This window comes from Erythrolamprus reginae, chromosome 4, assembly GCF_031021105.1.
Source record: "Erythrolamprus reginae isolate rEryReg1 chromosome 4, rEryReg1.hap1, whole genome shotgun sequence".
In the NCBI taxonomy this organism is placed as follows: Eukaryota; Metazoa; Chordata; class Lepidosauria; order Squamata; family Dipsadidae; genus Erythrolamprus; species Erythrolamprus reginae.
Genome location: NC_091953.1, coordinates 46,901,629 through 46,973,717, shown reverse-complemented (window position 1 = coordinate 46,973,717; position 72,089 = coordinate 46,901,629). Strand labels below are relative to the sequence as shown.

The following is a 72,089-nucleotide window of genomic DNA, read 5'->3' as shown; positions in this document are numbered from 1 at the left end:
GGAGAGGGGCGGCATACAAATCTAATAAATAAATTTAAAAATGACATGAGCTTGACACCTCTGCTGTACATGAGAAATTATTCAATGGAGGCAAAAAATGGAAAGAAAAGGAGAGTAGAATGCCTCTCAAAGAAAGCTTCTCGATTCAATTGCATAACTGAAGAGATAAAACTATGAAGAAATAAAAGCAAACAACTGTTTTCAGATTCCATAAAACCTTTTACAGTAGTACCTCTACTTAAGAACTTGATTCATTCCGTAACCAGGTTCTTCAGTAGAAAAGTTTGTAAGTAGAGGCAATTTTTCCCATCGGAATCAATGTAAAAGTAAATAATATGTGCAAGACCATTAGGAAAGAAATAAAAGCTCGGAATTGGGATGGGAGGAGGAGGAGGAGGAAGAAGAGGAGGAGGACAGTTGCTGCCGAAGGAAGAAGGTGAGGTGAGGTGAATCAAAAAAGTCCAAAACTTTAAGGCAAAAAAAAGAGGGACTCTACGGCAGCGAGAAGGAGAACACACCTCCAATACACCTGGCACGAGGCTGCCTCCCATACACTGCCTCCCATACACTGGCTGCTGCTGCTGCTATCTGCTGCCTCTTCTTTCCCATGCTGAATGGCTCATCTCTCCTCTCGCTCACTCGCTTTGTAGTCGGTGCCTTTCCTTCACTGTGGTGACTCCTCGGTCGCCCAGAGCATTTCTTTTCTCTGGGCACTGGCAGAGGTTTATTCCCTGTCCAAGCACTCAGAGAAAGGAAAATGCTTTGTTCACTCTGGACTGCCAAAGCCTCCTTAAGCACCACCAAAAGCTCCTCTAGCAGCCCAAATGGCCAGGATTAAAGGGGGAATGGCAGTAAACTGGCCGGGCCTTTGTGCTGCTCTCAAATTTCCTGGGAAATTTTTCCGGGCTTGGGTTCTTAAGTAGAGGCAAAAAAACCTTGAACACCCAGTTCTTATCTAGAAAAGTTCTTAAGTAGAGGCGTTCTTAAGTAGAGGTACCACTTTATTTATTTGTTTGTTTGTTTATTTATTTGTTTGTTTGTTTGTTTGTTTGTTTTCCCATTTCACCTTGAATGAATGAATTAACTCAAGATCTAGCATAAACTTTCAAAGCACCTTTATGCCTTTGTTAATTAATATGTACAGATATTTAAGTATAATAAAAACATGGTTTCATCAAAAAGCCAAGGTTTATGAAATGTGCAATTTGTTCAACTGCCTTCCAGTTGCAAAGTGCCTCTCAAAGTGTTGACTTTAAAAAAGATGAAATTTGTATAGCTCATTCTTTCCTGAGTGCTGTGATCCAAAAGTCATTACTATCATAAATAGGTTTGTCAGCAGGATTTGAGTTTCCAAACAGCTTCTAAAGAATAGTTTGACCATAACCATCAGATCAGGATCTCAGCTGTTGCAAAAGAAAACAAGGCCTATTATACATCAAATGCAATAGGTAGTAATTCCAGAAATATTGAAAAAAAAATCCATACAATTTTAATAAGCTTCTATCTGCATCTCTGTTCATACGCTCAAAATTCTATTTTTCCAAACTTCAATTTTCTCAAACTTCAAGCCAATGACCAAGAGAAGTAAACAACTGGGACCATTTACTCATAATATTGGAAGTATATAATTATATATTTTAAAATGAACAGTAAATAGCTTTTACTGTTCTTCCTTCATCCTTCGGTGAGCAGACTGCCTCTCTCTTGAGGCAATGTAAACAAAATTACAGGTTCACAAGCATTCTGAGCTGTGGCATTCAATGTCTAGGTTACCTACATGGTATTTTCTAAACTAGATCATTACAACTTCAAATTCATGTTTCATTTCTTGCAGAGACAAATTACAGTGTTAGGTTAAGTTGTTTTTTTCTGGTTGTAAAGCTATAATAAATATATAACCTAAATATAATAAAATATAATAAAATGAATTTTATGTGAACCTACAATTTAATTTCATTTATTATAGTTTAAATAAATTTTAAATAGTGTTGATATGATTAATCCCCAAATATATGTAATTATAGTAATATTTTATATCATTAAAAATTACATCCTAGTAACTGTTGTGAATGGTCCACGCCTGGCTCAGCTGGTCAAAGATTTTGAGGATCCAGAGACGGATGAGTATTGGCACCGCAGGCCAGTGTTCTTGCCATCTGAATCTGAGAGTGAGAGTGAAGGGGAATTAGGGACTGAGGTAGCACCCCCAGTTATGGGGTTGAATGAGTCAGAGAACGATGGGGAATTTGAGGAGCAGGTCCCCCTGTTAGATGCAAGGGACTGGAGGACTAGGTCTAGACATGAATATCTGAAAAGAAGGGTGTCCTTGTGTTAATAGATCTATGGGACACTTGGCCACACCTTGCCAATATATAAGAAACAGTTTGGAGAAAAGGGGGCATGGTGAACAACATTTATCATCATGGTGGTTGGTGAATCAAAGCTGAGAGATCTTTCTGCTTTCACAGACTTCTTATTATGCCCGTTCCATGTGCTGCTGATTTTCATTGAACTGTAAGTTTGGTCAAACTGCCAGAAATCACCTCAAGGACTGAGATTAATGATTCTTGGCACGCAGCCTAGGCCTGCTTATCTCCGCTCATTAATTGGGAACCCTTTCAGCATGGAATGCTTTAAAGTAACTAGTTTCTTGCCTGAATCTGTTTTTCCAATGACACTTTTGCTGTGATCAATGTTTTAATTGTGTGTGGCCTTTATTTTTTATCGTTGACCCACCCAGACAGAACAGTAACATATTCTTAAGATTATTAGAAATCACACAAAGTGTTCAGGGTTGAATTCAATTGAAAACGTGAGCTGCAGGAATAGTTTAGCACTTTATTTTTCTCCAAGCTGTAGCAGTAGCAAAACTGCCAGCAGGTTCCAGGGAAGCTGCTTTTAAGGGTTTCCCTGAAGACTGCTGGCCACTGAAGTCGTTCATAGTTTCCACTGCATGAACAGCCAATCAGAGGCTACTATGCAAATAACTAGACATACTTACATAACAATAGCATTTTATGTGATTGCACTAAGAGCTCCCCATTTCCTAGGCTTAATATCACTTAGATGTGGGATCACTTAGATTGGGACAATATTCAGAATTATTTCCAAGGTGAAACATATGAAAGATACCACACTGAAAAAGGCTGATATACCAATACGTACTATAATATAGAAGGAGACTTTGAAATGTTTAGAATAAAAATATTAAGTAAATAAATTTGGTTTATGTACCAGCCACTTGTATTAAATTCCAAGCATCAAGAAAGTGGCTTGCTTTGCTTCCCTAACTTGAGCTTTGTATTTGCTGAGAACTTCAAAGTGTAAGTGTATGATGGGTGATGCAAAATGAGGGGAAAGGTGTGGGGCTCAATAAAATGTGCGTGCCTCCTTGAGGTATGCCTCAGGTGCACCGATCCCTATAAACTGTGTGTGTGTGCGCGTGCGCATGTGCATGCTCCAAAATACCCCCGTGCACCCTTTTCCTTGGTCTCACGCTCCCCATCCCCCTACCAGCCCACGGGGGAGCGGGTAGGCGCAGGCAGTAGAAGGGAGCCGCGGCCGCCCCTGCCTCTCCATGGTGCCTCCGGCCCCCTCGTGCTCCTGGCCTCTCGACCCTGCCCCCCCCCCACCCGATCCGCCTCTCTTTCTCCTCTGCTGCAAGAGAGGCGGGGCCGGCGTTCTCCGCAGGCTGGCGAAAGTGATTTACAATGTGGGGCGCATGGGGCGGCACGCGCTCTCCCCATCTCCCTGCCAGCCCGCCCGGAACATTCAAAATAAGAAAACCCTTCACTCTTACTTTGAATGTTCAAAGTAGATGGGAGATGGGGAGAGCGCGCACCGGCTGCCCCCCGCCCGCCCACTCCGCCTCTCTTTCTCCTCTGGAGAACGCCTACCCCGCCTCTCTTGCAGCGGAGGAGAAAGAGAGGCGGAGCAGGCGGGCAGGCAGGGGACAGCCGGCGCATGCTCTCCCCATCTCCCATCTACTTTGAACATTCAAAGTAAGAGCGAAGGGTTTTCTTATTTTGAATATTCCAGGGGGCTGGCAGGGAGATGGGGAGAGCGCACGCCGGCTGCCCCCAGCCCGCTCGCCCGCTCCGCCTCTCCTTCTCCTCCGGAGAATGCCTTCCCCGCCTCTCTTGCAGCGGAGGAGAAAGAGAGGCGGAGCAGGCGGGCGGGAGGCAGCCAGCGCACGCTCTCCCCATCTCCCATCTACTTTGAACATTCAAAGTAAGAGCGAAAGGTTTTCTTATTTTGAATGTTCCGGGGGGCTGGCAGGGAGATGGGGAGAGCGTGCGCCGGCCCGCGCACCCCACATTGTAAATCACTTTCACCAGCCTCCGGAGAACGAGAGTGAGAGCGACAGAGCAAGATAGAGAGAAAGTGAGAGAGAGAGAGAGAGAAAGAGGGGGGAGAGAAAGAGATAGCAAGCGAGAGAGAACGAGAAAGAGAAAGAGTGAGAGAAAGAAAACAAGAGAGGGAAAGTAAGAAAAAGAGAGAGAGCAAGAGGGGGAGAGATAGAGAAAGAGAGAGAAGGAAAGAAAGAAAGAGAGAGAGAGAGATGAGAGAGGAAGGAAGAGATTGAGAGAGAGGAAGAAAGCAAGATAGAGAAAGAGAGAGAAAAAGAAAGAAAGATGAGAGAGGAAGGAAGAGAGTGAGAGAGAGGAAGAAAGAGAGAGAGAGAGAGAAGAGTAGAAGGAAGAGAGAGAGAGATGAGAGAGGAAGGAAGAGATTGAGAGAGAGGAAGAAAGCAAGAGAGAGAAAGAGAGAGAGAGAAAGAAAGAAAGATGAGAGAGGAAGGAAGAGAGTGAGAGAGAGGAAGAAAGAGAGAGAGAGAGAGAGAAGAGTGGAAGGAAGAGAGAGAGAGAAATGATAAAAAAAAAGTAGAAAAAAGAGAAATGAGAAAATGATTGAGGCAGAAAATGACCGGAAAGAGAGAAACAGAGAGAGAAGTGACTCTTGATTTAAAGCATATGGTAAAAGCACTTAATAACAGAAAAAAACCTGAGTCCTCACCTGTTTTTATTAATAGTTTTGCTGGTAGTTTTACTTTTAATAGTAATGGATTTTGTTTTGTTTTTTAATTACTAGGTTCTTTTAATAAAAAAGAAGGGATTTTTTTCCTTATTTATTTATTTATACTTCTATGCCGCCCAGTCCCAAAGGGACTGTCGCTCAGACACTATACTTTTCCGCCCAAACCGAAAAAAATTTAGAGGGAACATTGCTCAGGTGTTTGGGATGCCAAATGTAGAACCTGCAGTAGGCCTCCCAGGACCTCCCTGTGGCCCCTGAGGCACTCCATTCTCTGCTTTATGACACACACATTCATTTAACAACTGCATGTGGGAAAGCAGTATGAGGTGAGGCAATCAAATGGGTACTTCATGTAATGGCGGTTATGACATCTTATCCTAATGGACGTGTTCCATTATGGTGTGGGTCAAGTGCTACCTGTGTTATAAATATAGGTTTAAATTCAAATGTGCCAGATAAATCTATCTATTCATTATTTCATAGCCTTAAGTCTTCATTCTTGTCTTTGAAAAGATCAGAGCTAACCTTTCCAACAGAGGAAGTCAACAAATAGAAATTATGCTCTAATTTTTCCTTATAAGAATGACCACCACAAGTTAAACCAATTTGCTTATTCCAAATGCAAAAAAAGAGAGAGAGTTATGTTTAAAGTGAGGTCTTAATGGTACTGTCAATAAAAGTATATGCTTGTGTAGCAAGTGTCTTAGCATGCTACTTCACTTAGATTTAACAAAGCCGCAACTCTAAGTACTTTATACTAGCACTGCCCTGCTGATTGTGAATTCTGAAAATTGCTATTCTAACACTCTTCAAAAGCACCCAGTTGAGAAAGCCTTCTGTATACAGTTCATATCTTGTATACATACATTGCAAACCTGCTATAAGACAGCAGAAGAAATTCAGTATTTATATATTCAAATACATGTATATTTCATTAAGCTAATAAAGTGCCTGATGCTATTTTGGGAAAGCCAATTTGACCTCACCTGAGGATAAAGCATATAATGCTGCTAGGTGAAAAGGGAAAGTTAATTATATAAATCCAGCTTTGTTTGTCCTGCTTAAACTACATTAAGAAGGTTAGATTAACTTTGTTTGAAACTACTGCTTTCGGTTGAAATATGCAAAATTAAAAAATAATTTTGATAAATGAATAATTTATACGGATAGATTTCCCCAGCTCCCATTGACATGACACTAAATGTTAGTGAAACACATTGATACAGATTCTGCATGCTTATTTGTGTCAAATGGTAATTACAAATTCAAGAAGTGAATCCATACAATATATATAAAAACACCAAACTGATCCATAATGTAAAACCTGGCAAAGTTATTATTTCTTACCTTGGCATAAATCATGCAGTATGTGGAAATTACTCTTTATTAATTATTTAGAATTTTGAGCCTGCAATTCTATGCACACTTTCATAGAAATAAGTCCCATTGAAATTAATAAGTTTAAATTTTTATTTGCAATATGCACTCTGAATTCCCACAATTTTCTTCCATATTCATATTCAACATGTTTATCAGAAAGGTCTTAATTTAATAATTCAGAATAAGTTGAATGTAGTGATTTCTAATGCAATGCCTATTAAGTCCACAAATTTAGTGGTTTTGTAAGAAAGCATCAAGTCATGATCCAATAGCTATTCTTGCCTTAACAATTTCTGCAGGCTGCTAACTGGAACAGAGAAGATTGAAAAATAATGGTGAAGGTTCTAGTACTATAAAGCATGTAAAGTGGAGCCAGTCTCTGGAGATCTTATGCTTTACCTTGACTTCACTTAAATCTAAGTGCTGGTCATTTTTACTTTCAACACCTGGTACAAAAATAGCTCCCCCATAAATACTTTTCTGGATGAAGAAATGGACACATTTTCCTCTTGGCTGATCAATGAACATGGTAAGCCCTACAGTTGAAGTCTCATTCATAACATTAGCTTAAAGTAAAATTAACTTAAGGCAGTCAATAAATTACAACAAACACTAGACCCTTATATTGACAACAGTATAAAATCATTTGCTACCATTTCAGTTATTTTGGGATTCATATCCACAATAAACTGGTAACATAAAATAATTTAAAAAAAATCTTCCTGAGAAAGTCAGAAGTATTGTATCTGTAATTTGCTTCCTTACTACTCAGTATAGATATAGAATACAGAAGGCCATCACAATTTCCAAGGGACCAGAGTCATGTGGTCACTAGAGCATCACCATCACAAGATATTGGACACACACACCATGCCATCCAATGTAGAGAGGATAATTCAATGGTGGGTTTGACCTTATGCATACTTTCAGTAAACACACCAATTATGTCATGCCTCATTGGAGCCCTGTTTGGAGGAGAGGGAGAAGGGGGAGGAACTGGGACCATTAAACAGGAATGGTACATATCCTTGAAATGGGAGAGGCCAGGCATTGGAGAAGGTGGTTGATCTGATAGAGAGCTGCCTACCATCATAGGCACAGGGTAGGATTGGCTGCTGAAAGGCAGTGATGCTGATAGGCAACAGATTATTATTATTATTATTATTATTATTATTATTATTATTATTATTAATTAGATTTGTATGCCACCCCTCTCCGGAGACTCGGAGCGGCTTACAACAACAAAACAATACAAATCCAATAGTTAAAAACAATTTAAAACCCTTAATATAACAAGCAATCATACATCTCATACAGACCATACATAAAGCAGAGAGGGCCCAGGGGAATCAATTTCCCCATGCCTGATGACAGAGATGGGTTTTAAGGAGTTTGCAAAAGGCAAGGAGGGTGAGGATAGTCCTAATCTCCAGGGGGAGTTGGTTCCAGAAGGTCGGGTCTGCCACAGGGAAGGCTCTTTCCCTGGATCCCACCAGACGACATTGTTTCATCGACAGGACCCGGAGAAGGCCAACTCTTTGGGACTTAACAGGTCACTGGGATTCGTGCGGCAGAAGGCGGTCTCGGAAATATTCTGGTCCAATGCCACGAAGGGCTTTGTAGGTCATAACCAACACTTTGAATCATGACCAGAAACTGATCGGCAACCAATGCAGACTGCGGAGTGTTGATGTGACATGGGCATACCTGGGAAAGCCCATAATTGCTCTTGCAGCTGCATTTTGCATGATCTGAAGTTTCCGAAAACTCTTCACAGGTAGATCTTCTTTGATGAGGAATAGCTGCCTTCCCCACTCAATCCAAGAATAGAATAGAATAGATTTCTTTATTTGGCAAGTGTGATTGGACACACAAGGATTTGTCATTGGTGCATATGCATATGCTCTCAGTAAAGTGTACTGAGTCATTTGAGAAGGGCGGCATAGAAGTCTAATTAAATAAATATAAATTAATTAATTAATTAATTAAAAGATAGATTTGTCAAGAATCATGAAGTGCAACAATTATTGTGATAGAGTGCAAATAAGCAATCAGGAAACAAGAGCATGGAGAGTGGAAATAGGCAAGCTCAGAGAAGAGCGGTGAGGCTACGTAGTAGAAGGTCACCCCACCCCTCCATAGAGGGAACACCTGGAGTGGATTGACCTAAGGAGAAGCCATAGGGAGTTAGTCTTTGCCAGGAACAATTGTTTGTTTTGGCTTATATCCCCCAACTTTGACTCCTGCCTCTTGCCTTTTGCCTTGTCTAGCTTTCAGGACTGCTTATCACCTTTTGCTTTGCTTAGTCTTGAGGCTACCTTCTGCCTTTTATCTTGTACCCTGTACTTGCCTTGAGGGCTGCTTTTTGTGCCTTGCGTTTTTCCTTTTGCCTTCAGCCTTTTTCTTTGCCCTGAGAACTGCCTTTTGTCTTGTGCCTTGGCTTTCCCTTGTGGACTATTACAGTTTGGCTCATGGACTCACTTAGCCTGGTGGACTTAGAATCCTGGACCTTGCCCTGTGAAATGTTTTCCTACTCTGTAGATTTTCTTTGGGCTGTTGTTTTGGGGTTGTTTTGGGGTCTGAGAGTGTTTGTTTGAATATTTACTTAATATTAGAGCAGGGGTGTCGAACTCATGTTATCATGTTAGCATCATGTGATGCATTGGGTCTTTTTTCCCTTTTGCTAAATTGGGTGTGGCCAGCATGTGATGCATCCAGTCCAGGAGGGTGCAAGTTTTACGCACCTGCTCTAGATGTTTGTCTTGCCTTGACCACATGAGTCATAACAAGATGGTTATTCCTTTATTTATTTTCCAAGTCTATCTTACATTAAAAAAAGAAAACAGGATATTTAAAATTAGTATAGTAATCTAAATAAAGGAAACTGAATAATAATATAAGGGATATGGCATTTGAGGCCTAGGAAGTAGCGATCTGAATAGTTTTTATTTATTTTATTTATTTATTTTATTTATTTATTGTGTCCAATACACAATGAGAGTTTTAGTGTGTGTGTGTGTGTGTGTGTGTATATATATATATATATATATATATATATATATATATATATATATATATATATATATATATATCAATTCAATTCAATTTATTGGATTTATATGCCGCCCCTCTCCGAAAACTCGGGGCGGTGAACAACAGTCATGAACAATATACATGAACAATATACAGTAAAAAATCCAATACTAAAAACTAACTTAAAACCCCTAAATGTATAAAACCAACATACGTACAAACATACCATACATACAGTTGTATCAGCCTAGGGGGGGGGAAGAAGTCTTAATTCCCCCATGCCTGGCGGCAGAGGTGGGTTTTGAGTAGCTTACGAAAGGCAAGGAGGGTAGGGGCAGTTCTAATCTCTGGGGGGAGTTGGTTCCAGAGGGCCGGGGCCGCCACAGAGAAGGCTCTTCTCCTGGGCCCCGCCAAGTGGCATTGTTTCGTTGACGGCACAATACGACATTGTTTCGTGTATATATATATATATATATATATATATATATATATATATATATATATATATACACAGTAGTACCTCTAGATACGAGCTGCTCCACATGCGAGTATTCCAAGTTACAAGCTGAGACGCGAGCAAAATTTCTCTTCGACACCCGAGCTCAAATTCGGGATACAAGCCGAGCATCCACTAGGTGGCGGAAGAGTTCCATTTTTTCCAGTTATCTCGGCGCGAAAAGCCAAATCTAAATGCATTCGTTCGAGATACGAATTGATCAACATACGAGCTCGGCTCTGGCACGAATTAAACTCGTATGTTGAGGTACCACTGTATATACATATACACACACATAGTAAAATACATGATGAAGGTTATAGAGGAGATATTCATAGTAAAATATATCTATGAAAGAATAGAAAAGAAAGTATAGTAATAGAACATATCAATGAAAGAAGAAGAGATATAGGAATAGAAGAAAGGAATAGGAGATATAGGAGAGCAATAGTTTTAGCATTGTCCAGGAACAAATTGCCCATTGTTCATGATCCATCATGTTTGTGGCATATCAACAAATGTTCAGGACTCTGCACTTCCTTATATTCGAGGTTTCCATCTCCTGTAATATAGACCCCTATCTTCAAGTTCTTCTTACATCATGACACTCCTTTTCTCAATTTGTTCAAAATTTCATATAGGAAATGGTGTGGGCACACTGTGTTTCCCTGAAAATAAAACAAGGTATTATTTTCTTTTACCTTCCAAAATATGGTCTTGGCCTTATTAGTGGGGAGGGGGCTTATTATTTTGGGGATGCAGTAAGTGGTGAGCATGGAACTGGATGTCCCATCACCGCTCCCTCCCCTGCCTATTCTTGACACCGGCCGAGCAGTTGGCCCTGCCACTGCCTCATGGAGCAGGACTCTGCAAGGCTTGTTGTGCCATTGCATGCATTGCATGAATGATCTGCAGAACTGCTGCAAGCTTCATCATACTGACACAGCTGGTGCCCTGCTGCTTGCCATGATGTTTGCCCTGTTGCTATGTCGAACCTCACGGTAGTGCTGCCATTCATGCACAACAAGCCTTGAGGAGTCCTGCTCCATGAAGCAGCGGCAACGACATGCCGAGTCTCACAGAGACTCACTTCTGCCAGGTGTGACATGTTGGTCTGCAAGATGCACATTCTACTTCGGACTTTTAGCTCCATTGCATTCCTCAGCGTTGTGTCCAGAAAAGCTCATTGTAAGAGAAAACTTCTCACAAGTTTGAAAAGTTTGATTGAACTCATTAGAGGTTTTCTTTTACAATGGGCTTCCATGGACACAATGCCAAGGAATGTGATGGGGCTACAAGTGTCAGGTAGGATGCATGTTTCATGGTGGGAAGCAATTGGGGGTGGCATAGTAATGGGTTGCTGCCCCCACGGGCGGGACACAGTGGGGGTAGAAAGTTTATATGCTATTTATTGAATACTTTAGTTTTTTATTGTCCTTCCTGCTCTAGTACCTTAGTATGAATCTTAATTTAATTTTAAGGATTAAATAGTATGCAATCCATTGAAGGGATTAATGGATATCCTGGGACAGGTATATTTGCCATCATTTGAGTTAGATTTAAGTTTAGGACTCTAGAAAACTTTTCAAATCTATTGGAAACCACCATTTCTATTTGTTTGTTTAAACATTTTAGAAGTGTAACACCAAAAGTTGTTTTTCGATAAACTTCACTGATTTAAGGAGCTGAGAGGCTTTTAAATTGATTTCTGGAAAACAGAATTCCTTTAAGTTTTCCAAAGGTATTTTCGGTGAGAAACCCTAATCAGTGACTAGTTGTCTAACATATAATTTGCTCATCACCGATGACCTTCAATCATTTCCTTAGATGTCAAATTTTGAGACTTTTTATATTAGAGTACAAACATGAACATAAAAATTATGCAGGTATAAAAGTATTAACAGAATATTTAAAGAAATAAACTGAATACAGTGAATTAAATATTTTGCAAATCACTCTAATAGTTTGTAAAAACCCGAATAAAGCAAAATTCTCAGATCACACATATTTTTGTTACAACATAAATAACAGCCATTTGTTAGGGGAATTAAAAGCTCCTGCTTATATCAATAATGGCCCACCAAGTACAGTAATACCTCGTATTACCAACTTAATTACTTCCAGGACGAGGTTCGTAAGGTGAAAAGTTCGTAAGATGAAACAATGTTTCCCATAGGAATCAATGGAAAAGCAAATAATGCGTGCAAACCCAAAACTCACCCCTTTTGCCCATTACTGCTTGAAGTAGACCCAGGGGCAGGGTTCAAGCAATCGGTACTTTTATTCAGCTCAGAGAACAAGTGACAGCTCAGTAAGGCAAAGTGACAATTCAGCGAGTACCGACTGACTCTGCTTGGAGAAACCGCTCCTTTTATACATTTGCGGTTCCCGCCAAAGCTAGAGCCAGCCGCGTCTGAGCCAATCAGGAGCGACTTCCTGCTTTGGCTCAGACAGCGCTGGAAAGAGGAACAAACTATTTACAGGAAATACAAGGTAGCCATTTCAGGATACAACACCCCTCCCCTCATAGTTGGACACATCCATCACGAAAGCCATGTGACAAAGTCGTCCAATCGGTGGGGCCTCCGTGGAGCTCGCGCTGACCTGCGCAGTTCAATTTCTCCTTCGACACTGACTGTGGAGGATGGCTCGCCGCTGTTCTCCTGGCGCGGCGGACTTGGCCTGGCGGGCCCAACGAAGGCTTCGGAGGATGAGGATGGCTCGGCGTCGCTGGATGGTTCCCCCTGGCCCGATAAGTCTCTTTGCGTGTTTCTTAACTCGGGCAATGTGTTAAAGTCTGTTGAAGGGGGAGAGTCCATGTCAGCGGTTTGTGGCAATTGATTCTCTGTTCGCTTCCGAATGTGGTCTATGTGTCGTTTCCACAAACGACCATCCTCTAGTTTTACAATATAAGTCTTTGATGCATTTTGCTTAACAACAATTCCTTTCATCCAGTTTACATTTCCATCAAAACTTTTTACATATACATTTTGTCCCAAATACATCTCTCTTTCAGGTTTTACACACATTTGGTTATTATTAACACAGAACCTTGGGTTCAACCTGTCTAGTGGTGACCTCAATTTCCTTCCCATCAGTAACTCTGCAGGGCTTACATGTGTGTGCGAGTTAGGGGTAATGTGTTGGGTGAGTAAGAATTGGTCCAAGTTTTGTTGTACATCCCCAGGGCCTGACCTGCGCAATGCCTCCTTTGCCACACGAACGTAACGTTCTGCCAATCCATTAGCCCAGGGCGAATAAGGCGAGATGAGGGCATGCCTGACCCCTAGGCCATCTAGGAACAATTCAAATTGCCTGGCTGTTAGCTGTGGTCCATTGTCAGACACTAAGATATCTGGGCAACCATGGGATGCAAACAGTCTACTCAATACCTTGATGGTGGCACTTGTGGTTATGTTGTTCATTGCTATTATTTCCACCCATTTGGAGAAGGCATCAACCACTATTAAAAAATACTGGGACCCCACTGGGCCAGCAAAGTCAATGTGGATTCTTGACCAAGGACCAGCAGGCTGCTCCCACTCAGCCGGAGTTGTTTTGGGGGGACTAGGCCGTGACTCTTGGCATGGTTCACACCTTGAAACCCAACTTTCAATGTCAGCATCCAGCCCTGGCCACCATAAATGCCCCCTTGCTAGGCTCTTCATCCTGACAATCCCAGGATGACCCACATGTAACATTTTGAGTACCTTTTCCCTTAGGCTTTTGGGGATGATCACTCTATCTCCCCACAGCAGACAACCCTTTACATAAGATAACTCAAGTCTTTTGTTTTTAAAATCACACAATTCAGGTTTCACAACATCATTTTGCCATCCCTTTAGTACACAGTTCACCACTTGTTTAAGGATTTGATCTTGCTGCGTGTGTGCAGCTACCTCTTTGGCCGTGGTTAGTGGGTTATCCTCGAGTTCTATCATTAATACATCTGTGGAAGGGACAGGGTCTTCCACTAAGTCTGTTATGGGGCACCTGCTGAGGCCGTCTGCGTGATTGATTTCCTTCCCCCCCTTGTGGGTGAGCTCATACTGGTACCCTGAGAGGAAGAGAGCCCATCTGATTAGTCTTGGAGACATAAAAGGTGGAGTGGGCTTGTTGGGGGCTAGCAGACCTAGTAGAGGCTTGTGGTCAGTGACTAGTTCAAAACTTCTTCCAAAAATATAATTGTGAAACTTCTTTACCCCTGCCACTAAAGCTAGAGCCTCCTTGTCTAACTGGCTATAATTCCTCTCTGTGCTGGTCATGGTTCTTGAGAAAAATGCTATTGGGGCCTCTGTCTTATTGGGTAGAACGTGAGCTAGGACTCCTCCTATGCCGTACGGCGAAGCGTCGCACGTGAGCCTAATGGGTAGTGAAGCACTATATTGGACTACTACACTTTTAGAAGTTAATAATTGTTTTATTTGAGAAAAAGCTTCACGTTCAGTTTCCCCCCATGTCCAGCGGGCTTCCTTCTGGAGTAAACGATGGAGAGGCTCTGCTACTGTTGCCTTCTGTTTTAAAAAAACGGAATAAAAATTAAGGAGGCCTAAAAATGCCTGCAGCTCATTCTTATCTCGTGGTTCTGGGGCTTCTCGAATTGCTCTCAGCTTCTCTGTTGTGGGGTGGATACCTTCTTTGTCTATTTTATATCCTAGGAATTCTATACTGTTGGTTCCCCAGACACATTTATCAGGCTTGATTCTTAAGCCTTTGTCCTGTAACCTCTTAAGTACTTCCCTTATTCTTTTGTTTACCTGTTCCTGGTTTTCCCCTGCAATTAAGATGTCATCAAAGTATGGAATGGCCCCATTTACCCCTGACAATAGGCGTTCCATAATGCTCTGGAATATTCCTGGGGCTATGCTTACCCCAAACTGTAACCTCGTGCATTTGAACGCCCCCCTGTGCGTTACAATTGTTTGTGCGTTCGCTGTTTGTTCGTCGACCGGAAGTTGCTGGCAAGCTTGCGCCAGGTCGATCTTTGCGAACCTTTTCCCCTCCCCCAGGGAGTGTAGAAGTTGTTGTACAACCGGGATGGGGTAGGGGTGGTGTTGGAGTGCCTTGTTCAGGGTAGATTTGTAATCAGCGCAAACTCTTAAGGACCCATCTGGCTTCAGAGGTGTAACTATGGGAGTTTCCCATGGCCCCTGTTCCACAGGGACCAAAATACCTTGGCTAATGAGTTTGTCCAGCTGCATGTCTAGTTTGGGGAGAAGCGGAAGGGGGACCCTGCGAGGTTTTAGCCTGACCGGTGGGACCTTGGGGTCAATAGAGAATGATATAGGGGCCCCCCTATACAATCCTAAGGTGGGGCTGAACACTTCAGGGAACTCTTTCACAAAATTAGGCATAATATCACAGTTTACATTACACACACCCGAAATTTCGATCCCCAACGGTTCCATCCACGCTAAACCCAGAAGAGAATGCTTAGCCCCGGTTACAATAAGCATGGGAAGGGTACATTTAACATTCTTGAATGCAATAGGTACATTTGCTGTTCCCAGGACCGAGATTACCCCCCCTTGAAAGTCTCTGATCACTAAAGAGGTTTGATTTAGATCAGTTTTAGACACATTAGGCATATACAGTTTAAACTTCTCCCAAGGCATGATGGTATATCTAGAACCCGTATCCAGCTCCATTGAGCAAGGTTGGTTATTTAGTAACAGTGAGATAACAATTTTAGCCCCCTTTTTTGTTGCCGTGTTATTCACGGAAAATTGAGAGTTACCTCTATAGTAGTCGCGGTTAGCGGTTGAGTAGTTCCTTTGACCCGAGTTGCGGAACGGTCTCTTTTCTCGCGATTGGGGGGTCTGGTTTTGTGGTCGCTGGTATTGCGGTGTGGCGAAAGTCTCTTCTGGTGCCGTTGCTCTGCATGCGATGGCGATGTGGCCTCGGCGGTTGCAGCGGTGGCATGTGGCGTCTCGGAAAGGGCATCGATGGCGCTGGTGGTTTCCCCGGCAGCCCGCGCAGGGGGCTGGGTGATTAGCTCTGTGGTGTCTCGGCTGGTCTTGTACCAGGAGACAGTTGTCCCCGCTGTGAGCTGGTTGGCTGAGGTCGTCTGATTCTACGGCGCGGGGAGACGCGGCGTCAATCTTGGCAATGAGTTCTCGCCTTCCGTGCTCTTTCAATTCTCTAGCTGCTGCGTCGGCGGCTTCCGCGGTTTGCGCTAGTTTAATCACGGTTTGTAGAGTCGGCTCTTCTTCGGTGAGGAGTTTATTTCTCACTGTGGCGCTTTTCATGCCGAAAACCAGGGCGTCGGTGAGGCGAGCTTCCGGGTCTTTAAACTTGCATTGAGCAAGTACCGTTCGAAGTCGCGTTGTAAACTGGTTGATTGACTCAGTTTCCTTCTGAGCCATCATGGAAAATTGATGCCGAAAAACCATGGCTGGTTTGGTCGGTTTGAAATGGCTCGCCAGCTTTTCCTGTAGGACGTCCCAAGCTACGGTTCTTGCTTGCTGCGGTTCGGTGAGAGTCTGGGCAAGGCCACGGATTTCTGGGACGCAGTAATTAAGGAAAATAGCCCGTCTGCGATCGGCTTCGGCGTCCTGTATTCCCGCCGCCTCGAGGAAGATCTCGAAGGTGGCCATGTATTCGTCCCAGGTCGTTTTTCGGGATCGAAGAGTTCCGGAGCCTGGCCGATCTGGACTTTGTTCATGTTGCACGCGATGTTTCTTCCGTCCGTTCGTCGCCAGTGAAGTAGACCCAGGGGCAGGGTTCAAGCAATCGGTACTTTTATTCAGCTCAGAGAACAAGTGACAGCTCAGTAAGGCAAAGTGACAATTCAGCGAGTACCGACTGACTCTGCTTGGAGAAACCGCTCCTTTTATACATTTGCGGTTCCCGCCAAAGCTAGAGCCAGCCGCGTCTGAGCCAATCAGGAGCGACTTCCTGCTTCGGCTCAGACAGCGCTGGAAAGAGGAACAAACTATTTACAGGAAATACAAGGTAGCCATTTCAGGATACAACACTGCTGGCATTCAGATCCTTGTTCAGGGGTGGGTGGGGGGGGGTGGACGTGACATTCCCGGTGCTGCTGCTGCTTCTCAAAGGGAAACCGCCGCCACCACCACTATCCTCTTGTCCTAGCCAGAGGGATGGAATCTGCCAGGACATGGAAGCCCCACCCTTTGAGAGGGTGGGGCTGGAGCAGAGGGATGGCTGTGAAGGGGCTAGCTCAGTGAAAGCGCTCCCAGCGAAGGGGCTGTGAGAGAGCTTTCTCTGAGCACTTTCTCCAAGCGTGGAATCCCAGAGGGTGCTCTAATCAAATGGGAAATCCCGGTGGTGACAGTCACAAGGGAGGGAAATCCCTGCAGCAACCAGAGAGCGCATGCGCAGTAAGAGAGCACACACACAGTAAGAGAGCCCACACACCTGGGCTCGGGTTTGTAAAACAAAAATGGTTCTTAAGACAAGGCAAAGAAATCGTAAACCCTGGGTTCATATCACGAAAAGTTCTTATGAAGGGGCGTTCATAAGACAAGGTATCACTGTATATATATATTTAAATTAAAAGATAATAATGTTTAATTGGTATCTATTTGCTAGTAACCCATGAAAAATGTGTATCACCTCCAATTTGCTAGTATCCCAAAGAATGCCAAACTTATCCCTTAGTTAATTAAATGTTTGAAAGAATTATTTGAAAATGAAATGTTTGAAAACAGTTAAAACAGACAGGTGATTGAGTTCATACCAACTTGTGAGCCTGAAATTAAAAGGCACAGTATAAATCTCTTGCCATGAAAGAAAGTAGCTCCAGAAATCTAAATTCAGTAAATAGATAGCCCTTTGACAGACATGCTGTGATTTAAATATTACTATGTATATGTTGTTTAAATCGAAGGACTGAAATAGAAGTATTATAACGAACAAATGAACGTTAGGGAACATTCTTTCTGTATATAAACAAATAATTCCAAACTTCACTTGTTGCAACAAATACAAGCCTAATATATAAATTAATTGACTGAAAAACCTAGAGCTTTCTTTTCGTTTTATCTTCAGAATTACAGAATGGAATTAAGTAATTTGATAAATTCTAATGGATTGGTCCATTTCTACTGCTTAGGCTTCAGTATGAAAACTGAAATGTCTCCTGCTTATGACTTGTGGCTTCCTCTGTTGGGTTTTATTCATTGAAGAGATAATCTTGTTTTCCATTTAAACAAGTCCTTATCATAAACAGGGACAGTTTAAGGTGAGGACTAGAATGAATAGTTTTCTCTTTTCTGAAAAGTTTATTTCAGAATTCTAGGGACAAGGCATAGACATTTGGAGGAAAAAACAGAACCAACTACTTGATTAAATAAAAGTACCTTTTGTTTAAGAATAAATTTAGATTTATTTGTTTGTTTGTTTGTTTGTTTGTTTGTTTGTTTGTTTGTTTGTTTGTTTGTTTGTTTATTTATTTATTTATTTATTTATTTTTATGCCGCCCTTCTCCATAGACTCAGGGCGGCTTACAACATGTTAGAAATAGCACTTTTTAACAGAGCCAGCATATGGCCCCCACAATCTGGGGCCTCATTTTACCCACCTCGGAAGGATGGAAGGCTGAGTCAACCTTGAGCCGGTGATGAGATTTGAACCGCTGACGTACAGATCTACAGTCAGCTTCAGTTGCCTGCAGTACAGCACTCTACCTGCTGCACCACCCCGGCTCTTATAGATTTACTCTAGTCCCTATTAATATAAATAAATAAATGGAGAGTTATATGTGATTTGGGAAAACCCAAACATTGGAAATATGCTATTTCTTCTTCCAATAATTATTTATTATTTTTGTTGAACTTTGGAACATGGTGTAGGGCACAAAAAATATTCTAGCATCTTTTTGCAAAAGTTGGCCAACAGTATTTATTGTGATGTATGCTTTAGCATTCCATAAACATGGAGCCTGTTATTTTCCTGATTACGTTGAAAATAAAGGGTCAGAAAACTTCCTGAAAGACTATTGCTATAAATTCATTCCTTTTAGCCCTTTTCTGGGAAATTTGCTTCCAAAACCTCTAACTAACTTTCTGTATTTTGAGCTAATTTCAGTTCCTGTATGCAGCATTGTAGGCAACATTGTAACCAGAGATTTCTGTTGGCAAAAGTTAATATTCACTTGATTTTATGACTGTAAGGGTTGAACCCAACTGGAGTAAGTACAGTCTCTAAAACCTGTTGTTTTAACAAGCCCATTCAATTGTTAACCTTTCTCTCCTTCATTAGCTAGGAGCTAGGGTACTGTCCCTTTGTCTGGTTAAAACTAGTATTCATTGGATCTGTTTGTGGCATGCTTAAATATGCAGGACCAAGTATTTACTGAATCAATGCACATATAGTACCTGTTTCCCAACATTAAAGCAGGGGTAAGGAAATAGGAAACAGATATGCTAGAAAGAAATATCACATGGTATCAGCATGCATTGCAGCTTGTATGGAATAACATTTCTTTCCCTTAATAACTTTGGCTTCCAGCTTTTTAGTTAGTTCTTTTTAATACATTTTTCCATTTTTCTTAAAATATCCAGCAATCTATCACAAGATTGTAAAACGTAAGTCTACTACAGCTCCACAATATATTAGTCATTAGTATTCATCAGGTTAGTCATAGGTTTGTCATAAAACTATTCAACATTAAACAGTGAAGTTCAATGCAAGCAACAATTAGCAATGCAGCATGAGCTAGACAGCAAAGTGAGGATCAGCTTTGACTCTTTTCACCCAACATCTGGTTTTACATTATTTATCTATAATTTCAATGCAGAGCATTGATAGAAAGCCATAAGTGTCTGAAGCAAAAGCGAATCAACAAAAGTAATTAGGCGAGAGTCCAGGTATGTGAGCAAGTGAACAAGTTTATTTATTTTATTTATTTATTTATTTATTTATTAAATTTGTATGCCGCCCCTCTCCGCAGACTCAGGGTGGCTCACAGCAGTAACAGAAAACAATATATAATACAAATTCAATAATTAGAAAGCTAAAAACCCATAGTTTAAGAAAAACATGCACACAACATACCATACATAAACAGTATAGGCCTGGGGAAGATATTTTAGTTCCCCCATGCCTGACGGCAGAGGTGGGTTTTAAGGAGTTTGTGGAAGGCAAGGAGGGTGGGGGCAGTTCTAATCTCAGGGGGGAGCTGGTTCCAGAGGGTCGGGGCCGCCACAGAGAAGGCTCTTCCCCTGGGACCCGCCAAACGACATTGTTTAGTCGACGGGACCCGGAGAAGGCCAACTCTGTGGGACCTAATCAGTCGCTGGGATTCGTGCGGCAGAAGGCGGTCCCAGAGATATTCTGGTCCGATGCCATGAAGGGCTTTATAGGCCAAGACCAACACTTTGAATTGTGACCGGAAGTTGATCGGCAATCAATGCAGACTGCAGAGTGTTTCCTATTGTTTCAGAAAAGGGATTATATCATATGTGTAATATAAATATAATGTTCTTAATTTACATATTGATTAGGAAAATCTTTAGAATTTTCTATTTAACTTTTATCGATCTACAAGAGATCCTTTTGCGAGGATTTGGATTCTGGCAAAGTACATTTCTCAGTTTAAAAAATACATCCTTTGTACACAAAAGCAGAAATGCCATTATCAGTCTTCTACATACTTGCAGGACATAATATTATATGATTATATCATATATCTAGCCACCAGATTATTAATTTATGTTGTAAATTAGAGAAAGAATCATCTGGCTTTTCATTTCTATTCTGTTATGTATATAAATGCAAAATTGGTATACGTACATGGTGGACCATATGAAATTATGGATAAAAGGATAAATTTGGATAATGAAACTGAATTGAGACAACTGATGGGACGGTGGGACAAGGTAAGACGATATACGATGAGTAGAATCTGAGGCCAAGCTACAAGAAATAAATTGGAATCACTCTATAATATGTAAATAGATATATTGCTCTTGGGTTAAAGTGGATTATATAAGAAACACCCCCGATTGGTGGTGCAGTTTGTGTGTGTGTCGGGGTGGTGGGCACATTTCACTGTGCACTGTTTTATGTTGTGTGTATATTAAACTTGTTTTTTTATATATATTTTTATTGGTTTTGCACATAAAGTTACATAAAACAAACGTAAAACGGTGCACAGTGCATGTGCCCATCACCCGACTGACAATACCACCACCACCACCACCAATTGCGGGAGGTTCAAATATTTACTAGAGCTGTGATGTTCCTTCGATACACCAGGGTGATTCGACACAAAATATGTAACCCTTCCCTGGTGCAGAGCTGAAGGGATTGGATACTGTAGCCTAGAGCATAATTCTCTGCCTTACAAGGCAAAGGTTGCAGGTTCAAGTCCCAGTGGGTATGGCTAGCTGATGAGGCCAAAATAAGGCCGAAATAGATCTATCCTAGTCTCCCTTAATTTTCAAATTCAGCAAAAAAACATGTGACATATACTTTGCATTTGTTATTATTAAAAGAGTGATTGGAGTTTATTTTTCACATTTTCGTCACAGATTCTACTCAGCATATAACCTTTCACCTTATATTAAACTTGTTAAAAATTAATAAAAAAATATATTTTTTAAAAAAGTATATAAAAGAGTTAAAGTTGTAACTTCCAAAGACCACTTTCTGTAGGACTTTCCCTGCAAATTACACACAGGTATCCAATAATCTGGAAATTTTGTGCCTTTTGAGATACAGTATATACAATGATAATTCATGCCTTTCATGTCACTCTTTATCTTTGTTCTTGCCTTGCCTTTTGTACCTTTATTGCTAGTGTAACTATTTAATGTTATCTATTTTAATAAATAAGCATCAAGCTCTGGAAAGAGTGTAGAGAAGACCAACAAAGATGATTAAGGAGCTGGAAACTTAAACATACAGTGGTACCTCGTGATACAAACCCCTCGTGATACGAACCCGGGGTTCGGAAATTTTTTGCCTCTTCTTATGAACTTTTTTTGGCTTATGAACCCACCACAGATCGGAAAATGGTGCTCTGCTGGGCGCCGCTGCCCAGCTGTCACCTTTTAAAACAGCCGGGGGGCTTTTCGGCGTTCTCCCGAACCCAAACCTGCTGCCCGGCTGTCACCTTCTGAAACAGCCGGGGGGCTTCTCAGCGTTCTCCTGAATGCCGAACCTGGAGGTTCAGGTTCGGGTTTGGGTTCTGGAGGCTGCCGAGAAGCGCCCGGCTGTTTCAGAAAGTTACAGCTGGGCGGCAGCACTTGGCGGAGCGCCATTTTTGCAATCGGCGGCGGCGTTTTTGGCCGATCTGGAGGCTGGAAAGGAGGTGGGGAATCCCAGTAGGGAATTCCATGGGTGAAGCTTTGATGTCACAAAGAACAGAAGCAACCTAAGAAGAGAAGCAACCTAGAACTAAGGAGAAAGTTCCTGACAGTAAGAACAATCAACCAGTGCATGAGTAGGCAAAGTTGGCTCTTCTATGACTTGTGGACTTCAACTCCCAGAATTCCTGAGTCAACCATACTAGCTCAGGAATTTTGGGAGTCTACATGTCATAGAAGAGCCAACTTTGTCTATCCCTGAAAAAGTGGAATGCTTGCCTTCAGAATGATAAGTACTCCATCACTGGAAGTGTTATGAATTAAGGTTTGAATTGAATGAACCTATTTACTCCAAGGTCTGCTCTGCGAAGCAGGAAAACTAAGTGTTGAATGGTCTATTTAAAAAGAGAACTTCCCAGCTGGATCTACAATGTTGTATCCTGGAATGGCTACCTTGTAACGCTGTAAATAGTTTGTTCCTCTTTTCCAGCGCTGTCTGAGCCCAAGCAGGAAGTCGCTCCTGATTGGCTCAGACGCGGCCGGCTCTAGCTTGGGCGGGAACCGCAAAAGTATAAAAGAAGCGGTTTCTCCCGGCAGAGCCAGTCGGTACTTGCTGAATTGTCACTTTACCTTGCTGAGCTGTCACTTGTTCTCTGAGCTGAATAAAAGTACCGATTGCTCAAAACCCTGTCTCTGGGTCTACTTCACTGGCGACGAACGAACGGAAGAAACTTCGCGTGCAACATGGACAAAATCCAGATCGGCCAGGCTCCAGAACTCTTCGATTCCGAGAAAATGACATGGGACGAGTACATGGCCACCTTCGAGATATTCCTCGAGGCGGCGGGAATGCAGGACGCCGGAGCCGATCGCAGACGGGCTATTTTTCTCAACTACTGCGGCGCAGAGATCCGTAGACTTGCCCAAACTCTCACCGAACCAGAACAAGCAAGAGCCACAGCGTGGGACGTCCTTCAACAGAAACTAGCGAGCCATTTCAAACCAACCAGACCAGCCATGGTTTACCGGCATCAATTTCACATGATGGCTCAGAGAGAAACCGAGTCGATCAGCCAATTCACAACGCGGCTTCGAACGGTACTTGCTCAATGCAAGTTTCAAGACCCGGAAGCTCGCCTCACCGACGCCTTGGTTTTCGGCATGAAGAGCAACACAGTGAGAAATAAACTCCTCACCGAAGAAGAGCCGACTCTACAAACCGTGATTAAATTAGCGCAAACCGCGGAAGCAGCCGACGCAGCGGCAAGAGAATTAAAAGAGCACGGAAGGCGAGAAATCATTGCCAAAATCGACGCCGAGTCTCCCAGCGCCATGGGAACAGACGACCGCAGCCAGCCAACTAGCAACGGGGACAACTGCCTCCTTCTGCAAGACCAGCCGAGACACCCTAGAGCTACTCACCCAGCCCCCTGCACGGGCTGCCGGGGAAATCACCAGCGCCATCGATGCCCTTTCCGAGACGCTACTTGCCACCGTTGCAACCGGAGAGGCCACATCGCCATCGCATGCAGGGCAACGGCACCAGAAGAAACTTTTGCCACACAACAATACCAGCGACCTCAAAACCACCACCCCCAATCGCGAGAAAGGAGACCGTTCCGCAACTCGGGTCAAAGGAATTACTCCACCGCTAACCGAGACTACAATAGAGGTAACTCTCAATTTTCCGTGAATAACACGGCAACCAAAAAGGGGGCTAAAATTGTTATCTCATTGTTGCTAAATAACCAGCCTTGCTCAATGGAGCTGGATACGGGCTCGAGATATACCATCATGCCCTGGGAAAAATTTAAGCTATATATGCCTAATGTGTCTAAGGCTGACCTAATTCAAACCTCTTTGGTGATCAGAGACTTCCAAGGGGGGGTAATCTCGGTCCTGGGAACAGCAAATGTACCTATTGCATTTAAGAATGTTAAATGTACCCTTCCCATGCTTATTGTGACGGGGGCCAAACACTCCCTGCTAGGTCTAGCGTGGATGGAACCGTTGGGGATCGAAATTTCGGGTGTGTGTAATGTAAACTGTGATATTATGCCTAACTTTGTGAAAGAGTTCCCTGAAGTGTTCAGCCCCACCTTAGGATTGTATAAGGGACCCCCTATATCTTTCTCTATTGACCCCAAGGTCCCACCGGTTAGACTGAAACCTCGCAGGGTTCCCCTTCCGCTTCTCCCCAAGCTAGACATACAGCTGGACAAACTCATTAGTCAAGGTATCTTGGTCCCTGTGGAACAGGGGCCATGGGAAACTCCCATAGTGACACCCCTGAAGCCAGATGGCTCCTTAAGAGTTTGCGCTGATTACAAATCAACCCTGAATAAGGCACTCCAACACCACCCCTACCCCATTCCGGTTGTGCAACAACTCTTACACTCCCTGGGGGAGGGGAAAAGGTTCGCAAAGATCGACCTGGCGCAGGCTTGCCAGCAACTTCCGGTCGATGAACAAACAGCAAACGCTCAAACGATTGTAACACACAGGGGGGCTTTCAAATGCACGAGGTTACAGTTTGGGGTAAGCATAGCCCCAGGAATATTCCAGAGCATCATGGAACGCCTATTGTCAGGGGTAAATGGGGCAATTCCATATTTTGATGACATCTTAATTGCAGGGGAAAACCAGGAACAAGTGAACAAAAGAATAAGGGAAGTACTTAAGAGGCTACAGGACAAAGGGTTACGAATCAAGCCTGATAAATGTGTCTGGGGAACTGACAGTATTGAATTCCTTGGGTATAAGATAGATAAAGAAGGTATCCACCCCACAACAGAGAAGCTGAGAGCAATTAGAGAAGCCCCAGAGCCACGAGATAAGAGTGAGTTGCAGGCATTTTTGGGCCTCCTTAATTTTTATTCCGTTTTTTTAAAGCAGAAGGCAACAGTAGCAGAGCCTCTCCATCGTTTACTCCAGAAGGAAGCCCGCTGGACATGGGGGAAAACTGAACGTGAAGCTTTTTGTCAAATAAAAAATTTGTTAACGTCTAAAAGTGTAGTAGTCCAATATAGTGCTTCACTACCCATTAGGCTCACGTGCGACGCTTCGCCGTACGGCATAGGAGGAGTTTTAGCTCACGTTCTACCCAATAAGACAGAGGCCCCAATAGCATTTTTTTCAAGAACCATGACCAGCACAGAGAGGAATTATAGCCAATTAGACAAGGAGGCTCTAGCATTAGTGGCAGGGGTAAAGAAGTTTCACAATTACATTTTTGGAAGAAGCTGTGAGCTAGTCACTGACCACAAACCCCTACTAGGCCTGCTAGCCCCCAACAAGCCCACTCCACCTTTTATGTCTCCAAGACTAATCAGATGGGCCCTTTTCCTCTCAGGGTATCAGTATGAGCTCACCCACAAGGGGGGGAAGGAAATCAATCATGCAGACGGCCTCAGCAGATGCCCCATAGCAGACTTAGTAGAAGACCCTGTTCCTGCCACAGATGTGCTAATGATAGAACTCGAGGAAAACCCACTAACCACAGCAAAAGAGGTAGCTGCACACACGCAGCAAGACCAAATCCTTAAACAAGTGGTGAACTGTGTTCTAAAGGGATGGCAAAATGATATTGTTAAACCTGAATTGTGTGATTTTAAAAACAAAAGGCTTGAATTATCATATGTAAAAGGTTGTTTGCTGTGGGGGGATAGAGTGATCATCCCCAAACGCCTAAGGGAAAAGGTACTCAGAATGTTACACGTGGGCCATCCTGGGATTGTCAGGATGAAGAGCCTAGCAAGGGGGCATTTATGGTGGCCAGGGCTAGATGCTGATATTGAAAGTTGGGTTTCAAAGTGTGACCCGTGCCAAGAGTCAAGGCCCAGTCCCCCCAAAACAACTCCGGCTGAGTGGGAACAGCCTGCTGGCCCTTGGTCTAGGATCCACATTGATTTTGCTGGCCCAGTGGGGTCTCAGTACTTTCTAATAGTGGTTGATGCCTTCTCCAAATGGTTGGAAATAATAGCAATGAACAACATAACCACAAGTGCCACTATCAAGGTATTGAGCAGACTGTTTGCATCCCATGGTTGCCCTGATCTATTAGTGTCTGACAATGGGCCACAGCTAACAGCCAGGCAATTCGAATTATTCCTAGATGGCCTTGGGGTCAGGCATGCCCTCATCTCGCCTTACTCGCCCTGGGCTAACGGGTTGGCAGAACGTTACGTAAGGGTGGCAAAGGAGGCATTGCACAGGTCAGGCCCTGGGGATGTGCAACAGAACTTGGACCAATTCTTATTAACCCAGCACATTACCCCTAACTCGCACACACATGTAAGCCCTGCAGAGTTATTGATGGGGAGAAAGTTGAGGTCACCATTAGACAGGTTGAATCCAAGGTTCTGTGTGAATAATAACCAAATGTGTATGAAACCAGAAAGAGAAATGTATTTGGGACAAAATGTATATGTAAAATGTTTTGATGGAAATGTAAACTGGATGAAGGGAATTATTGTTAAGCAAAACGCACCCAAGACTTATGTTGTTAAACTGGAGGATGGTCGTTTGTGGAAACGACACATAGACCACATTCGGAAACGAACTGAAAACCAATTGCAACAACCCGCTGACTTGGACTCTCCCCCTTCAACAGACTTTAGTACATTGCCCGAACTAAGAAACACGCAAAGAGACTTATCGGGCCAGGGGGAACCATCCAGCGACGCCGAGCCATCCTCGTCCTCCGAGGCCTTCGTTGGGCCCGCCAGGCCAAGTCCGCCGCACCGGGAGAGCAACGGCGAGCCATCCTCCACAGTCAGTGGCGAAGGAGAAATTGGACTGCGCAGGTCAGCGCGAGAGCCTCGGAGGCCTCACCGATTGGACGACTTCGTCACATGGCTTTCTTGATGGATGAGTCCAACTATGAGGGGAGGGGTGTTGTATCCTGGAATGGCTACCTTGTAACGCTGTAAATAGTTTGTTCCTCTTTTCCAGCGCTGTCTGAGCCCAAGCAGGAAGTCGCTCCTGATTGGCTCAGACGCGGCCGGCTCTAGCTTGGGCGGGAACCGCAAAAGTATAAAAGAAGCGGTTTCTCCCGGCAGAGCCAGTCGGTACTCGCTGAATTGTCACTTTACCTTGCTGAGCTGTCACTTGTTCTCTGAGCTGAATAAAAGTACCGATTGCTCAAAACCCTGTCTCTGGGTCTACTTCATACAACATCTACAATAAAGAGCTGTTGGTTATTTCTGTCTGCAAGTCTCTTCAGTACCAGAACTTAACAGGAGACTTTTAAGAAGAGACTGGACAACCATTTGTATAAAATGATACATGGTCTCCTGATACAGCAGGAGACTGGAATAAAAGATCTTCAAGGTCTCTTCCAACTCTGCTATTCTATTAAGTTATACTTTTGTTAAGTGAATTGAATGATGTGTTTTTGCTGTATCTGGTTAAAAATGATTGTTGCTAAATGTGTAAACTAATATAGAAATAATTTTCCAACATGGTTGGCATACCTGACTCCTTATTCATAGTAACTTAACTTGAAAAGGAATGTGTTTGAATATTATATACATTAGTCTGCAATCAAAACATGAATTTTGATGAATATCATAATATCTGAATGTGTTTTTTTAATATAACCTTTACAGAACAGGGTGCATTTTCATGTACCTTTTCACACACAATAAAATGCCTCACATAATTATATAGAAAACAGGGAAAGTATACAAATAATATCTCAGTGATAATATACAAATAATATCGCAGACACGGTGCCATTTTTATTTAACAAACGGGAAGTACAAAGAACTTAAATTTAGGTTGAAAACAATACATGCTGACATCACTTTGTAACATATATAATGAAAATGAGTGGTCTTGCTGAGTAATGAAAGTTTATATCATTGTTCGGCAATTAAAGGTTTGTTTATATTAATAGAATTAGTTTAAAATGGCCTCAGGAAGCAAGCAAAGCAAATCTTATTTAAAGAATAACCAAGTCAAATATATTTGATCATTTTAAAAATAGTAATTTAGGAAAGGAAAATTTATAGAAGCAATTACCATGAAATGGTATCTTTACTTCTGTAAATTGTTTTCAAATGTTACTACTGTAATACATTCATGCTTCAGAATGCAATAAAAATGAATATGATTGACTTGCCATGTTAATTTTTGGCATTGCCTCCGAATTGTGACTATCAACAAAAAGCCTTAAGTATTTTTCTTGCTACAAAATATCTGCAGGCAAACACCTGCATGCTATAATTTGCTTTTGATTCAGTGAAATGCTTCCAAGAGCAGCTTTATTTCAGTAAAAATATCTTGGAAGGAGAAAAAAAAACAGGGAGGGGAGGAATCCTTCACTCATCCTTGCAAAAATGTATGTTTATTCCAAAATGGAAAGAAAATACAGTGATACCTTGTCTTACAAACTTAATTGGTTCCAGGACGAGGTTCTTAAGGTGAAAAGTTTGTAAGACGAAACAATGTTTCCCATAGGAATCAATGGAAAAGCGATTAATGCGTGCAAGCCCAAAATTCACCCCTTTTGCCAGCCGAAGCACCCGTTTTTGCACTGCTGGGATTCCCCTGAGGCTCCCCTCCATGGAAAACCCCACCTCCGGACTTCTGTGTTTTTGTGATGTTGCAGGGGAATCCCAGCAGGGGAATCCCAGCATCGCAAAAACGGGTGCTTCGCTGGCAATGGAAGTCCGGAAGTGGGGTTTCCCAGCGAAGGGAGCATCAGTGAAATCGCAGCATTGCAAAAACACCAAAGTCCTCGAAACCCCACCTCCAGACTTCTGTGTTTTTGCGATGCTGCAATTTCACTGAGGCTCCCCTCGCTGGGAAACCCCACTTCCGGACTTCCATTGCCAGCGAAGCACCCGTTTTTGCACTGCTGGGATTCCCCTGCTGGGATTCCCCTGCAGCATCACAAAAACACAGAAGTCTGGAGGTGGGGTTTCCCATGGAGGGGAGCCTCAGGGGAATCCCAGCAGTGCAAAAATGGGTGCTTCACTGGCAACGGAAGTCCGGAGGCGGGGCATCCCAGCAGCGGTGGTGGGTTTGTAAGATGAAAATGGTTTGTAAGAAGAGGCAAAAAAAATCTTAAACCCAGGGTTTGTATCTCGAAAAGTTTGTATGACGAGGCGTTTGTAAGATGAGGTATCACTGTATAAGGATTTCTATATTATGTGTTTCCAATTTTTCTCCTATTTGAATGTCTTAAACTGCTGCCCTATTTTAAAATTTGAGAAACAGATGTTTTCTACTATATTTGTCAATTGTGAAAGCAAGGTGAAGAGATCTTAAGCACAGATTTCCTAACACACATAACCCTTAAGGCCAATTATCATCTTTCTTATCTTTTTGCATTTTGTAAGCGTATGAGGCTTGTGAAACAGCTACTATGTAGGACTTCCTTTAGAACAGCCTGTCCTCTCCAATCTCTTTGGTTTGTAATAAACCAAGAATTCCTGCTGCAAAACTAAGATTGTAAGGATGGGTCAATGTTTACCTGCATTGCTTTCCTAAACTGAAAACTTATTGATCAAGATATTTCACAAGAGTGTTTTTGGAAATATTTTCAGAAGCATTTTAATGCTACTTTGAGGAAATATAGCATATAAAAATAAATTCAGCCACTTCTAGGGCAATCAGTTCTCTATGAGCCAGAGAGCAAAAACTCTATGCTGCAGATCTGTTTCTTCCATTTCTAATATTTATGTGCTTTCCTTGAAAGACTGAAAAAGAAATACAACTATGTTAATTGAAATACAGTGTTCCCTTGATTTTCGCGGGTTCGAACTTCGCAAATAGCCTATACCACGTTTTTTCAAAAAATATTAATTAAAAAATACTTTGCGACTTTTTTCCTATACCACATTTTTTTCCACCCAATGACATCATATGTCATCACCAAACTAATAATTTTTGCAAATAAATAACAAAAAAAATAATTATTGTTAATAAATAATTATGTTTATAAATATCAGGATCACTAAGTGTCTTATTCAATGGTGAGTACCAGTAATAATGGTGAGTAAATGGTTGTTAAGGGAATGGGAAATGGTAATTTAGGGGTTTAAAGTGTTAAGGGATGGCTTGTGATACTGTCCATAGCCAAAAATGGTGTATTTACTTCCGCATCTCTACTTTGTGGAAATTTGACTTTCGCGGGCGGTCTCGGAATGCATCCCCCATGGAAAAAGAGGAAACACTGTATAGTTAGAGAGGCAAGCACTCAGGAACCAAGAAAAGAGAAGTGGCAGATCATTAATGGACCAATGTCCAGATTGTAGATTCAGATTTCTAAAGAGGTTGGAGATGAAGCACGCCATCTGTTAACATTTATACATTTTGTACATCTGCATGGGAGTAAAAATAACACCAATAGCATAAAAATATTAACATGTATTAAAACATTCATATAAACTATGATGATTAGAAATCCTAGTTTCAGTACAATTGGCAAGCATCATGCTAGGGTTGTTGTTGTTAGTTACGAAGTTACGTCCAACCCATTGCAACTCCATGGACAACATTCCTCCATGCTTTCCTGTCCCCAAAGTCCATTTAAGCTCACACCGACTGCTTCAGTGATTCCATCCAGCCACCTCATTCTCAAGCTAGGGTAGGTTGTGCTATTATAAGAATTCCATTTAAAATTATTATTATTATTATTTATTGGATTTGTATGCCGCCCCTCTCCGTAGGCTCGGGGCGGCTAACAACAGTGGCAAAAACAACATGCGACAGCTAAAAACCCTTATTTTAAAACCAATCATACATACAAACATAGCATACATAAATTGTAGAAGCCTAGGGGGAAAGAATATCTCAGTTCCCCCATGCCTGACGAAAGAGGTGGGTTTTAAGAAGCTTACAAAAGGCAAGAAGGGTGAGGGCAATTCTAATCTCTGGGGGGAGTTGGTTCCAGAGGGCTCTTCCCCTGGGTCCCGCCAAACGACATTGTTTAGTTGACGGGACCCGGAAAAGACCCACTCTGTGGGACCTAACTGGTCGCTGGGATTCGTGCGGCAGAAGGCGGTCCCGGAGATAATCTGGCCCGGTGCCATGAAGGGCTTTATAGGTCATAACCAACACTTTGAATTGTGACCGGAAACTGATCGGCAACCAATGCAGACTGCGGAGTGTTGGTGTAACATGGGCATATTTAGGGAAGCCCATGATTGCTCTTGCAGCATGATAAATGTTGTTATAGACTTTTTAAGTGCAACAGAGGAAAAAAAGCATTAATGGTTTATCATTTTGATGATTGTACAAAACTGAATTTTTAAAAAGTGAATCTTTTTGAAATCATAGAGCATGAGTTAATATTGTAATTGTATTTAAATTTATTGCAGAAGAAATTGGAAAGTTCTATTTCTTTCTTTCTTCCTTCGTTCCTTTCTTCTTCCCTCCCTCCCTTACTTACTTATTTACCTCTCTATTAGTGTTTATTTTATATTATTTATAAAACATTTGATAAAATGTATATATAAAAATGATAAACATTGCAAAAGTATAAGAAAGTCCAGAACCCTCTAATCCATTGCAATAACAAATTTTCTGCTTTTTATTACAGAATGGCAAATAAAAATCATTTTCCATCCTTTCTCAAAAGAACCCCACTGGAAATTTATTTATCTCGAAGAAGAATTTTGGATTAAAACCAGAATCATGTTCAGTGTTCACATCAATGGATGGAGCTTCAAGAAATGGTCTAATAAGAATCCTTGTTTGATCACTGGTATCTATCATCTTTATGTTTCTGTTCTATCACAAAAATGTTCATCATACACTTTGCCTAGCAGAAAATTATGTTGCCTTAACATGTACAACTAAAAAAATTATAGTTTACAATTTACAGTTGCCTTCACTGAAATTCTAATCTTGTGCATGAAAAACTCTCCTCCAATTGTCATGCACAATGCCGTTTTTATTCCACACACTGCATTTTAGTCTTTTCATACTACCATCAATTGACTGAACTTTTTAATCTTTGAAAATATAAATTGATTGTTTGTTAAACCCAAGACACTGAAAAAAGTTAGATTTTTTAAAAAATCTGTTGGTTGCCATCCAATGAAAATCTGGATTTGTGCATTAAATATCTGGTCAGAAGATAGTGCTGCTTAGGAGCTGGTGTTTCAGAAAGGGATTTAACTGTGAGGACATGGTATGGGAATAATAAAGGATCCTGAGAATATAACATCAGGAATCAAAGTCTTCCCTGATTGCAGCAGCCAGTAGCAATTCTGTTTATACAGGAGAGACAACCACAAGATCTAAGTTCAATTATGGTATGCGTTCAATTGCATATACTAAGAAATCAAAAGTTTACCAATTTAACTCTCTCAAAAGTCGTAAATTCAGCAATAATATATGTTTCCCTAATAAGTAATTCACAGGACGTCTACCCATAAGGTACAATACATCTTTTAATATAGAACTTTGTTTCTAAGACTGGGATTACATTGTTGGTTGAATCCCTAATGGCCTTCTTTTGAATTACAACAATTACAATTTTGAAATTTGAAATTTTGAAATTTGTAATTAATTTTGGCTAGACATACATAACATTTTCCTTTCTGTAAGCCACCCAAAGTAATTTGTGGGAAGACAGCTTTTTAAATAAAACAGAGTAGAATAAAATAAAATAGAATTGGTGTGACATGTGAATTGAATTGGGCCAATATGGAAAGTTATGAATCCTCCCAATATCATTCTATTCCATTTTTACTGTCCCAACCAAAAAGTCCCCCTGTGTGTTCCCTGCTTAGAGATTTCCTGCTGCTAAAAAAAGAAAAAAGAATAAGATCAAATACAAAATTAAAGGACCACCCATTCAAAATATGGTCTGTGCTTTTATAAAATGCTGAAAGGAAATTGCACAATAAAAAGCATTTTATTTAAAACATATGTATAACTGCCAATTTTAGCTTCAAACTCTAGGCAGCTTACATCTTGAAGTATTATTCATGGAAGCACTTTCTGACAATGCCTATTCCCATGTAGTTATTAGCAGAAGATCTCAAGTTGTTACTTCTGGTATAGCTTCTAGGGTTTACAATCTTTCCATCATACACCTAAATCTTTTGAGCATGAACAAAGATAAGACATATACATCTTGTTAAAAAGCATGAAGTGTTCCTTGTAAGGAGCCAGATCAAAAAGTGGTAATTGTTCTGAACATTAATACAAAAATATCTAGCCATTTTAAGCGTTAGGCACCAGAAATATTAACTGAAATGCAACGTATGGTATAAAGCCGAGTACAATTGTATTATGGGACTTTTTCTAGGCTTGTCAGGAGAAACTTTGGGGCTAAAGTTTTTTATTTCACCGTGCATCTTTATTCTTCACAGTTTATATCTGACTAATAGATGCATTTAATTTTAAAGATAATTTTGGAACATATAATTAGAAGCTGATCCTTGGCACAATTCAACAAAGATGGAAGAAGAGGGATTAAGAATAAATATTGCAGTAAACTGCAGGTTAGTTGCATGATCTAATTAGTTTCTTTGTGATTATATACAAATAAGGTTTTCTTGGGGTTGGTACAAACTTCAGCAAGATCCCGATGCATTCAAGATTTATTTAATAAAAGAAATTAGCTTAAAGTATAGGAAAGATGAAATCTACGTTTTTTCAAATTTTGAATTAAATAGCTTGTTGTGGGAATTGATGAGTACCCATTTGAAAACTGGGTTAGATCTTATGTAGGTAATTTATCATGATCCAACATTTCTTAATACTACATACATATCTACATACAAAGGTGGGCTGCTGCTGGAACACCTAATTGCACAGAGCTCCACGATTCTGGAACATGAGCACGGGATTGAGCACAATTTTTTTATTTTTTTTATTTATTCAATTTTTATGCCGCCCTTCTCCTTAGACTCAGGGCGGCTTACAACATGTTAGCAATAGCGCTTCTTAACAGAGCCAGCCTATTGCCCCCACAATCTGGGTCCTCATTTTACCCACCTTTGAAGGATGGAAGGCTGAGTCAACCTTGAGCCAGTGATGAGATTTGAACCGCTGACTTACAGATCTACAGTCAGCTTCAGTGGCCTGCAGTACAGCACTCTACCTGCTGCGCCACCCGGGCTCAATTACGCTTCATGTACAGGGACACCAGTGTGGGTGAATTTCAGTGAGTTTTTTTGCTTCCTCACATGCAAAACACACCCGCATGTACGTCCCAGTGCATGTTTTTGCTGCCTGTACAGGTGCAGGAAGTGTAATTGCACTCAATTCCTTGTTCGCATTGCACATTCACGGAACTGCGTGCAATTAGGCATTCCAGCAGCAGCCCATCTCTGTCTATATACTTTTGCAAAGAGGGGGGGTGAGATGGCTTAATGATGCTGAAACTTCCAGCCAGAAATGGTCTGCACTCAAGCAGTTCATACCCCGCTTCACAAAATGGTTCAACTATTAATCACTCCCTTGTTCCTGCCCACTGAGTAGATTGAAAGCATTCAACTTTGCAAATAGATGAATGGGAACCACTTTGGCAGGAAAAACCTAGCTGAGTTTGTATGTGTAGAAGTTGACATTAGACCTGGCTGGACATGAGGCATTGCAGTATGATTCAGGGTGAGACAAGATTTAAAAAAAATAACATTAACATTTAGGATTAAAAGTTTTACAATTATAATGACAATTAATGACATTAGTCTGTGACATCTGGGTTTGTGAATAAAGCTACTTTACATTGGGATGATGTCTAGTAATATGTTCCATTTAATTTTTAAATCAAATTTAAAGTTGCTTAGTTTAAGGTTAAGGACACTATTATTTCTATATATCCCAGTTAAGGATTATTATTATTATCATTATTTATTATTATTATTATTATTTATTTATTTATTATTATTATTTATAAGATTTCTTTGCCGCCCTTCTCCGAAGACTGATATAATCTTATATCTGATACCTATATAGCTGATATCAATAAAGTACAATGATTATAGAGATAACCAATAATTTAAGTTTATGGTAACTAATTAAATATTCATTTGTTGCTAATTTATTTATTTAGTCCACAATGCAATCATGACAGCCTAGAATGCTAGTTCATTCTGGTCAGCTCTTATGTGCCTATCCTTGGTACACTGCAGGGGGTGAACTAGCTTTATATCAGGTAATTTATCGGTTATATTATATTGTACATTGCCCAGAGCTACTCTTTGAGGGAGATGTGTGGTTTAAAAATATAAAATATAAATAAATAAACAAGCAAGCAAACAAACTACAGTTCCCATAGTTCCAAGGTAGCATAGTAAATTGTAATCCTGTTTGCAACTACAAAGGTTTTATCCAATGCATTTAAAGGGTATCAGCTTTTAGAGCAAAAAAACTGTGTCAGAAAAGTTGATTTCTTGCTTCATAAGATAGGGAAAAAATGCACTCGCAAGCACTTGTAGGTTAAACAAGAGTAATGTTTATGTGATTGCACTTTTGAGTAACAGGAGAGAAAAATAGTTGACAAATTTAGGAAAACAATTTCATTCATGACTGTGTTCTAGTAGAGTCACATTCACAGTTGACTGCATTTTTTGATAAACAACCTAAACAAATGCTAAAGTCCCTATCCTGATCAGAAAGCCTTGACCTTTTCAGGAAAAAAATGTATGTATATATATATGTATGCATGTATGTATCTATGTATCTATGTATCTATGTATCACATAGATACACACATGCATGAATGCATGCATGTATGTAGTATTACATGGGTGCATCTGTAAAAGATTAATATCACCAATGAAACAAATATGAGACACTGAAGTCTTCAACATAACAGTGTCAAGGCAAAATCTTGTAGGCAGCTATTTGTTAATGAGTTTAGTCACCCTCAGGCACTTAGAATAGAATAGAATTTTATTATTGGCCAAGTGTGATTTGACATACAAGGAATTTGTCTTGGTGCATATGTTCTCAGTGGACATAAAAGAAAAGATACGTTTGTCAAGAATCATAAGGTTCAACACTTAATGAGAGTCTGGATACAAATAAGCAATCAAATAATATTAGGAACCAGTCAATATAAATTGTAAAGATACAAGCAGCAAAGATACCAGAATATCTCCGAGACCGCCTCCTGCCGCACGAATCCCAGCGACCGATTAGGTCCCACAGAGTGGGCCTTCTCCGGGTCCCGTCAACTAAACAATGTCGGTTGGCGGGCCCCAGGGGAAGAGCCTTCTCTGTGGCGGCCCCGGCCCTCTGGAACCAACTCCCCCCGGAGATTAGAACTGCCCCTACTCTTCCTGCCTTCCGTAAACTCCTTAAAACCCACCTTTGCCGTCAGGCATGGGGGAACTGAAACATCTCCCCCTGGGCACGTTTAATTTATGCATGGTATGTCTGTGTGTATGACTGTTAGTATATGGGTTTTTTTAAATATTTAAATATTTTAAATCTGTCTGATTGCTTATGATTTGTTTTTACATGTTGTGAGCCGCCCCGAGTCTTCGGAGAGGGGCGGCATACAAATCTAAGTAATAAATAAATAATAAATACAGTCATACAGTCATTAGTGGAAGGAGATGGTTGATGGAAACAATGAGAAGATTAATAGCAGTGCAGACTTAGTAAATAGTTTGACAGTGTGGAGGGAATTATTTGTTTAGCAGAGTGATAGCATTCGGGAAAAACTGTTCTTGTGTATAGTTGTTCTAGTGTGCAGTACTCTATAGCGTCATTTTGAGGGTAGGAGTTGAAACTGCTGGTGTCCAGGATGTGAGGTGTCTAAATATTTTCACAGCCCTCTTTTTGACTTGTGCAGTTTACAGGCCCTCAATGGAAGGCAGGTTGGTAACAATTGTTTTTTCTGCAATTCTGATTATCCTCTGAAGTCTGTGTCTGTCTTGTTGGGTTGCAGAACGAAACTAGACACTTGTTCTTTTTGGGAAAGAATCCTCACCACAAAATTACTGGTGTTTTATTTCCTGCAAGAAAATGTAATATAATAATGGATTTTAAATGTGAGCAGATCTATTACTCTTCCAGAATGTTTAGATGAGAATACAATGCTATTCTTCGTATTTAAATTGAAACTACTACAAGGACACAAGGGAAGGAAATACATGAATTGTTAATTATGTAAGGTTTCTTCATTCTACATTTAATTGAAAGATAGCTTACATTTTACCATTCAGCAGCTGTTTTTGGGAGGCCATGAATCAACTCTGCCATCTCTACTCCCCAGCAATATCAAAGTGCTAGAATTTTTTATCCTTGATTAGTAATTTCTTGACTATATACTCGAGTTTTGTTTTTGTTTTTTGATAGCAGTATCTACTATGTGGAGATAGAAAGCTTTAGAATTGAGCTTTTGGGGGGGAGATGATTAACATCTGCTCTTTTACATGATCAACTTGAAAAATATTAATTATGGAGAGAATGAAGAAAATCTATTACAACATTTAAGACATGGTGGTACAGTGATTAATATTGCAAGTTAACTCTGCCCACTGCCTGACGATTGATTCTGACTGACTCAAGGTTGATTCAGCCTTCCATCCCTCTGAGATCAGTAAAATGAGGACCCAGATTATTGGGGCAATATACTGACTCTGTAAACTGCTTAGAGAGAGCTGTAAAACACTGTGAAGTCTAAGTGTTATTGTTATTTCCAAAGGATATCAGCAGAGAAATTGTCCTGCCTCTATTAATTTTCATTTAATTTTATGGAAGAGAATTTGCTTTTGAAAATTCTATCAAAGAAAAAAAGATTTTTGAGAAAATTACATGGTATTTTTACATTTATTTGATTATAAGATATAAGATTAAGAAGTGTGTATGTATGCATATATGTGTGTGTGAATATACATGGATGTGCATGGGTGCAAATTTCCAATTTGTGTGTTCTAAGCTTGGTTGTTTGCTTAAAGATATTGCATTACCTGAATAGATAATATAATCAGTGTGAATGAATGTGGAGCTTGCTTCCTGTTTGCATACAGCAAATTGCCCTACTACTCTTATGGGGATGTGGTTGATTAGGGTATTGTATTCTGTTTGGCTAGTGTGAATCTCTGTTTATTTGGAGAACGTATGGTCTTTTATTTCCTTCTTAGTTTTTTTAACTGTTTCTTTTAATGTGTGTAAATGTAGTTTATCTCCATGTATTTATTGATTGCTGATTTGTCTGAATACCAAGCTTCCAAGAATTCCCTAGATTATTTTTATTTAGTTTGGTCTAGGATGTTCATCATTTCCCACTTCCAATTATGTTGATTCTATGTATGTGTTGCAGGAGTAAGGAAGTGGGTAAGGAATTTTCATCCTGTCTTTTGACTACTAATTAGTGTTCATGATGCTTGTCTCGGTCTGTCTGTTCCACATAATGGTTCTTATAGGCCTTATACTGTATGTTGTAAACAACTGCTGAGAGTTTCTTTTTAAAAACAAACAAACAAAGACTTAAGTTTTTAATCGGCTGTTGTTTCCTCAGCTGGTGAGGGAAGAGGACTATATTATTTTCTTCTTCCTTTTTAAATTTTATTTCTTTTAAGATGTTTTGGGTTGTCTCATATCTATACTTTTTCACTTCATCAGGTAATGAAACAGAAAATTCCTAAGAGGTCAGTAAGGGGCGTGCGTAAGTGCACCCGAGTGCCTTCTGTCCTCTGTCCTAATGTTTCTCTTTTACTAGTATCATGTATATAAATATTATATATGTGTATACATAGGTGACAAGACTAAATGAATGAATGAATGAATGAATGATTCACAATTCAAAGTGTTGGTCATTGCCTATAAAGCCCTTTATGGCACCGGACCAGGGTATCTACGAGACCGCCTTCTGCAGCACGAATCCCAGCGACCGGTTAGGTCCCACAGAGTGGGCCTTCTCCGGGTCCCATCAACAAAACAATGTCACTTGGCAGGGCCCAGAGGAAAAGCCTTCTCTGTGGCAGCCCCGACCCTCTGGAATCAACTCCCCCCAGAGATTAGAATTGCCCCCACCCTCCTTGCCTTTCGTAAGCTCCTTAAAACCCACCTCTGTCGTCAGGCATGGGGGAATTGAGACATTCTTTCCCCCTAAGCCTTTATAATTTATGCATGGTATGTTTGTTATATGGATGTTTAGTTTTATAATAAGGGTATTTTAGTTGTTTTTAGTATTGGATTTGCATGATGTTTTTTATTACTGTTGTTAGCCGCCCCGAGTCTACGGAGAGGGGCGGCATACAAATCCAATAAGTAAGTAAATAAGTAAGTAAGTACGTACATACATACATACATACATACATACATACATACATACATACATGTAAATAATGAAGCAGAGATTGATGAGATCGATGATTCCGGGTATTTCAATCGAGTGTATTGGGGCTAGGTGTTGTACTTCTGTCCTGGATTCTTTCACTAATTCTGGATCTATGGGTATAAAGAATGCTGTGATATCTAATGAAAGCATAATCTGAACTTCTACATTTTCTTTGGGAGCATTATAGTGGGGAGTTGTGAAATATCCTCAAAGCTTTTTTGTAAGATCTTTCGCTTACAAAGGACAAGCTATTGTATACAGGGAGAAAACTCCACACTCACTAATATTGGTGATGTTACTTCACTGGATAATGAAACATCTTTAAGCAAATGTTAAAGCAAACAATCAAGAATTGAGAACACCAAGGGCTCTACAGTGCAATCCTTAGCTACATATATTTTCTTCCACTGTATGGGATCTACTGTCATTTGGTTAGTGGTTTCCTATTCCTCAATTAAATCCTCAAAAATTATGAATCTCTTCCATTGCTTTTTTTCCCCAGATTGGGAAACATGAATCAGCCAGGAAGACTTGTGATTGGAAGACACATAATCAAAAACTGTAATACCAGCAGTACCATTCTCTTTTGACTTTATCAATAAAATAAAACTCAAGCAAGAAAAGTTTTAAAAAATCTCAACCACCCAGAGAATAAGCAGAAACCTAGAAGCCTCTTTCTTCCTGGATGAAATTTTTTAAAAGCAGTCTGCGGAGAGGGGCGGCATACAAATCTAAATAATGAATGAATGAATGAATAAATAAATAAATAAATAAATAAAATATGATTATTAAACAAAGCCTCTCCAAAAAGTAGCTATGATGATCAGTGTTCCCTCTAATTTTTTGGGGGGTGGGCGGAAAAGTATAGTGTCTGAGCGGTAGTCCCTTCGGGACTGGGCAGCACAGAAATAATAAATAAATAAACAAATAAACAAACAAACAAATAAAAAACCCACCCTGTTTTGCCTCAGAGAATTTCAAAATAAAATACTGTACTGTGCGTCTATAACAGTGAGCTCATAATAGGGCAACTCTATCAATATCAAAATGCCACTTAAATAGTTGAGCTAATTTCAAACTAGATTTTGATTTTCTTTCTCTCTTCCTTACTCCCATTGTTTTTCTTTCTCTTTCCCTTCCTCTCTTTTTTTCTATCTGTTTCTCTCTCTTCCTCTCTTCCTCTCTCTCTCCTTCCCTCTCACTCGTTCCCTCTCGGCTTCTGGGCAGGTTTGGAAAACTCTGAGTTGATGATGATTTTTAAGTGAGCGATTGCTCACTGCTCAGCTTAGAGGGAACTATGATGATGATAGCTGATGCAGAACATAGCACAAATCAGACTAAGCTTTTACATCATATTAATTAAAAGAAAATCATATCAGTCTTCTGTGAATAAAGTGAAAGAATTCAACTGGAAAAACAAAATATTTCTATGCAGAATATTAAGAGCATAAGAAGAATCCTTATGGCAGGGCAGAAGGCCATCTATTCCTGGGAAGCTTGCAAAAAATATTTCCAGAATAAAATGCAAATTTTCAATTTATTTATATTTATATTCCAGTTTAATACCACCATAAACATTTATTGACCAAATGTATAGGGATTAATTTCTCAGTTACCCCTGAATTCAGCTGTAGGGTGTTTTTTTTATTAAAATGCTCTGATAAGATAAGTAGAAGGAAGCATTGATTAAGTAAGAGCACCCTAATATTTACATTAATATAACGGGCAATTTCATGTGTCAAATGCTGGTGCTTTATGTATGGTTTTATATTTACCACATAGAATACTTCTCACCTGTTCAATTAAGCTTTCTAAGGGCAAGTACCAGTAAAAAGTAACTGAGAACAGACAGGAATGCAGAAACTAATGTACTTATTCAGTTAATGAACTGCAGGTTATTCCAGTGTTTCTAACAGATTCACATACTTTATACAAGGCATAGAAACTGTTCTGCCGGGCTCTATGGTATGAGTCTCCCGAAAATTCAGACACACACACCCTTGAAAGTTCAAAAACAATGTCCTTTATCACAAAAATTCAAAAGAAACAAAGCACCCTTTTTGTATTGCAAAGAGCACTTGTCCCAAAACAACCTGGTAGTCTGTACAATCCCCTTAATCAGTACTTAAGTACTTAGCTAGCAGCTGTGAAGGAACATCACAGCCCTCCTTCTTCCACGAAGTGAAACACACACACTTTGCTCTGCTTTGGTTTCAAAGTCGTGAAAAATCAACAAAGTCCAGAAACAGCAAGGGACGGTCCTGAAGAACAACGATCAGATAATCTTCCACAACGGCCAAGCCAGCACGCTGCTATTTATATCAGCAGCTCTAATTACTGGAGCCCCACCCAAACACAGGTGGCCTCTCTTATCTCCTGTAATATTTCTTCAATTGGTCTCTTTGATGCATAATTCTGCACATGCGTGGGTCTAACACTTCCTCATCTGAATCGACCGAAGATAATGGAGATTGGCTTCCTGGCCTGTGTGCCAAGCCCCCCTCTTCAAAGTCACACCCACCTTCTTCTTCGTCCAAGGAAACTGCACTACCTGACTCTGTTGGCAATAAAACAGGCCTATGACATGTTGATGTTTCCCCTGCCTCCACCTCCACATTCCTTGGGGCAGGAGCTGGGTCAGAGCCAACCACAACAGAAACTAATTTGGAATTCTGCTTTCTATTAATCTGCTGCAATGCAACTGGAAGTAGTACTCATTTTTATAGTATTTGGCCTGTGGCACACTGGAAAACCAAAATGCAAAAAGTAATTATTGACAGAATTATCAAGGGTTCTCCTCCAACTTTCTTTTATTGGTGATGAGTTAAAGCTACGTGTGTGTGTGTGTGTGTGTGTGTGTGACAATTTCTAATTATAGTTAGTCCATTAACCTCCACAGGGGACCTTTTGGGTAGGGGAACACTATGCTAGTGTCCTTTATCTCCACCATTGTGTTATTTATCAAAATTATGTTCCTAGAAACTGATATTTCTTCCAATTCCTATCTCCATAGTATAAATTGTCAGAATATAAATTCAAATGATTTGTGTAATTCTGCAGGATGCTTACTCAGCCTGGACTTTGCTGCCTTTCCATAGAGGAAGAATTAAGGTTTTATACAGCACCCATTAGGCTTAAAACATCACCCTCCAGTAATATTCCATTCCCAAAGTTCAGTGCTTATAAACCTATGATTACAACATTTAGGAAAAGCGAGATTCAAAAACACATAGTATATACAGTATATCTCAGCTATATGATTTTAGATTACATTTGCCAATATTACTTACACATAAATGTCCACCGCAAAATGTTGTGTCTGTGAATAGCTTTAAAGGGAAATAATGTTATGTAAAGAAGGAATGATATAGAAGTAGTGATAACAGAATGGAACTTCCAGATTCAGAAGTTGTGCGTTACTAAAACAGTTGGAGAAGTACCAACACAAATGAAAATAATAAGCTTCTGTTTGCTGTTCCTAGTAACTTGAATAAATAGGCATAGTATACAAAAATTCTGGAAGCCATATAGAGGCATCATCATTGCTTTTATGAATCTATTGAATCCTACTTTAAACTTACTCAGGTTTCTGGCTATTGTTACCTCTTCTAATTAATTATTTATTAAAATAACTATTTCTAAAACTTCAGTATTGTGAATTGGCATAAATCCTGGCAACCCTCTCTGTTTGCAAATAGCAGTTCTGGTAGCAACTCAGAATCCATCTGTCTTCCTTCCACCCCCACAACTTCCAAAATCTTTGAGAAATCTGCAAGCTTTCTTCCAATTACTTCCACCCCCTCTGAACCTTTTACTGTCATATACATTCTTAAGAGGATTCTTCAGCTCAGCTGTCACTTGTTAACAGAGAGTCAGTCAGACAGCTGCACTTCTAAATTTGCCAGTAATTCCTTTCTTTTTTAAAAAAAATCAATAATTTCAACTAAAGCATACTGAAATACTGAAACAAATGATGCAATGGAGCCTACTCATAAAACTAGAAAGAGGCAATTTCTACTGATTTCTCAGCTATGGGTATGTTGTGTCAAGTGGCTCTGAAAATAACTACTCCTATATGATACAGATATATAGTTTTATATTCAAAAATCACCCGCCTGTCCATGGTCCAACATTTTATTTATTTTATTTATTTATTAGATTTGTATGCCACCCCTCTCTGCAGACTCGGGGTGGCTCAAAACAACAATAAAACAATGTACAACAAATCTAATGATCTAAAATTCACTAAAAACCCCTTATTAAAAGCAAACATACACACAAACATACCATGCATAAACTGTATAGGCCCGGGGGAGATGTCTCAATTCCCCCATGCCTGACAGCAGAGGTGGGTTTTAAGGAGTTTATGAAAGGCAAGGAGGGTGGGGGCAGTTCTAATCTCTGGGGGGAGCTGGTTCCAGAGGGTCGGGGCCACCACAGAGAAGGCTCTTCCCCTGGGTCCCGCCAAACGACATTGTTTAGTCGACGGGACCTGGGGAAGGCCAACTTTGTGGGACCTAACCGGTCGCTGGGATTCGTGCAGCAGAAGGCAGTCCTGGAGATATTCTGGAGATATTCCCATTCTTGTCAGCACTCCGTGGTTTTGATTAAAGCTAACAGATCATTTTTTTTCAGCTGCTAAACCAAAGATGAAGAAAGGAGAAGTATTATTAGAAAACATAAATGAGAGGCTCATCATATAATTAGAAATAGAGGCTCATCATATAATTAGAAATAGCACTAAACAGTAAAGTGGTTGAGAAGCCATATTGCAAAGCAAAGGATATAAGAGGAGGAAAATTAACTATAGTATTAAAATTGTGGTGCAATATAATGTATGTTATTTGCCGGAGAGGCAGAGTAACAACATGGACACCAGAGCTGGATTTAAAACTGGGTCATTTTTATTAAAATAAATTTGCATAATTTATTTAATTAAATTAGCATAATTAACGACATTAACTATGACCCTAACACGGACCCGCAGGGTCAAACAATTACTTCCGGGGCGGAAAATGACGTAGAATAAACTTCCGGGGCAACGTATGGGCGTAGCTCCATGCTAATCCAGGTGAGGGATCACTCCCTCACCTGAGACTTTGCCATGCACTTGCATGTGGGAGGTCCCACCGGCTAACCCCTAGAAGGGGAATTAAATGGGCGGGACCCAAAGACAGGTTCCCCCAATTGCTCAGGTCGCTTGCACCACAAGCCTTTGGAGAGAACCTGTCAATCATCCCCAAAGATGCCCAACGGAGAACACGCAGTTGCTAAACCACCACCCAGTTTTCCGCCCCTAACCTGCCTACCCAAATGACCAAAGGTATGCCAATCAACCTAAAAAGCTGCAAGCACCCCCTAACAGCTTTATCCTTCTCCTCAGTGTGGAATAGGCCAAAAAACGGTCAATATGAAAGGGGTTGACCGCCAAAAATTCCTATTCGGCCCCCTAGGGCGACCCAAAATAGCACACTGAAAAATAGGGAGGGCGGGTGGGTGTCTGCTCCAGTGACGAGTCCTGGGCGAAAGGAGGAACTTCGGGCCTGCCTACCCTTTTATAGGGCAGGCAGGCCCCGCCAGGCCACGTCACCAATCAAGCCACCCTGGCCTGATCATCGGCCGAAATCTCGCAAAATCTCGCAAAATCTCGCGAGATTTCGGCCGATTTTCAAAATGGCGGCTGCACCATGTGTCCGGTCTCCCTAGCCCTCCTGCAAACGGTTCCGGTGGGTAAGTACCACCAGCGCTATTATTATGAACACTGAAATATTTGCTGAAGAGTATTTGGATCATTATGGTACACAGGAATAACATGTCCATGTCATTTCACTCCATGTGAAAATGGAGGTTGTTGTACGTACTGGGTTGTTGTATGTACTGGGAGAGAAAGGTTGTTGTATGTACTGGGAGAGAAAGCTTATACTGATAATGATAACATCAAGCATCTGTTTTTAGGCTTCCTGACCAATATCTGTCCTGTGCCTTCACACTCCCAAAGAGTTTGCAGGATATATTATTAGATATGCAAATGTCACCATATTGGAAAGTGGGGTGAAGAAAAAGATAGAGAAAAAGAGAAGTTTTTTAACAGTGGTATTGACAAATACTCCACTCAGTCTTCTAGCAAAGAAAGAATTCTGCCAAGAATATATATTTTGCTGATGCTTAAGTGGTTACAGAGATAGCAGAAGCTGAATCTGAGGTTTTCCCAGGCAAACAATATAAAGTGAATTTTCCTCTCCTTCCCCCCACCACTCCACCATCCCTCTGTTATCTGTAAATGTCAGAGGTGGGTTTCTCCCAATTCGGACTGGTTCTATGGAACCATTAGTAACTTGGTGGCCTGGGTTGTTGAAACTGGCAATGACCCAGGCCCGCCACAACCCTGAACAGGTTTTCTCGGTGACACCATAAACAGTGCCATTTTGTTTTTTGCTTCTGCGCCTACGCAGCAGCTGGGCTTTTAGCCCTGCGCATGCATGCCAGTGCAGCGCATCAAGAAGTGAACCGGCATTGAGGTAAGCCAGAACCCACCCCTGACTTAGGTGCTTGTATATTGTTTAGGAAACAGGCTCTCAGTTTCAGCTCACCATATTGATGGTTGATCTTGAGTGACTGAAGTTTATCACAATGCAGCCAGTTCAGAATGGACTTCCATTCTCCCCAATTCCTCTTTCTTACATTCCAATATTTCCCCTCCCCTTGATAATGTCAGTCTGTCAGCTCATGAAGCTTGGGTAGGAGAGATGGAGCCATGACCACTATGAAACAGAGAAGATGAATAAATATAAGAGAGAAAAACTTGGAACTTAATGCATGTCTTTTCTACCTTTTCCCTATTCAAATCCCCTATTCCCTCTGAACTTCAATCTACTCCAAGAATTCTAGAATTATTCTGGCCAACTTTCATTGCAGCTTACTCTTTCCTTTCCTCAAATACCTATTTGTTTGTTTGTGTGTATCGCACTTCAGTCACTTTTCCACAATCAAAAGTAGAAGAGAAAGTCTGAGAAGAGTAGGCATGTACAGTATAGGCATGCATCTATATTGAAAGAATTCTTAAATTTTGGCAATCACCAAACACTGTAACACAGACTATTTCTAAACCAAAGAATCCCCAATAGTTCATTTTTGTCAATATGTACAGAGCATCATTTAGTGAAGATCGGATTATATTAGCAACTGTTAATAATGATTCAATGGGATATAATAATTACTTTCTTACACTGATCAGTATCTGCCTTTAAAATAAATAAATGTTATATCTTGATAATCCAAATGATCTTTTCCTGGATGGTGCAATGAGTGGACATTATTTTATTTTCCCCATTTGAATGTAAGTACTCATTCAAGTACTTATGTCTATCAATTCCTATGATTATTTGCAGTTAATGTTGCTTGTAATGTTATCTTTTAAATTAATTATTACAAGTGCTGTTTCTCAGAAAATCTGAAGAATACAAATATATTGAATGTCTCTCTTAAAACATAAGTGAAAGAATCGGTAACACTGCTTCTATTGCAGGAATGTTCATAATCACCATCAATAACTAAAAACACAAATATTAAATGCCCAAGCTCTGCTAGGAATGGAAAATAAGAATATGAGTAGATACAGGGGGGCATGGAGTAGCTTTTAAGGAGGTGTGAAAGTAGTATTAGGAAGAACCAGTCTCTTCCTGACTTTATGGCTTGTGGAAGAGAAGATGAAACATAAGAAGTCTTGTGAGAGTCTATTATTACAGCCAATAAAATGCTTAATCTGCTATTAACAGTAATTTAGTCCTGCAGGCTATCAATGTGAATTTGGCTATGATAACTATTGTTCTTCAGTTCTTGTCTGACAGTTGGTGACAAACATAGAACTCAGCTGACTGCCAGGGAAGTAGCTATAGAAAAGCACTCAAAGTCTTAAGGGAATCTCTATAGAAATCACAATATATTAGGATGTGAGCCTATGACTCAATAGCATCCAGGCTGAAAGGGCAGGATTTTGTCTGTAAAGAAGATTTTTCTGAATCTACCCTTGAGAACTAGGGGTGATAAAATGCCAAATTGCATTAGCATAAAATCCCTCTCATCTTTTAAGACAATTCCTTGAGAACAAAATGCTATTCAAAACATTTTTGAATAAATTCTGCTTTGGGGAAAATACTAGCAGCAGTCTGAGATTGGCTCTTTTTTATCCTTTTCTTTTTTTCTTTTCTTAACTGTGAATCATGCACCTTATCAATACTGCATCTAACACCTGTATTTATGTGTTTTGTTTCATGATGAAACATATGAGGGTCGCCCAGAAAGTAATGCACCACATTTTTTTTCTCAGTCTACACTAACAGTAAGAATGTGAAACTTTAGATATATATTATTTGAATTGTCTTGAGTGTGTGTGCAAATTTTATGTTTCTTCAGACAGATAGCGTAGCTGCAGCAGTGTTTCAAAAATAGCATCTGTAAGTGATGTATATTACAAGCCTCCATCCACCCTACAGGCCTGACTTAGCTCCCTCAGGCTTCCACTTCCACTTGTTTGGAACATTGGTTTGGGCCATTAAAGGATGCCATTCATGGAAGACATTTTGAGGATGACGAAGAGGTGATTCGCACAGTGCAGAAATGGCTTCGTAGCCAGAATAAGGAGTGGTACTGACAGAGCATAAATGCCCTTGTGTCTCAATGGAGGAAGGCCATAGAATGGGACGGAGATTATGTGGAAAAATAGGGAGTGTAGAAGAAACGTCATTCTTTCTTGTGTGTAAGTTTCATTGTGTTCAATAAATAATTGTGGAAGAAAGAAAATGTGGTGCATTACTTTCTGGGCGACCCTCATATTATTTTTTGTAGATTACATGGCTACATAAACCCTCTATCTCTAATCCCCCCCTCCCTGTCCATAAGATCCTTTGTTCTAAGCTCTAATATGGCTCCAGTCAGGTCAGCTTCAGAGTTGACAGGTACTACACTTGTGCCACCTGCTCTAGTCTGCTCTCTATTATTATTCAGAAGAAGAAAATACAGAGGCAGATTTAATACCATACATTTGTTTTGCTTTAACCAATCTTGAATTTCATTCTAAATGCATTATTTGGAATATCAAATGCTATATGGAGGTTATAGAAGCAAGGAATGTTTACATATGGGAAGATACCAAAAAACTGCTCTTCTAATTATACTAATTCTCTAAGTTATTTGGCTTACTATTTTCCTCCTGCCTTTCTTTACTTTGCAATGCTGCTAATCCGGAAATTGAATAGTGTGCTAGATATAGTATGTACACCAGTGATGGGCTCCTATGTGAATGGTCAGGAACGCAATTTCAGTAGCAAAATTTGGAGCTTCACCCCAGAACACCCAATTTGCACTGAAAGATGTTGAAACAAAATGCATAAACCACGCCCACAGTGTGGTAGTAAAAAATTTGGTAGCCCATCACTGATCTACGCATGTAGATGAACTAGTCTTGGGTATAAAGTATAAACTGTTTTTTAACCATTAGATTTGTACTATGTATTGTTGTCTCCGGAGAGGGGCGGCATACAAATCTAATCAATAATAATAATAATAATAATAATAATAATAATAATAATAATAATAATAATAATGCAGGGGTGAAATCCAGCAGGTTCTGACAGGTTCTGGAGAACCAGTAGTGAAAATTTTGAGTAGTTTGGAGAACTGGTAGCAGAAATTTTGAATAGTTCAGAGAACTGGCAAATACCATCTCTGGCTGGTTCAGAGTGGGGTGGGAATGGAGATTTTGTGATGTCCTTGTCCCAAGAGTGGGGACGGAATGGGGATTTTGCAGTATCCTTCCTGCCCATCAAGACATGCCTAAAAAACTGGTTGTAAAAAAAATGGATTTCACCACTGGTACAAAGTCAACTTCAGTTTCATGAAAAACATATTTTATTCCTTTTTTCTGTAAGAATCCTGAAATACACTCCATTCAAAGAATGACAGAAAAGTTTCAGAATAAAGTTTCAAAAAAACATTTATTGAGATTCTCAGCCATCCAGTTCATTGTTGTCCCAAAAGTGCTTTTTCTAGAGACAACTGGACATACTTGTTTTTCTTTGAAGACATTTTGATTCCCATCCAAGAAGCTTCTTCAGCTTCTGGGAGCTGAAAATACTTCTTGGATGAGAAGCGAAACATCTTGAAGGAAAAACAAGAAAATCCAGTTGTCTTTTGGGGGGGGGAAACCCTTGTATATTGCATAATACTGGGAAATGTATAGAATGGGGAATTTTAATTAATGTTGCTTTTTCTTTCTAAACTATTTCCCTGCAGGTATCTTCATTAGATAAAGACAATCTTCAAGGAAATAATGGAATTCCTAAACTTTACTGAACAAAATTATACACTGGAACAAAATGATACAGAATCGTTTAAAAAAGTAACTTCCAAGATTCTAGTTTCTATTACACTTTCTGTTCTAGCAGTAATGACAACGGTTATCAACTCTCTAGTGATGACTGCAATAATTGTGACACGGAAACTCCATCACCCTGCAAACTATTTAATATGCTCTTTGGCAGTCACCGATTTCCTTGTGGCCATCCTTGTCATGCCCTTTAGCATTGTTTATATTGTCAAAGAAACCTGGATCATGGGTGGGGTGATGTGTGATATTTGGCTTAGTGTTGACATCACCTGCTGTACCTGTTCCATCCTGCACCTGTCGGCCATTGCTTTAGATCGCTACAGAGCAATCACTGATGCTGTGGAATACGCCAGGAAGCGAACACCTAAACACGCTGGCATTATGATTGCCATTGTCTGGATTATTTCCATCTTCATTTCCATGCCACCGTTGTTTTGGAGGCATCAAGCAGCCAGCAAAGATGACGAATGCATCATTAAGCATGACCACATTGCTTTCACCATATATTCTACATTTGGAGCGTTTTATATCCCACTAGCATTAATTCTGATTCTTTACTACAAAATATACAAAGCAGCCAAGACTTTTCACAGGAGGAGTACAAGTCGGGTTCTTAAAGAGGAGGCAAATGGGCAAGACCTCTTGGAAGCAAATGAGAAAAGCTACCGGCTTTCTTCAACCGCATCACGTACAAAAGATAAAAGGTCTAACCCTTTGGGAGATTTGGACAGAATCCGGTTTTCACTGAGAAGTCCTGATTCGGAATCTAAGAATGAAAAAGGGTGGAAAAGGCAGCGTATTTCTACTACAAGAGAGCGGAAAGCAGCAACTACCCTTGGTTTGATTTTGGGTGCTTTTGTGATTTGCTGGCTACCTTTCTTTGTAAAAGAGGTGGTTGTTAATACCTGTAAAAGATGTCAAATTTCAGAAGAAATGTCTGATTTTTTGACATGGTTAGGCTATATCAATTCTCTTGTTAACCCACTGATTTACACAATCTTTAATGAAGATTTTAAGAAAGCATTCCAGAAACTTATTCAGTGCAAGAGCTCTCTCTGAAAAAAAAGAGAGAGAGAGAGCTTTTAGTCATTGGTTGATTTAAATCTGATTTTTGAGTGGGTAACAAAATTGAAAATCAAATTCATAGATCCTCCCTTGATGGAACTTTGCCTATTGCACTTGAGAATTTACCAAATCAATGGGTAAAATGAGATTCCTGGAAGTTTTGTAGGAGTTGTATATTACATGTGCATTCATAGTCTTGATTTTATGCCATAATTTAGCTCTACAACAGTATTTGAAACAAATATGTAATGTACAACTTAGTCTCGTCTTTCCAGAAAGCTTCCCAGAAATTTAAATCCAGTTGGATTGATTAAGTTCTGGTGCCAGAAATTGGATGAGAATCTACACATGTACAACAAATACAGTTCAATTATTTGTGCAGTAACTCTAATTGTTTACATATTTAACTTATAACAATGTGCACTCTGTTTAAGAAAAAAGCCAATGATTAAATAACTCTTTTGTATCATTAATATATCATAATGAATGTTCTTCACGTCTTAAAGTGTATATTAGGAAGAAAAGAAACTACAAAAGTTGATTAAGATGAGTAAAAGTGGTTATAGTTATTTGGTATACAGTGTTCCTTCGATTTTCGCGGGGGATGCGTTCCGAGACCGCCCGCGAAAGTCGAATTTCCGCGAAGTAGAGATGCGGAAGTAAATACACTATTTTTGGCTATGAACAGTATCACAAGCCTTCCCGTAACACTTTAAACCCCTAAACTGCAATTTCCCATTCCCTTAGCGACCATTTAGATTATTACTCACCATGTTTATTTATTAAAGTTTATTAAAAAAAATATTTATTAAAGGCGGACGAATGTTTGACGATGACGTATGACGTCATTGGGCGGGAAAAACCGTGGTATAGGGAAAAAACCACAAAGTATTTTTAATTAATATTTTTGAAAAACCGTGGTATAGCCGTTTCGCGAAGTTCGAACCCGTGAAAATCGAGGGAACACTGTACAGAGAAATATATAAATATTTGTGAGAATGGGAACATTCAACTCTCCAGTGAGTTCAAGAGCACACATCTGAAAACGCAACATGAACCACAAAGAGACATGGCAATCAATTCTCTAGGATCTTATTTAAAATCAAGAAGACACAGAATTATTTTTCAATGTAACTCACACAAAATTACTGAGTAACTGAAGGATTGCTATACTATGTAAAACTCCTATACGGTAAATTTATATTATTTTTTTAATGGTGGAATGACTTAAACTATAACATATGTAGAAAATATGGGAAATAATAGGTTTTTTTAGTTTGTCAATAGCACTTCCTTGGCACCAGGTAAATAAAAGGTAACTTTCCTTAAGGAAGTATATTCTTTAAATATATTCCTCAGACTAGTCTATGCCGAGAGGAAGATTATGGAAGACCACTTGTTCACCTTAAAATTTCATTATCTTTCCCAAAGCCATAGCCAACAGCTCTTTTATCAAGAGGCTTCAACCAATAATATCACAAGGGACAAGTCATACGAAGCTTATCTGCTTTACCAAGGGCACTTCATTTAATCACAAATGGTACAATATTGTTTCCTGGGGCTTTGGTAGGCTTTCAGCTCTTATTAAAATATATGTTTCAGTGTTGTCTATTCCTATTACTACATTTTCTTTAAGCTCAGCATATGACATGGTGTCAAATGGAGAGAGAGAGAGAGAGAGAGTGAGTGTGTGTTCTTATATATCGTGTGTGTGTGTGTTTTCATAGATTTTCACGGGTACAGGTATGAAGGTCTTGGCATATTCGGGTTTCTTCCCATGTAGGATTCAGAGATTTCTCGCGACGTTTCGACGAGGTCCCACTTGTCATCTTCAGGCTGGTGCTTTTTTCCTTGTGCTAGGGCGAATACTGTTATATATACTACTGCTCAAAAAAAATAAAGGGAACACTCAAATAACACATCCTAGATCTGAATGAATGAAATATTCTCATTGAATATTTTGTTCTGTACAAAGTTGAATGTGCATAACAGCAGGTGAAATTGATCATCAATCAGTGTTGCTTCCTAAGTGGACAGTTTGATTTCACAGAAGTTGGATTTACTTACAGTTATATTGAGTTGTTTAAGTGTTCCTTTATTTTTTTGAGCTGTGTATATATATATATATATATATATATATATAGTATCATCCCGCCTACCAGACATCTGGAAACCAGCCCTCAAACGTAACCCAGCCATAAAAACAGAAACTAGACTCAGAACACATATTGCAAAACAATCAAGTAGCCTGCAAGCTCCAACTACTCAGGATATCACGCCTAATCAACAACCATTAACTAATCAGCATACTTCAGCTACATCAACGACCCCAGATGTTACCCCACTGACTCACCAGGAAGTTTCTACACAGCAGGCAATTGCTGAGCCATCAAACCACACCCAGCCACCAGTATTTATAGAAGGAAGGCAGCTTAGGTCTCGCAGTGTTCGCCTTAGAACAAGGACAGAAACACCAGCCTGAAGATGATGAGTGGGACCTCATCGAAACTTCCAAATCCTACACGGGAAGAAACCCGAATATACCAAGACCGTCATACCTGTACCCGTGAAAATCTACGAAAACAAATATATATATATATATATATATATATATATATATACGAAAACAAATATATATATATATATATATATATATATATATATATATATATATATATATATATATACCCACACATATGTATGTATGTATGCATGTATTATTAGATTGTTAGAATCTTGGCAACGTTTCAATGAGGTCCCATTCATCATCTTCAGGCTGGGGCTTTCAGCTTTGTGCTAGAACAAACAAGCCCTAGCACAAAGTTGAAAGCACCAACCTGAAGATGATGAGTGGGACCTCATTGAAACGTTGCCAATATTCCATCAATCTTACACGGGAAAAGACCTGAATATGCCAAGACCTACATACCTATACCCATGAAAATCTACAAAAACATACATACATACATACATACATACATACATACATACATACATACATACATACGAAGATCTTGGGTAAGAAAAATAACAAAAGCAATAAATACATATTTTTGAAGGTTGGGAATACTGTTTTAGTCAAGACAGTCATGTTGTAGCTGTGTTTTTAATTTATGTCTTGAAAATATTGGAAGCTGTTCATAGACTTTCTGGAATTAGATGACCTTAATAAATAAATCAATAAAGTCAGAACTGCAGAATCGTGAGTCTACGGAGAGGGGCGGCATACAAATCAGATAGATAGATAGATAGATAGATAGATAGATAGATAGATAGATAGATAGATAGATAGATAGATAGATAGATAGATAGGGAAAAATTAAAACAGGTTACAATGAGATAATGGCCCAATTTTTAAAAATTCAGAACATTGAACATATTAGTTCGTCAAATATATTAAGAATGATAACTGAATAATTAGCTAGTATAGAAATGGAAAAGTTTGAGCTGTTTGTTTCTTTTAAATCCCACATTTTTGAGGAAGATATTTGCCTAAGTACTTTAGCTAAAACCTTACTGCAGCATTCTGGAAACTGCATTTAGCTTTGTCTAAAACACAGATTCAAAGGACGACAAGAACATTTGTGAAGAAATAATTTGGCTCATGAGGCAAATTAGACTTTAAAGAATCTATTTTAGCACACTGAAAAGAAAACTACACTGCTTCAAAAAATAAAGGGAGCACTCAAAGAACACATCCTGGATCTGAATGAATGAAATATTCTCATTGAATACTTTATTCCGTATAAAGTGGAATGTGCTGACAACATGTGAAATTGATTGTCAATCAGTGTTGCTTCCTAAGTGGACCGTTTGATTTCACAGAAGCTTGATTTATTTATTTATTTATTGAGCAGTATATAAAATTACCCTAGTAGGCAAGCAAGTATTTCTTGTGAGACACCCTGAGTCTCCAGAGAAGGGTGGGATACAAAACTAATTAATTAATTAATTAATAATAATAATAATAATAATAATAATAATAATAATAATAATTTCTTTAGTTAGAAGCATATGGATTGCTGATCATAATTTTCTACCCAATAGTAATTTTCTTCTCAAGATGAATTGTTTGCTTGTTTTATTTATATTATTGTGGTTGTCATTGCTTAGCTATTAATAGAATCTGAAATTTTGGTTCAGTCACTCAGCATCATTGCACTCACCTTCCTTTAAAATATAAAACAGAATGAGTGTTTAAAAGCAACAATTATCTTAGATGCAGCCAAGTGAAAAAGAATATTTGGGAATGGAAGACAACATTTGAAACTAAACTACTCATCCTTGTCCTAATCAATAAACCAGCTTTAAAATCAGCCCACCTTTGTTTTCCCAAATAGATGTAGAAAAATGCCAATTACAGGTAATGCAACACCTAGTACCCATTTACAAAAACAAAATGCCCCACTGTGGCATCTGTTTGTGGCAAACGTTTAATAAGTTTTTTGTAAATTGCAAAGCAATTCTATTGTCCTATTTTAAGGATATTTACATATTAATTCTACCTATTATCCTTAATTTCTATTTTTATAAGCAACCTTCATGAGGCTGCATTTTTGTGAATAAACTATTGTGTTTAGGAAGTCTAACTAGTTACCGTATATACTCGAGTATAAGTCGCTCCGACTATAAGTCGAGGCGCCTACTTTTGCCACAAAAACTGGGAAAATTTATAAACCCCTGTATAAGTCGAGGGTGGAAATTGCAGCGGCTACTGGTAACTTATAAAAATGGAAACCAATAAAATTACATCAATTGAGGCATCAGTAGATTAAATATTTTAGAATATTTATTTCAAAGAAAGCCAGTAAACTAGCTCTGTAAGTTTAAAAGAGGGTAAACAGGTATATATCCCCCAAGGCAGGTATAGGCAAAAAAATTGCAAGTACCTAGGTACTTACCTTAATCCCCTGCTCCTGCTGGTTTGGGTTAGGGTTAGGATACTTGACCTCTCCTTGCCTCAAAGAGATACAATTTCCCTCTATATTTACAATTACTGAACATCCAAAATATACTTAATTCTATGTATATATGCCATATGTGTAAATAAATATTACACACAGGCACACAAAAATATACTGTACATTATCTACTATATAAACTGTATGTGTATATACAGAGAGAGAAAGAGAGAGAGCTCTTGTAAAATTATATATGGTACATTCAACCTCACTGTAATAGGAAAACAAACCCAGAGTCCACTTTCTGCCACACAGTTAACCATAACTAGAACATTACACATGTCTTCAGATGTACCGGTACTTCCCTAGCTTGCACATCACTGTTAGAGCTAGGAAATGTCATGGATTGAGTAAAATGTGGTGATTTTCACTTAACAATGCTTTTGCTTAACAACAAATTTTGAGCTCAATTGTGGTCATAGGTCTCTATCTGTCTGTCTGTCTGTCTGTCTTCCTTTCCTGTCTGTCTGCGCCCCCCTCCTGTCCCCTCCCCGGGTAAATTACAGAGTCAATACTGTATTGTTTTTTTATTTAAGGTTACAAAGCAAATGAAGAATCATTTTGAGTATTCTTTAAAATTTCTTCAGTGAGATCCATAGCTAATCTGGCCAAAAAAAATTCACCTGGCAAAAAATTTTATTGTTGACATTAGGCACAGCCAGAGAGATGTTTTAAAAGGCAAACAAACTGTCAAAAAAGTATGTTTTTTAAAAATATAATATTTTGGTTGTTGAATTTAATTCTGCCTTGGCACGGAGCAGCCCCCGCAGATGGGTGACTGGCAAGGACCACGCATTCCCATCTTTGTGTCCGCTGGGGTTAAAGGAAAGTTTAGGGACCCCCGCCCCTTGGAGAAATGCCTCGTTGGTGACATTCTGAGCGTTTTTGCCTCCCCACTCCGAAAACCCCACTTCTCGGCAGCTTGCCGAGGCTGAGAGGAGAGTGATTTTAAAAGGCACTCTCAGCTTGGGGTTTTCTCCCCGCTGAAATGTTGCTCGCCCGCCGCCCTCAACACCCGCTTTGTCCTCGACCCGGCAGAAGAAAACCGCGTCCTTTCCTGTTGCTCTCTTCCCGAGAGGTGGGGTGAGGGGGTGTTGAGAAGACAAGCAAGAATCCACCCCCCCCCACACACACACACCTCATCGGCTTTTCCCCCCTCTAGCGCGGCATTGGAGTGTTTGGCTGGCTCCTTTTCTTGCGGGGAGAGGGGGGAAAAGCTGGGGGGGTGGATTCTTGCTTCTATCTTCTCGCCACCCCCCCCCTACACCTCACCGGCTTAGGAATGTCGTTGCCTCCCACAGCCACTTCCCCACGCGCTTCGGATGTGCCTGCCTTTCCTACAGCGAAGACAGGCGGCACCTTCCCGAAGGGCTCAGCTAAACGGGTGGGGGAAGGGCTGGCCATTTGCCGCCTCTCTCCGCTGTAGGAGGGGCAGGCGCAAGCAAAGCGATGTCCCAAAGCGGTCTCCGGGAAGGGACCGAGGGAAAGGCAATCGTCTGCCTTTCCTTCAGCTCAAAAGAGAAGGCAAATGCCCTGCCTTCCCCCAGCCAGTTAACCGAGCGCTTCAAGTTAACCGGCTGGGGGAAGGCGGGGCATTTGCCTCCTCTTTCGGGCTGAAGGAAAGGCAGACGATTGCCTTTCCCTCGGTCGCTTCCCGCAGACCGCTTTGGGACATCGCTTTGGGAGAGGTTTAAGAAGCAAGAATCCCCCCCCCCCAGCGAAACGGCTTTTTTCTTGTTTAGCGTGGCGTTCGAGTGGTTGGCAGGTTCCTTTGCTTGCACGCAAGAGCCAACCACTCGAACGACGCGCTAAACAAGAAAAAAGCCGTTTGGCTAGGGGGGAGGGATTCTTGCTTCTTAACTGGGAGCAGTTGCCCCCTCTCCCAAAGCGATGTCCCAAAGCGGTCTCCGGGAAGCGACCGAGGGAAAGGCAATCGTCTGCCTTTCCTTCAGTCCGAAAGAGAAGGCAAATGCCCCGCCTTCCCCCAGCCAGTTAACCGAGCGCTTCAAGTTAACCGGCTGGGGGAAGGCGGGGCATTTGCCTCCTCTTTCGGACTGAAGGAAAGGCAGACGATTGCCTTTCCCTCGGTCGCTTCCCGCAGACCGCTTTGGGACATCGCTTTGGGAGAGGTTTAAGAAGCAAGAATCCCCCCCCCCCCAGCGAAACGGCTTTTTTCTTGTTTAGCGTGGCGTTCGAGTGGTTGGCAGGTTCCTTTGCTTGCACGCAAGAGCCAACCACTCGAACGACGCGCTAAACAAGAAAAAAGCCGTTTGGCTAGGGGGGAGGGATTCTTGCTTCTTAACTGGGAGCAGTTGCCCCCTCTCCCAAAGCGATGTCCCAAAGCGGTCTCCGGGAAGCGACCGAGGGAAAGGCAATCGTCTGCCTTTCCTTCAGTCCGAAAGAGGAGGCAAATGCCCCGCCTTCCCCCAGCCGGTTAACTTGAAGCGCTCGGTTAACTGGCTGGGGGAAGGCGGGGCATTTGCCTTCTCTTTCGGGCTGAAGGAAAGGCAGACGATTGCCTTTCCCTCGGTCGCTTCCCGGAGACCGCTTTGGGACATCGCTTTGGGAGAGGGGGCAACTGCTCCCGGTTTAAGAAGCAAGAATTCCCCCCCCCAGCGAAACGGCTTTTTTCTTGTTTAGCGTGGCGTTCGAGTGGTTGGCAGGTTCCTTTGCTTGCACGCAAGAGCCAACCACTCGAACGCCGCGCTAAACAAGAAAAAAGCCGTTTCGCTGGGGGGGGGGGGGGAATTCTTGCTTCTTAACCGGGCAGTTGCCCCCTCTCCCAGAGTGATATCTTTAGCGGTCTCCAGGAAGCGGCTTAGGGAAAGACAGCCGTCTGCCTTTGCTTCAGCTCCAAAGAAGTTCTGGGAGAGGGGGCAACTGCCCGGTTAAGAAGCAAGAATCTACCCCCTAGCCAAACGGCTTTTTTCTTGTTTAGCGTGGCGTTCGAGTGGTTGGCTCTTGCGTGCAAGCAAAGGAACCTGCCAACCACTTGAACGCCGCGCTAAACAAGAAAAAAGCCGTTTGGCTAGGTGGATTCTTGCTTCTTGACCGGGCAGTTGCCGCTTCTTTCTAGCTGAAGCAAAGGCAGACGGCTGTCTTTCCCTCAGCCGCTTGCGCCCTCTTGTGGTGACATGTCAGTCACCCGATTATAAGTCGAGGTCGGGTTTTTCAGCCCATTTTTGGGCTAAAAAAACCCGACTTATACTCGAGTATATACGGTAATTAACTAACTAACTTTCAAACATTGTTAACCTATGCTTCTTTCCTAGACTTAATGTATGTTAATGCATATTCAAGCAGAACTAAATATTCCAGACCTGTTTGATCTTTATCTTTTACCTTCTTTACTTGCTTCTATATATTTGCTATAGCTCTTTGATACTTCACACCTGGACTAAAACCACCAAATTCAGTTCAATCTGGTTTTCAAGTTTCTCTCCTTTCAGAGTTTACAGTTGGGTCACAGTTTTCATTTAGGAATATAACGCATCCTTAACTAAGAGTCTGTAAAAATGCATTGTTATTTTTAATGCCTTTCTAATGTCACCTGATATTTGAAATTGCTGCAAAAGTGCCCTAAAACATCTATATATCATGTATGTATGTATGTATGTATGTATGTATGTATCTATCTATCTATCTATCTATCTATCTATCTATCTATCTATCTATCTATCTATCTACCTAGCTACCTAGCTACCTAGCTACCTAGCTACCTAGCTACCTATCATCTACCTATCTACCTATCTACCTATCTACCTATCTACCTATCTACCTATCTACCTATCTACCTATCTACCTATCTACCTATCTACCTATCTACCTATCTACCTATCTACCTATCTACCTATCTACCTATCTACCTATCTACCTATCTACCTATCTATCTATCTACATATCTATCTACCTATCTGCCTTCTTATCCATCTATCCATCCATCGCTAGCTAGCTATCATCTAGCTAGCCAAACAGCGAATCACCAAGCCATCGTTCCATCATCTCCCTAAATGTCCTAAACTGTATTTGGACTAATAATTATAGTTTGGGACAGTATTATTTTACACTTTTGAATTTCATACAGACTAAGTTTTAGCACACATAATTAGAATGAGACAGGAGAGAGAATAACATAACTATGATTAGTTATAAGGAATAACCGCAAGTTGATATCAACAAGTTCTAGCTTGTGCATTGAGTACCAAACAATTGTACTGGGACAAAATGTTCATGTCAAAATGTGTTGAGTACCGAATTTAGTGAGTTTCAAAGCAGCTTAGTAACAAGGTACCACTGTACTTCCAAAACATTTTAACTGAAGACACTGAAATTTCATTAACATTCATAAATATGTTAAATGTGCAGTTGATTCAAAACATTTTGCTAGAAGTTAGTAATGCTTTTTCTAGATACCGCAGCTATAATGTTTAAATCAGTTAAAGGAGAAGGGAAGATAGTTGGAACTTCATTTTCCTACTTCAAATATGCCATAAATTTGCTGAGAATAGCACACCAAAGGACCGTAAAATTATATGTAAATGGAAGGATTTTTTGCATTGCATCATTACCCTTAAATTAAATTTGTCCAAGCTAAGAGTTTTCAACTCCTAATCACTGAGCCAATAATTGATTAATTTGGCCCATTTTCATAATAGTTAGGAAATAGGAAAAAAAGCATTACACTGTAATAATTGTAAAAACCCAAGCAAGCAGAACAAAAATAAAGGGGGGGGGGAGTACTGCTGGGAATGAACTGATTGAAACTAATGTGAATATGCAGTGGCTCAAGTTCATAAAAATGGATACATGTGTAGATAATAATTAAAGAATGAAAGATGAGGTTCTATAATACAATGAGTCCTATTCTAAGGTATTGAGAGGTTTGTTATGTAACTCAGGGATGGGTTCCAATTTTTTTTTACTACCAGATCTGTGGGCATGGCTTATTTTCTGGCTGTGGCTTGATTGACATGTCACTGGGACAGGCTTCGTGGTTCATGTGACTGCGTGAGCATGTCTTTGTGGTCATGTGACTGTGTGGGTGTGGCCAACTCAATGTCACTCATATCTGGAAGGGGTTGGGTAGCCTATAAGTATAAAAAATAAATATAAAGGTGATAGATAGATAGATAGATAGATAGATAGATAGATAGATAGATAGATGATAGATAGATAGATAGATAGATAGATAGATAGATAGATAGATAGATAGATAGATAGATAGATAGATAGATAGCAAAGGGTGTCTTGCCTGGCCCCTCCCTTCCTAGCCATGCCTTGTCACATCCAGCCTCAAGGTATCTATAGATCTGTAAAAATGTTATTCATCTTTTTTCAACTTTATTATCTACATACTATAGATGTACTTCCATGGACCATTGAAAGGAGGAAATGGCTCACACACTTTGCCCAAAAATTTGATAGACCAGGGTTTTGCAACATTTTGGACCTCAGGAATCACCAAATTCATAATTTTAAATTACATGGACCAGTCGCCTTTCAGGCCTACTTCTCTGCTTCTGCAAGGCCCAAGAAAAAGTGCTTGGTTCAGGCACACAGTTTGGAAACCTGCTTTATGTTCCTTCCCTCAAAATCAATCTGAGTGAAGGAAAACAAAGATGGGCACACTGAGAGTGGCTTGTTGATGTTGGTGGCAGTGTTCCCTCATTTGGGGGGGGGGAGGAAAAGTATAGTGTCTGAGTGGCAGTCCCTTCGGGACTGGGCGGCACAGAAATAATAAATAAATAAACAAACAAACAAACAAACAAATAAAAAACCCACCCTGTTTTGCCCCAGAGAATTTCAAAATAAAATACTGTACTGTGTGTCTATAACAGTGAGCTCATAATAGGGCAACTCTGTCAATATCAAAATGCCACTTAAATAATTGAGCTAGTTTCAAAATAGATTCTGATCTTCTTTCTCTCTTCCTTACTCCCATTCTTTTTCTTTCTCTTTTCCTTCCTCTCTTTTTTCTATCTGTTTCTCTCTCTTCCTCTCTCTCTCCTTCCCTCTCACTCTTTCCCTCTCGGCTTCTGGGCAGGTTTGGAAAACTCTGAGTTGATGATGATTTTTAAGAGAGCGATTGCTCACTGCTCAGCTTAGAGGGAACTATGGTTGGTGGGAAAGACAGTCCTATATTCCAGAACTGTAGCTGTAGTCCCTCCCACTCCCCATTTCTTTTCCTTCTTTCCTTTCCTTTAATTTCCTCCTCTCCTCCTTTCCTTTCCTTAACTTTTCTTAACTTTCCCCTATCCCATTTCTTTCCCTTCCTCCTCCTTTCCTTTCCTTCCCTCCCCTCCCTCCTTTCTTTTCTTTTCCTTTCCTTCCCTCCTCTCCATTTCCCGCTTTCCTTTCCTCTCCTCCCTTCCAACCTTTCCTTCCCTTAATTTTCCTTTCCTTTCCTTCTTTCCTTTCCTTTATTTTTCTTCCCTCCCCTTTCCTCTCCTCCCCTCCCTTCCCCCTTTTCTTCCCTTAACTTTCCTTCCATAACTTTACCCTCTTTTCTTCCCCTCCCTTTCCTCCCTTCTCCTCTCCTTCCTTCCCCTTTTTCTTTCCTTAACTTTCTTTTCCTTTCCCCTGTTCTATTCCTTTCCTTTCCTCTCTTCCTCTCCCCCTTTCCTTCTTTCCTTTCCTTTTCTTTCCTTCCTTACCTCCCTTCTCTTCCCCTCCTCTCCCATCCCCTTTCCTTTTCTCCTTTCCTTTCCTGTTCCATTCCTTTTCTTTCCTTTCATTTTCTCCTCTTTCCTCTTCTGTCCTCTCTTCCCTGCCCCTATATTCCTTTCCTTTCTTTTCCTTCCATTTCCTCCCCTCCCCTCCCCCTTTCCTCCCCTTCCTTTTTCTTAACTTTCCTTTTCTTTCCCAGTTCCATTCCTTTCCTTTCATCCTTCTTTCCTTTTCTTTTCTCTACTTCCTTCCCCTTTCCTTTCCTTTCTTTTCCTTTCCTCTCCCTTTCCTTTTCTTTCCTCCCTTTCCACATTTCCTTTGCTTTCCTTCCCTCCCTTCCCCCTTCCCTTCCTTTTTTTCCTTTCCTTCTTTCCTTTCTTTTCCTTTCATCCCCTCACACCTTCCCTTCTTTCCTTTCTTGCACCCATGTGAGGAGCCCCCCTTTGTCTCCTGCCTCTTGGAGCTCCCCTGCCATCTTCCCCCCTCCCATTTTGCTTCTGGATCTTAGTCAACTTTCAAAAGGGTGGCAGACCCCTCGATATGTGGATATATCAGCTTGTAGTTTTAAAACTTAACAGTTACTTATAGTTGAAGCTTGAAAAGAAGCAATGTGCAGGAAATTCAGCTTAGCTCATGCAAGGAAACTTTTCTGACAGAATGGCTTGCAGTTGGGTACAGAATAGCAGGCAGGAGGTTCTCTGAAATGGGCCTGTCCTCTAACATTGTGGATGGTGAGTCCCCAGTTCCCAAGTGAAAGATCTCAGGATGCTGCCTCTCTACGGATGTGACTTTATCTCAGCAGTCCCCTTCTTCTTGATCAAAAGACCTGGGGTGAGGAAAGAAAGATCCCAATCTTCCTACAAGGCTTTCAGCTACTTTGTCATGGATTTGCGTTGCTTTCTGAACACACACAGCCTCATACACAAACACACATACACACACCATTTCTAGAGAGAATGATTCTCAATGGTGAGGGTTGAGATGGCCTTCACCATTCACTAGTAATATTTATTTATTTATTTATTTATTTTTATGGAGAAATGTACATTATGGCAGTATATCACTGCCAGAAAGTTTTCTTAAATGTAATCACACTAACTGCTCCCCATTATTTAACTAGATCTACTCCAAACATGACTAAGTGAGTGTTTAACTCAGCTGCCTTATCTTAATCCTAAAACAGTCTTAATATTTATTTATTTATTCATTCATTCATTCATTCATTCATTCTATTTTTATGCCGCCTTTCTCCTTAGACTCAGGGCGGCTTACAACATGTTAGCAATAGCGCTTTTTAACACAGTCAGCATATTGCCCCCACAATCCGGGTCCTCATTTACCCACCTTGGAAGGATGGAAAGCTGAGTCAACCTTGAGCTGGTGTTGAGATTTGAACTGCTGACCTACAGATCTGCAGTCAGCTTCAGTGGCCTGCAGTACAGCATTCTACCTGCTGTGCCACCCCGGCTCTAGACCACAATTCCCCCAAACCCCAGCCATCACTCAGACAAATTGGCTGCGTACTGTTGCAGTTCATTTCCTCAGAGGCCTGGAAGGATCCTGAGATCCAACACACAGGGGAGATTATTTATGATAGATCCACCCCCCGCATAAAGAATGTACTACATACTGTGCAAAGGCTTCCTGCTCGTAGCATCTGAGTGTCTGAAACCTCATGGATTTAGTTCAATTCAGGGCCTGAAAAGACGTTCGGGCGAGTGAAGAGTTCTTCCAAGATCATCCTGTGAGCTCAAACTCTGGACAGGGCACTTTTAGTTGTGATCATTATAGAAAAATACTATCTGTAGGACGGGAGAGATTGGCTGGCTTCTTTTTCTGGATGCTTTCCTTGAGCTGCCAGGAGAGTTAAGATTTGGAGCCAGTGGGCTCTGAACCCCAAGCAACCGAAAGGGAAAGGGTCCCTTCCCATGGAATGCACCCAAGTAAAATACAATTCAAGTGGTGGGATTGTGCTCTTCTGGTGTGCACAAGTGGATTCTAACTGTTCTGTCGGGCTCTCTGGTAGACTCCTCCCAAAAATTCACAGGTACAAATTTCAGACACACACACGTTTGAAAATTCAAAACAATGTTCTTTATAATGAAAATTCACTTAAACTAAGCCCTCTTTTTGTATAGCAAAGAGCACTCGTCTCCAACCAAACTGGTAATTTGTACAAGTCCCTTATCAGTGATGTGATACTTAGCTTGCAGCTGTGAGGCAATTCAAAGTCCTTCTTTCACAAAGTGAAACACACTTTCCTCTGGTTTAGTTTCAAAGCGGGGGAAAATCAGCACACAAAAAGTCAAAGTCAGTAAAGCAGTCACGAAACACAATGATCAGATAATCCTCCACAATGGCCAAACCCACAGGCTGCTATTTATAGCAGCCTCACTAATTACCACAGCCCCACCCAACCACAGGTGGACTCATTTTCTTTGATAATAATCTCTCAGTTGTTGTTGCCTATGCATCGTTCTCCGCATGCGTGGCTGTATCATTAACTCTTGCTCTGAATCCAAGGAGGAGCTAGATAATTGATCTCCTTCTGAGCTGTCTGCCACACTCTCCTCCTCCCTGTCACTCATGTCTTCTTGGTCAGAGGAGCCTTCATCAGCAGATTCCACCGGGGGCCAAAACAGGCTTGCAGCATGTGGATGTCTCCCCCACATCCACAGTCTTGGGGCAGGAGCTGGGCCAGAGCTAACCACAACACTAACCAAGGATGGGTTCCAACTTACCTTGCTGCTGGTTTTCTCCCTCTTACACCACAGAGGCACACCTCATGAGTGCACGTTCACACTGTGTGTGCATGCGCAAAATCTAAAAAAATAAAAAAAACAAAGATGAAAAAAGCTGGTGACCGCAAGCACAGTGCTGGAACTCAACTTCTGCGCATGCTCAGAAGGATGAAAAACAAAAATGTAAAAATAATTTAAAAGATGGTGGCGTCTGCAGACGAGCACCAACCGATCCATTTTGGTGATGTCATCGTGATGTCACCAGCAGATCGCTAACAGTTCGGGCTAATCGGTCCAAACCAAGAGGAACTCACCACTGATGTAACTTCTATTTAATACAATTCATATTCTAAAACTTCTTTTGCATTTATCTTATTTCTCATGAGACCTTATTTTTCTAGCATAAATTATTTATATGGCATAAATGTCAGCATGACCATCTACGCAGAAAATAAGGAAGAAGATTGAACTTTAAATCTTCCTAATCTGATAAGCAGACTTCAACTACCAGTAAATTTGAAGAGCCATGGGAATATTTAGGCTTAATGTATTCATTAATTTGAAAAGGAAAACAGAGATCTACTCAGGATTCAAACATATAACATAACTTTCATTTCTCTGCTAAATCTATATGGCTGCTAAGAGATATTAGGCATAAATTAATTAATTTAGAAATGCCAGTAGAATTGAAATAAATATACAGTGGTACCTCTACTTACAAACTTATTTCGTTCCATGACCAGATTCTTAAGTAGAAAAGTTTGTAAGAAGAAGCAATTTTTCCCTTAGGAATCAATGTAAAAGCAAATAATGCGTGCAATTGGGGAAACCACAGGGAGGGTGAAGGCCTTGTTTCCTCTCAGGAGATTCCTACAGAGGCCCCATGGGGGCTTCTCCATGCCTTTTCTGGCCCTGTTTCCTCCCAGGAGATTCCTAGATCCCTGCCTTTTCCGGTTACAGTTTCGGAGGCTCAGGTTTGTAAGTGGAAAATGGTTCTTTTCAAATCTTGAACACCTGGTTCTTATCTAGAAAAGTTCATAAGTAGAAGTGTTCTTAGGTAGAGGTACCACTGTAATTCGCCATTCTAAGTGGGGAGTTCCTAATTTAGCCTGAATTGATAGAGTAGAAAAACCCTGTTACACTTTTCATTGATATTTGATTACCATCATGCTTGATCAGCACAGGAATTTTCCTAAAAACACTCCTCTTGGAGAAGAAAAATATCAAATTATTCCCAAGGGCCAATGATAATAAAAAGTGAGTTTAAATTGCCGGATAATTTTATTATTTAGAGAGAGAGAAAATACTCTGCACAATACTAGGTGAGAAGTTACAATCACTTTGTATAATTTTCAGGACTTTGTGGGAAATCTATGTTTTCCATCTTTCAGTTTCCCTGTGCTGCTTCTATTTTTCAAACAAACATTGCACGCTGAATTAATGAGGAAAAGATAAGCTAGCTGTAATGAACAACGCGGGCTGTTATTCGTCTAAAGAAATCTTGTACAAAACACAGAAACAAATTCTGCATCATGATGGAAATTTTTCCTACTTTAAACATATAATGTATTTATTTATCTGCAAGAAAACATAAAGACTTCTGTTTTAATTTATTATTGAATTAAGTTTTATAATATTCAAACTCTGATCGATGCAAAGATAATGTCAATTTCAGAGTTTTTTTCTATAAGAAGTAGATACAATCAGTGTCTCTCTCTATTTTGAATTTCATTTTTATAAATCATTATAAATCATTCACCACCCAGTGATCAGTAGTGGTCCTTTTTTAACCTTTAACTATGAAAAATACCATATTTAAATTCAATAAATACCTTGTCTCCTATTACTGTTAGTATAAAAGAGCTTCAAATAGCTCACTGAAAAACTGTATTAATATTTCAGTGAAAGAAACACATTTAAAAGATCTAATTATCTACATTTCTGCTGCTTTTTCTTACCTGTTACACAAAATCCACTTCTTAGCAAAACTAACTCAATGCACAAGTATAACTTCATTGATAGAATTGCTACTACCTATCCTTCTCTAGGATGTCTTTATGACATCATTCCCCTACCAATAGTGAATGAGACAGTTTGCCTTATGGTTAAAAAAAGGAGGGAGACATTGTATAGTGCCATCTCTTAGCCTTTGGCAATTTAAGGCACGTTACTAGAGAAAACATAATCCCATTTCTTTGAGAAATTAGACCAAAATCCTAAAATGTTATTTTAAAAAAATCACTAAATAAAAATAGATAAATATAACATGAAAAACTTAGTCATGTGTATGCACAGAAATCTAGTCAACTAACAGCAGTATTTTGGTATTAGTTAAGGGTTAACAGAATTCAAGAGAGGTTGCATTTAGTCTATTCTTTAGGAAATTTAGGTATTTTAGGCTAATTTTTATTTTGACTCTACCTTCAGACTATCCCACTCCTTCTCCTACAGTGTTGCTAGAATCACAAGAAGTCATTCTGAGGAATCTTTTTAAAAATACAGTTAAAGTTAATAAGATTCTGACCATATCATATAATGCATGGATTCATTCATATTATAAAAACAAGAGATCTCAATTTGATTTAAAAATGCACTGCACAGAAACAATATGTAAATATTAGCCACTATTTCCTACTACATATAATGTATTGTTTTCCTTGTGGGTGAGTGAATATTATTATATTTTTCTCCCTTTGCAAATAAGAATTATGTGTACAAGCTGCCATGGTTATTTACAGTAATTTTTGCTTTTGATTTTACCCTTTGAACTAGATGATCACAAATGATGTTTGTCCCAGCACTGTAAATGACACAAATAAGCTGTTTACCTCTTTTTAAAAAATGGATGAAAGAAACAATAGTACTATTTCTATTACAAGAATGGTTCATGTACACTAGGCAGTTAGCAGTGATGAGAAAGACAGATACAGAATGCTAGGGCTCTGCCAGGAATGGAAAACAAGAGTTGGGGTAGAGAATCATGGAGATAGCCTTGAAGAGAACGTGGAAATAATATTAGGAAGAATCTGGCTCTTGTCTGAGTCAATGGATTATAAGTGGGGGAAAGAAAATGAAACATAAGCAGACTTGCAAGATCCTGTTGTTATAGTCAACTTAATAAAATGTAAATAAATCTTCCTTGGATTTGCTTTCCTGATCTCTTTGGCTTAATAAGGCTGATAGATAGTTACTATCTTGCTGTGCTATTAAGGAGGTTTCTGGTTAATAGCAAAGTCTCAAAAAAAGGGCTCAAATGCCATCTGAGACATAACAAAAAAAAGCACAATAGCTCAATTAATGCATTGCAGATTTTGCCAGGCAAAATAGTCCAAGAAAAGCAAGCAAGCAAAAATGGAAATTAATATCATAATTTTAAAATTCCGTTTAGCATTTTCCAAGGACCAGGAATTCATAAATGTTTCAGGAAAATGTGAACACAATTTCATAGTTTCATTTTATCTAATTTTTAATTTCAAAATTTGTACCACATCTTTCTTCCTATATTCAAGGAAGCTTATAATAATAAAATAAAATATAAAATTGTGGTACAGACTCATAAAGTTGATACAATTGAATTCAAGTTTGTATTTTACAAGTATGGAAAAATTATGGGTTTTGTCTTCTTGGGGAAATTGGGGCCCAGCCAACATTGGGAATTCATTCCTTGGTTGGGAACCACATACAAGAATGTCCTCTGACAGAAACAACATTGCTGAGTTTCTCAGAGGCAGACAGCTTCCAAAGGGCCTTTTATTTTATTTTATTTTATTTTATTTATTATTTAGATTTGTATGCCGCCCCTCTCTGCAGACTCGGGGCGGCTCACAGCAAGATACAACAATTCATGACAAATCTAAATATAATTTAAAATATTTTTAAAAAACCATTAACTAAACAAACATACACACAAACATACCATGCATAAATTGTACATGCCTGGGGGAGGTGATTCAGTTCCCCCATGCCTGACGACAAAGATGGGTTTTAAAGAGTTTACGAAAGGCAGGGAGAGTAGGGGCAGTTCTAATCTCTGGGGGGAGTTGGTTCCAGAGAGTCGGTGCCACCACAGAGAAGGCTCTTCCCCTGGGGCCCACCAACCGACATTGTTTAGTTGACGGGACCCATAGAAGGCCCACTCTGTGGGACCTAATCGGTCGCTGGGATTCGTGCGGCAGAAGGCGGTCTCGGAGATATTCTGGTCCAGTGCCATGAAGGGCTTTAAAGGTCATAACCAACACTTTGAATTGTGACCGGAAATTGATCGGCAGCCAATGCAGACTGCGGAGTGTTGGTGAAACATGGGCATGTTTCTCTCACAGCTGCATTTGATGCTATGACAAAAGATTCTCTATCTGCCACTTGTTAATGTCTCTCACCAGAACAATTTATTCTATGGCATGTAGAAAAGTACCATTCTGAGATGGGGAAATGAAGCTGAGAAGTTAAATAGGAACAGATAGGAATTAATCACTGGATTGACAACAGACTGCTATCCATGACAACAGCAAAATGGTTGGTGTGCGAGGGGGAGGAGGGTAAGATATCCCAAAGAGACTGAAGATGAAGTAGTAATGCAAGGAAAAAAGATTGCTGTTGAAGTTGTGGAACGTCAGCAATCCAGTAGACTGAAAGCTTCATACATTTCAAGCAAAACAGAGAGAGAAGCAAAACAAGACTGGAGAAGATGAGGAGGAGTCATGCCGGCACAATTAATTCAGGCTAATTCAGGTTAATTCAGGCTAATTCAGCTCTCTGCCAGGAGTTTGATCCTGACCAGCTAAAGGTTGAATCAGCCTTCCATCTTTCCAAGGCCGGTAAAATAAGGACCCCAATTGTTGGGGAAACTATGCTGTCCCTGTAAATTTAGTTCTTTAGTTCTTTAGTTCTTTAGTTCTTTAGTTCTTTAGTTCTTTAGTTCTTTAGTTCTTTAGTTACTTCGTTACTTCGTTACTTCGTTACTTCATTACTTCGTTACTTCATTACTTCGTTACTTCGTTACTTCGTTACTTCATTACTTCGTTACTTCGTTACTTCGTTATTTCGTTATTTCGTTATTTCGTTATTTCGTTATTTTGTATGCCTCCCCTCTCCTTCTAAATCACTTAGAGAGAGATGTAAACCATTGTGAAGCAATATATGTCTAACTGTTATTTATATTGATATGAAAAAGTCATGTCTTTCCCAAATCTGTTATTATGCAAAATCAAGTATTGATGATGGTAACAGCTGCTGGAATCAGAGAAAGCATACAGGTGAAACTCAAAAAAATAGAATATCGTGCAAAAGATCATTTATTTTAGTAATGCAACTTAAAAGGTGAAATGTAATATATGAAAGAGACTCATTACATGCAAAGCAAGATAGTTCAAGCCATGATTTGTCCTAATTGTGATAATTATGGGGTACAGCTCATGAAAACCTCAAATCCACCATCTCAAAAAAATTAAAATATTGCATGCAATCGATAAAACAAGGATTGTACATAGAACAATCTTGGACCTATGAAAAGTATAAGCATGCATATATACACAGTACGTGTTTTAGGCCCCTTTCGCAGCAACTACTGCCTCAATGCAGCGCGGCATGGAAGCTATCAGCCTGTGGCAATGCTGAGGTGTTATGGAAGATGAGGCTGCTTCAATAGCGACCATCAGCTCTTCTGCATTGTTCATTCTCATGCCTCTCATCTTTCTCTTTCTCTCACCACTGCTCATTTGCTTACCAGCTTTTTCTACATCTAAAGCAGGGATGTCAAATTCAAGGTCCACAGACCAGATCCAGCCTGCAAAATGCTTATATCTGGCCCTTAGGGCTGCCTTGGAAATAGCGAAGGACCAGCCCATGATGCCTCTGCTAGCAAAATGGAGTTTGGGAAAGCCACGTGTGACCACCTTGCACTACTCCTGAGCTCTGTTTTCACTTATAGAGGACTGCAGAGGGCCATCACAGCCAAAAAGAGAGTTCATGGGGGCGATGTACACATGTCCCAGAGCTCCATTTTCACTTTGGGCCACCATAGGCATGCTCAACACGAATGATGTCAAATTGGCCATGCCTACCCTAGCCATCCCACTCCGCCCCTTCTCACGTCAAACACCATTCTGATGCAGCCCTCAATGAAAATGAGTTTGACACACCTGATCTAAAGTAATACGTTTTCTAAGAAGAACATCATGTTTTACTCAGAGAAATCAGAAGTATCTATATGCAGAGTTGGAGAAGGATTCAATAATTTTGATGTACAACAAAAAATATTTTAAATATGACAGGAATGATGTTTTTGCAGCCAGAAAATTCCTTCCCAAAGTTTTGCAAGCAATCAGACAAATGCATCAAAAAACTGCAAAACAAGAAGGGGAATATAACAAGGATAAGGGTGTCTCTATGGGTAAAGTGGGATTACAGTATAATGTGGTAATTAAGACAATAATGGGATTGAGCAGCATAGAAGTCGAATTAAACAAACAAACAAATAAATAAATAAATGTTGGAGCTAAAGAGATTGCTTTTGAAATTTAAGAGATGGAGGGAGAGAAAGAAATACAAAATACAAACAATGAAAAATAACAAAATTCACAGTAAATAGAATGGAGTCTTCCGGACAGAGAGCTTTATTTTGTTTTTTTTGTAAAGGATTTTCCAGATGTATCATGTTTTAGCTTTGAGACATGATTTCCAAGGGCTGCTAATTTTTTTACTATCACACTGTGGGTGTGGCTTATTTTGTAGGTTTGGCTTGCTGGCCATGTGACCAGGTGGGAGTGGCTCGACGATCATGTGACCAGGGG

The 72,089-nt window shown here is 40.2% G+C and overlaps 1 protein-coding gene across 1 annotated transcript; it reads left to right on the top strand.

Moving 5' to 3' along the window:
• The first annotated feature begins 49,811 nt into the window (after positions 1–49,811).
• On the top strand, positions 49,812–50,927 carry HTR1F (5-hydroxytryptamine receptor 1F). The gene has a single exon (XM_070751751.1). It carries the CDS (start codon positions 49,812–49,814, stop codon positions 50,925–50,927), a length of 1,116 nt encoding a protein of 371 aa, XP_070607852.1.
• The last annotated feature ends 21,162 nt before the right edge of the window (positions 50,928–72,089 follow it).

Bases quoted from the DNA above. Each gene is read 5' to 3' on its own strand.
- HTR1F (XM_070751751.1), top strand. From the start codon at position 49,812: ATGGAATTCCTAAACTTTACTGAACAAAATTATACACTGGAACAAAAT.